Source organism: Coturnix japonica, chromosome 1, assembly GCF_001577835.2.
Source record: "Coturnix japonica isolate 7356 chromosome 1, Coturnix japonica 2.1, whole genome shotgun sequence".
In the NCBI taxonomy this organism is placed as follows: Eukaryota; Metazoa; Chordata; class Aves; order Galliformes; family Phasianidae; genus Coturnix; species Coturnix japonica.
In genome coordinates this window covers 96,312,655-96,384,743 of record NC_029516.1, presented here as the reverse complement: position 1 = coordinate 96,384,743, position 72,089 = coordinate 96,312,655, and the positions used below count along the sequence as shown (strand labels likewise).

The 72,089-nt window shown below is 38.2% G+C and overlaps 3 protein-coding genes and 1 long non-coding RNA gene across 15 annotated transcripts in view; 3 read left to right on the top strand and 1 right to left on the bottom strand.

The window, feature by feature from the left end:
- The window catches only part of VPS26C (VPS26 endosomal protein sorting factor C), a 17,313-nt gene extending 5,788 nt beyond the window's left edge, over positions 1-11,525 (top strand). Inside the window, exons 2-8 of the mRNA XM_015882441.2 lie at positions 2,525-2,668; positions 4,953-5,102; positions 6,103-6,183; positions 8,557-8,631; positions 8,859-9,009; positions 9,337-9,489; positions 9,863-11,525. Of these exons, the coding sequence (XP_015737927.1) occupies positions 2,525-2,668; positions 4,953-5,102; positions 6,103-6,183; positions 8,557-8,631; positions 8,859-9,009; positions 9,337-9,489; positions 9,863-9,945 (837 nt within the window). The 3' untranslated portion in view covers positions 9,946-11,525. The remainder of the gene's footprint in view (positions 1-2,524; positions 2,669-4,952; positions 5,103-6,102; positions 6,184-8,556; positions 8,632-8,858; positions 9,010-9,336; positions 9,490-9,862) is intronic.
- Positions 11,526-12,807: 1,282 nt separating this feature from the next.
- On the bottom strand, positions 12,808-67,411 carry TTC3 (tetratricopeptide repeat domain 3). 11 transcript variants are annotated; one of them, XM_032448903.1, is made up of 46 exons: positions 67,027-67,174; positions 66,835-66,920; positions 63,296-63,341; positions 61,879-62,032; positions 61,404-61,491; positions 60,230-60,283; positions 58,474-58,597; positions 57,459-57,544; positions 57,082-57,176; positions 55,884-55,946; positions 54,913-54,967; positions 54,118-54,280; positions 53,959-54,007; positions 52,935-53,094; positions 51,186-51,240; positions 46,140-46,200; positions 43,003-43,069; positions 41,757-41,894; positions 40,580-40,660; positions 39,874-39,986; positions 38,257-38,383; positions 36,941-37,063; positions 36,699-36,800; positions 35,957-36,049; positions 35,264-35,328; positions 33,634-33,770; positions 32,945-33,253; positions 31,959-32,222; positions 31,512-31,558; positions 29,867-29,923; positions 28,700-28,773; positions 27,948-28,094; positions 26,161-27,055; positions 24,814-24,879; positions 24,030-24,179; positions 22,564-22,703; positions 21,140-21,208; positions 20,217-20,313; positions 19,191-19,291; positions 18,373-18,466; positions 17,716-17,814; positions 15,923-16,323; positions 15,392-15,509; positions 15,013-15,246; positions 14,710-14,799; positions 12,808-14,053 (listed from the first exon to the last, which is right to left on the bottom strand). In XM_032448903.1, the coding sequence occupies exons 1-46, from the start codon at positions 67,043-67,045 to the stop codon at positions 13,943-13,945; spliced, it is 5,967 nt and encodes a 1,988-aa protein (XP_032304794.1). In that variant the 5' UTR covers positions 67,046-67,174; the 3' UTR covers positions 12,808-13,942. The 11 variants fall into 11 exon arrangements, with proteins under 11 accessions (XP_032304794.1, XP_032304786.1, XP_032304789.1 ...); XM_032448895.1 differs by having other exon boundaries at positions 18,373-18,463; positions 67,027-67,107; XM_032448898.1 differs by having other exon boundaries at positions 32,945-33,244; positions 67,027-67,107.
- Positions 44,646-51,040, top strand: LOC107323395. 2 transcript variants are annotated; one of them, XR_001559234.2, is made up of 4 exons: positions 44,646-44,952; positions 45,606-45,711; positions 49,187-49,245; positions 50,954-51,040. It is a non-coding gene; the product is annotated as an uncharacterized LOC107323395 (long non-coding RNA). The 2 variants fall into 2 exon arrangements; XR_001559233.2 differs by lacking the exon at positions 50,954-51,040 and having other exon boundaries at positions 49,187-49,275.
- A 36-nt stretch (positions 67,412-67,447) lies between the features above and the next one.
- Positions 67,448-71,339, top strand: PIGP (phosphatidylinositol glycan anchor biosynthesis class P). Its single transcript, XM_015882392.1, has 5 exons — positions 67,448-67,565; positions 67,773-67,873; positions 69,126-69,198; positions 69,740-69,858; positions 70,757-71,339. The coding sequence occupies exons 2-5, from the start codon at positions 67,792-67,794 to the stop codon at positions 70,873-70,875; spliced, it is 393 nt and encodes a 130-aa protein (XP_015737878.1). The 5' UTR covers positions 67,448-67,565; positions 67,773-67,791; the 3' UTR covers positions 70,876-71,339.
- Positions 71,340-72,089: the final 750 nt, after the last annotated feature.

The window sequence follows — 72,089 nt, the reverse complement described above, 5'->3', positions numbered from 1 at the left end:
TTGTCATCATGTGGTGAAGCTGTGAGGAGTTCCTGGTAAGTGTGAAGGTAGAAAGTGAACAAAAGCTACAGATAAGTCGTAATAAGCGGGGCTTCATTTCAGTGGTGACTTCTATGCCTTTATGGAATTGGTTGGAAAGGACAGCTAAGATCACCCAGTCCAGCCACCAGCCCACGCCCACCATGCCCACTGCCCACGTCCCTCAGTGCCACATCCACACAGCTCTTGAACACCTCCAGGGATGGTGACTGCACCTCCTCCCTGGGCAGCCTGTGCCGCTGCAGCACTGCTGCTGGTGAGAGGATATTTTTCCTAATACCCGACCTTAACATCCCCTTGTGCAACTTGAGCCTGTTCTCTCTCATCATAACGTGGTTACCTGGGAGAAGAGGCTGACTGCATCTTGCTACAACCTCCGCTCAGATGGTTGTAGAGAAATATAAGTTAGATTTGATAATGTAGAGAAAGATAAACTAGTCCCTTTCTATATGAATTGAAGACAGTAATAATTAGTCTAGTGATGCCAGATAACTTTTTCAAATGTTATGTTTGATTTTGCAAAACTGAGAAGCTTTCTCATAAATGGTGTGCTGACTGTAAGTATTTACCATCTTGATACATTTATGTTCTGTGATTTGTACTTCTTGGAAGGGCAAGTACTGAAAGCTTTGTATTTAGGGAGGACGTGAAAAAGTACAAAGTAGCTCTTCTTAAGAAAAGACATAGCAGATTTTCCCACCCATTGCAAAATGGAGATGGAACCTGGTTGCATATAAACAGTTCAGATAAAAATTAAAGCATCTCTTTTGTGATGCTTTCATACCCTTTCCCCAACAAGTGACTTCTTTAAGTTGCTTGTTAAAAAGTGATTTCAAAGCTTTTGTTTTAATTTCTTTTTTTTAAGAGATAGTTATTGTTTAAAGAAAAAAATCACATTTAATTTTAAGCCATTCTTCTCCCTTCTGCCCCAAATGCATACAGCCTTCTTGTGTGAAGCAGTGCAGGTGATAGCTTTCTAATAGGTTGATGCTATTTGATAGGAGTCTGTTCTTATTTACTTAAGCTCTATATATGTTCAGGGCTGTCCTTGCTTCTTATAGTTCAGCAGTATTCATTTTTCAAAGCAATAACCTAATTACAAGTACTAATTAAAGCCTGTTTGCAAAGCAGTACAGTATTTAGGTCAGCTTTACTTCACTGTCCTTTTGTGCTTGTGCCTTCTGTTCCTGGAGTTTCCCAGTTGCTGCAGGTCCTCTTCTCAGATTTGCAGCATGTCAGCCTTCATTGTGATGCTTGATGTTCTGCTGCTACCATGTACTGCTTTAAACTGCCTGACCCATTTTCTATATTGCCATGCTGTACTGCTAGTAAAGACAAAAGGCTGGCAGCATTCAAGTAGTGTCTGTCAAGTGTACAGAGCTAGACTGGTTCTAACTGGTTGAGCGTGGAGTGGGCAGTCTGAGTTACTGTTTGAATACTGTTTGGTGTGTAGCCTGCAAGCCTGGTGAAGGTACAGAGCTTTACTATCAACTGGGAGAGAAAGTTGGTCCTAAGAAACCTCCAAGTTCTCAAATCACTTGTGGAGTGTTTGGCGTGGAATACTAGATTGAAGTGAATTCTCTATTGTAGAAGAGAGGAAGGAGAAGTGATGGGGTATGTAAATTGAAATGTGTCTTGCTGTCCTGCAGTTAATTCTTTTTCAGTGTTCGACCTTCTAAATTGGTGCGTAAAAGATGCCATGCTCTTGTGCACATACATGTTCTTAGTGGGATAAGTGACCTGTCTCTTGGGTTCACACACCTTACCCTTAGATTCAGATACACTTTGAAACTGTTTCCCACATAGTAGGGCATAAGTCTGTGTAGTAGAATGTCTATGACGTGTTTTTGTTTGTTCTTTTTTGTTGCTGGTTTTTGTTTTTATTTATTAATTTACTCTTTACAGCTCTTGAGATTAACCTGATCTTCAGCTCAGTCATTTCTTTCACTGCTGTGCTCTCTTTCCCATTCCCTGTGACAGACCATCTTGCTTTTGGTATTTAAATTTCTCTTGGGATTTGGAAATGCAACTTAGCTGTTACCAACTGAACTGACAGCTGTTTGTGAGGATATTTTTCATTTGCAAGGAGAGGGAAATCTCAAAGCATTGGAATGCCATTGAAACTTGGAGTAGTACTTCTGTGAGAAGGAGAATGATTTTAAACAAAACAAACTGGAAGTATGACAGTCTGTTCCTCACATTATTTTGCTATCAGTCTCTTCTATATTGTCTGTCTTATATTGCCTTTCCAGCAGGGAACAGCTTTGTTGAGTTGCTGGAAAATCAGGTAGAATCATAGAATTGCCTGGGTTGAAAAGGACCACAATGATCATCCAGTTTCAACCCTCCTGCTATGTTCAGGGTCACCAACTACCAGACCAGGCTGCCCAGAGCCACATCCAGCCTGGCCTTGAATTGTTTGAGTAACAGCAATACCAGGAATTGCTTCAAACAATTGTTTACTTGTTGTCTTTTCTTCTATTAGGAAATTCTTTCTGGAGTCGTGGTCATAACAAGTAAGGACACAGTCCAGCACCAAGGCATCTCATTGACAATGGAAGGATCTGTAAATCTGCAGCTTAGTGCCAAAAGCGTGGGTGTGTTTGAAGCTTTCTATAATTCTGTCAAGGTAAGAATCCATGCAGGTTGATATTTTCAGCATGAAACTTCTCTGTTTTCTTAGTTTTTTCCTTATTGGCTCTCAGGAAGTTACAGTACTTCATGGTATGTGAATGATAGAAAGCAGAGAAATGCTTAATGTTCTCTCTCTGTTTGGGGGAAATTGGAGTGTTTTCTTTAGGACAGAAATGCAGTAACATAAATACTAAGGTTACTGGAGGATGTATTGGAGGCACATTGCACGGTGACATATTTTAGACTTCTGTGCCAGGTCAGTCGTTACACCAGTAGTTTCTGCAGAGGTCATTGAGGTTGTGTGCTACTGGGCATGATGCAGGTTCCTCTGCGCAGTATGACTGCAATCCATCAGGTTGAACACAGAATCCTGGAAGGCCTCTCTGCTGCTGTCCAGGTTTGGAAGCGTGACGTCTGAAATCTAGAAGGGCAAGTTATCTTGGGCTGCACACAGATGTGGCTGTATTGATTGCGGGCAAGTTTGCCTACATCTAGAGCCAGTGTAGTTGTATTTGTTCAAGTTTGCCAAAGTTAGTATAGCTTGAATGTAAGGTCTTTTAAAGTCTTAATTTGTATCATAGTTACTTTGTTTAGAGCATGAGTAATCTGTCCATGAATGACTGAAAAAGAGAAAAACAGAAGAAGCAATAGGATTTTTTTTGTTTCAGCCTATTTGTACAGTGGAAATAATACAAGTATCACATACAGTTGGAATAGTACAAATACAGTTAGAAATAAATAGCCATAGGGTAATGAAAGAAAAGGACTCATCAGTTCTGAGGCCTTCAAAATTGGTGCTCATCCCAAAAAGTCCAGAAGGAGACACTACCTTAGTGGTGGACAGCCCTTAAATGGGATCTGGGAGAGGTGGAGTCAAGCTCTGCCCCTTCCAGTAGCACAGCTGAATTACCTTCACCTGTGCTCCCACAGCTGACTCATTGCTTGCTTCAGATGGTTAATCAGAGGTTCAGGCTGTGATCAACTGTTTCCCTTACACTAATAGAGGAAAAATAGAAGTAAAACCGTAGAGAAGTGTTATCTTCAAGCAAAGTTGCAGTGAGCATAGCTCTTTGTAGGCATCTTGTACACTTTTCCTAGTAAACTCGGCATTTATTGATTAGTTTCCTCCTAAGTGAGTAATAAACGCTTTATTATGAGATGGAGGAAAAAAGGTTCCCTTTATGATGTTCCTTAAGATAGGCTGAGATCATTTAATCTTTTCATCCAGTCCTGCTTCTGCTGCTTTGTTTCTGCTCATTTGGGTTGATTTAATTTATTAGATTAGTAGATCAGGAGAGGGCAAGTTTATTTCTGATATGTCGGTTTAATTGATTTGAATTGAATTATCTTCCTGATAGGTCAGATGAATGTCTAGTTTGGCACAAAAGAGAGTAATGCCACTTGGAGGAACAAGTTAAGCTGCTTCTTTTAGCATAAGTGAACAGTTAGATTAGCTCAGTCATTCTTATTTCTCATGTTAAAAACAGAGGTTGGAATAAAGTTAAATAGAGAAGGTTTAGCTTTATCTCATTAAATGTCAGAACAATAATTACTCTTTCAGCTCTTGCAGATTTTATACTCAATAAATACGTGCAAGTAATGGAGCAATAAGATAATGAGGGATTGCATCTCTTATCAGTGAAGCAACTTGAGCTGCTTGCTTGAAACTGAAATCTTGAATGAAAATAAGATGCTAATAGTAACACTGTGATGGATTTTTCAGTCTCCTTCCCTATCTTGCAGTACTCCTGCTTTTGCTCTGTTCCATTTGTGTTTATGCATGCATATTTCATGATGATTATCAGGCTTCTCAGTCCAGTGCCAAATTTTAGTTAATCATCATTCCAGAGATAAATTAGCCCTTAAGAGAAACCTTCAGGGTGAGAAGCGGTGGGCGAGTGGGCAGCAGGGTGGTGGGGAATGGCTGCCTGCTGATGTGGCACATGTACTTGTTGATTTCTGCAGCTCACACTACAGGTCATGACTTGGAAAATGGAACTTTGCTTTCCAAGGGGCTTGAGACTTAGCTGTTCAGTTCTCTAAATGCACCCAGTCATTACTTTGATACAACCATTAAATATATCATACATCGCTTTTCTTAACAAAGCATTGTTAATTTTTCCATTCCTTGTAATACTGGAGAACTGTGTCCTAGGAAAAAATATCTGAATTTTTTGAAAATTCTTGAAGCCTGTTAGACTTGAGTGATATTGTTGGTCTTTTGAAATGATGGAGCTGTCACTGCGGTTCAAACTAAATCTTCATATTTATTTTTGCAGCCTATTCAAATTATAAACAACACCATTGAAATGGTAAAATCAGGGAAGCTTCCCAGTGGCAAGACAGAAATTCCTTTTGAATTTCCATTGCACGTGAAGGGCAACAAAGTTCTGTACGAGACGTATCATGGTGTCTTTGTTAATATTCAGGTAAGGGAGTCCTACCTGTAAAGAAAGTCTGAGCTTTTGTTACCTGCCATATCTTGTCTTCCATGGAAACAGAGGATAAAGTTTTCTGTCATAGTGTTTTTAAGTATGTTTGTTTTAGTCAGTTTGAAGGATAAGCAGAAAGTCAGAGGTCCTTCCCTTTAAACCAAAGCGCGGTGAGAAGCAAGACTGAAATCAGTCTTAATTGAATTTTGGGTACTCAAGCCATACAAGAGTGTTACTGTATCAGTGAATTAGTCCCTTGATCTCATTGGCTGTTATCATAGAATCACAGAGTCACCAAATCATCAAGACTGGAAAAGACCCACAGGATCACCCAGTCCAACCATCCGCCCATCACCAATAGCTCTCACTAAACTGTGTCCTTCATCAAAATGTCCAAACGTTCCTTAAACGCCTCCAGGGCTGGTGACTCCACCACCTCCCTGGGCAGCCCATTCCAGTGCCTGACCACTCTTTCAGAGAAGCAGTATTTCCTAATGTCCAGCCTGAACCTCCCCTGGCACAGCTTGAAGCCATTCCCTCCAGTCCTATCACTGTTACATGAGAGAAGAGGTCAACTCCCACCTCACAACAACCTCCCTTCAGGCAGTTATAGAGAGCAGTAAGGTCTCCCCTGAGCCTCCTCTTCTCCAGACTGAACAATCCCAGCTTCCTCAGCCATTCCTCATAAGGCCTGTGCTCCAGTTATATAACATAGGAGACCATTTGAAAATGTGATGGGCCTGTAAGCACAAAAACTAGCTTTCCTTTGGGGTGTCTGTAATCATGTACCTTGTATCTCCTTCCTTCTCTCTTTATCACTGGTATATATGCATTACCTAATAATCTGCTGTAAGCAATACCTTAAATATTAAAATCTGCATTCTGCGCACACACACACACATATATATATGTCCATGCAAAGGACTGAAAGTTAATAGATGGAGAAAATCTTAAGTTCTTTAAGAAATCTTTCTTATTCTCATCCCATTCTTACTAGTATACCCTGCGGTGTGATATGCGACGCTCTCTGCTGGCAAAAGACCTAACTAAGACTTGCGAATTCATTGTCCACTCACTGGTAAGTGCACTTTGTATTAACTATACAAAGTGGGTGGAGGTTGGTTGTGTGTGTGCTTTGTTGGGTTTGATTTAATTTATTTTATTTTTATTTTTCATTTTAAGTGAAGTTTGGAGGTAAGTTTAATGAAGAATTATAAATAGGATTTGCATTGCATTTATTCTGTTATTTTATTTTTAAAACTGAAACAGCAGTGTGGTTAGATAAATACTATGTGTTCTTCTAAATACTGTTTCAGATTATTTGAATGTTTCCTATCCAAAGGTTCCAGGCACCCACAAGCCCTGCCCTAGAAAAGGGAGTTTGTTAGTGGAGAGATAGCACACAATTTCTGTTACTCTGAAGCCTAGTTGTGCCTTAGAGCCCCAACCCAGAATATCCAAGTTAGGACTGCATCAAGTTGGAAAGAAGAAACTTGTCAGCTTAATCACCTTTATAGCCCGTGGTTGGCAACATGCTAGATATCCAGGTTAACATATAACCACACTCTCCAGTCAGTGACAGTCTTTCTTCTATATCACTGTGGGATTAGATCTGACTGTCTCACAATAAATGGTTTACTGCATGTTATTTGGAAGTTCCTATATCAGATTTTTTTCCTCGTTTTAGTTTGTATTACCTTGTACACACATTCAGAGCATGTGTTATCAGTACAGATTGTGCAGGCCTAACTACCTACCTCTTTTTCCACACAGAACTTACTAGAACATACTGTTTCGTATCATTCCTTTGGAGTTTTTAACAGAGCAATTAAAGTGTTAGACTGTCTTTCTTATGGTGTAATATAGTGGAAATATGCTGTTTTCATTCTGTCCTACCACAGATTTAGCTAGGTGCTAAAAGGAGGTCTGTTGGCAGAATTGTATTATTTTCCAAAATGTATTATGCTTCTTTTTATTAGTCCATCATTATATTATAAGTAAGCCACAGTTGTCAAAATAGGGAACAAATTATATTGTGCAGTTTCCTGATTTTATTTCGTGTTCCTACTGTGGCACGTCTTAGAACACAAGTCAATAAATCATGATGAATCTTCCAGTTGGGGTGAATTAATGAGGTTTTACTGAACATATAATTCTCACTGTCAGTGCTCAGTGTACCATTTCCCTTAACCTTATTCTTTGCTGGAATTTGTCATTTGTGGGAGAATACAGTCAATCTTTTTGCTATTATCTTCCATCTTGCAGCTGGGCAGCAGAAGCTGTTTTGAATTCTTGGGTAGTAAGTAAGTCCTAACTTAAGAGTTCAAGTTAAGGCCATTGGTATAGCAGTGTACTACCAACTCCCGGTCACATACAATTGGGTCTCTCCAGATTGATGCTGTGCTGATCACTTGTCCTACATATGTAGGATATGTAGGGAAAAGACAATATACCTCTCTCTGAAATAAGGATGGGGAGAGAGTGGTGAATGGTCAGTTACACTTGCCTTCCTGATTCAAAGCACAGACTGCTTTTCCTATATGCATTTCCTAATAATCTGCTGTAAGCAAGCCGAGGTCAGGGCCCAGCCAGCCATTTATGTGAAGACTAACTTCTTGATTTTGTGATAAGTGATCTAAATAAGTGAAACAGCTACAGGAATGTGCCCCTAAAATTGTTTCTTCCAATGTGGAAAGTTAACCTGGACCACGTTTTCCTTATTTTACAGTTAAAGAAGCTGAGACTCCCTGACAGTTAGATTAGGTCCTTCAACTGAGGATCTCCTTTTGATGTTAGTATGGCTTAAGAGGCCTGAGCTGTTCCTGAAAGGGCAGCAGGAAGAGTTCAAGGTTCTCAGAGGTAGCAGGAGTGAGGGAAGTTTCTTTAAATATATAAATAATCTTGCTTTATTACTCCAGTTTACCCTTTTCTTCCCTGCCCAGATTGACAAAGCAATGATAATTTAAGGAAACCTAAGGCATAATATACAAAATGTAATTATTTGTAAATACAGATATGTGAAATAGACCATTTTTTCTATGGCATTCAGTATGTTTCAGAAGATTGGTAGTACTCTTCCAGAGTGTTTCGATTACTCAGACACTTGCTTGGTTTGTTTGTTTTTTGGTGTGGGTGGAGCTTATGCCAAAAAGTTAAAAATGGAGATTGTGTTGTAGTTTATTGCAATCGCAAGTGCAAAGTAACCAAGATATGGACAGTTTTGTTTCTGTAATTCAGATTTGCAATACGCTGTGATTTGTTTAGACATTATTATAATATTACTTAATAACAAATGCGGGAAATCTCATGTCTTTTTTTACACAGATTGGTACTTCAAATATACAGACAATCCTGAAAATTAACACAGTTGTTGTTAATTGATGTTAGTATTCAGAGTGTGTGTTTGTGTGCTGTAAATCAGTTACCACTTAACTGTTTCATTATCCTTTAGTCACAGAAAGGGAAACTGACTCCGAGCCCAGTAGACTTCACAATTACTCCTGAAACTTTGCAGAATGTTAAAGAGGTAAGTTGTTTGGGTCTTATTTATTTATTTTTAATTTACTACCTGCATGATTCTGACTGAAAACAAGTCAGAATAAAAGCTTTGCAACACATAACTAGCTCTCCTCTCCTCTCCTCTCCTCTCCTCTCCTCTCCTCTCCTCCTGTTTTTATTTTGTAAGGTGATGCTGTCCATTCTCTTCTGGTAGTGATGATTACAGTTATGTTTGTTTTCCCTCCATCTTCTTAGAGAGCATCGCTTCCAAAATTTCTCATCAGAGGCCACCTCAGTTCTACAAACTGTGTCATTACGCAGCCACTTACAGGGGAGCTGGTAGTGGAGAGTGCAGAAGCTGCAGTCAAAAGTATTGAGCTGCAGTTAGTGCGTGTGGAAACCTGTGGTAAGTTTCTCTATAGGTGGAATGTGTATATGCTGCAGTAATTACCACTTAGATGTTCAGTAGGCAAGACCGTCAGAAACCATACAACTGAAAAGACTGGCAAAAATAATTTTGTGTTTCATGTGGAACAGTTCTGGCATTAATTTAAATCCAGTCTCCGTGACTTAATTTTGAAACACCATGTGAAAACTCACAAATCAAAGGGCAAAAGGCCATGCCCCATTCCCTTCCCTTCCCTGCTCCCATTCACAGTAAATCTTCATATTTGAATTTTGGCTGCTGCTTTGCCTTCCCTTCCTCTCCCTCTGAATTTCTTGCTTTCACCAGGGTGTGCAGAAGGTTATGCCAGAGATGCCACAGAGATACAGAATATTCAGATTGCTGATGGAGATGTCTGCAGAGGCCTACCAATTCCTATATACATGGTGTTTCCCAGGTTGTTCACTTGCCCTACCCTGGAAACAACAAACTTCAAAGTGGGTAAGCAGATAGGATCTTATGTTCTGTTTTTGCATCTCCCATTAGAAACAAGCTGCTGTTTTCACTTCAGCTTCTGGCATGTAATGGGATGAAACACTGTGCAAGGAAGATCACCTATTTCCTTGTAGAGGTTCCATGAACAGTACTGTAGTATGCTGTATTTCATATAGGCTGAGAAAGCAGAGACCAAGTGCTTCCAATGAGAAAATAGTTAGGATACCTTGTTCATCCCTGTATGACTTGGACATAGAAACAGCTTCGGAGAGTCCTGTGATGTGATGCATCTGAGAGCAGGAACTATCTGTTCTGTTTTTACAGTTACAGTTCAGATGAATGATTAATTAATGAAACTTTTTTTCCCCCCTTCTTCTAGAGTTTGAAGTGAACATTGTTGTCCTTCTGCACGATGATCATCTAATCACAGAGAACTTCCCACTGAAGCTCTGCAGGATGTAAACAGCCAGAGGAAGAATCGCTTAAGGAGTCACTGGAGAAGGATGAAATCATTCATTCAGAGACAAAATGAGATTTTATCTTGTGTTATTTGAAGTGAAAACTTATCACTTCCTTCTTCCTGATGGTGGTTCTTGGGCTCTCAGTCTATAATTCTTCCCAAAGCCTGTGCCTGTCTTACAATAGCCTACGTGGATTAACCATCTCGAGAGCACTCTCAAGTGTTTGATTTCAGCAGCCAGATTTTCTGCAACTTTTTCCTCAGCCAAATTGTGAATGATTCTTTGCATATTTTCACAAGTTCTAGAAATATGTAAAGTAAGTTTTTCTGCTCAATTCATAACGTAATAACACCTGTTTCAAATTCTTTCAAAGACCTCTTAAACGGAACCAGTCCTGTTATATATGGTGTATATATATTTGAGGAGGGGACGGGACTGGGATATATAATACTGAATAGTATTTGTGGAAGTATAATAAATGGTGCTACCACAACGCACAGTGTCATGGGATGAATATTGCAAGATGGTTGAATTCAGAGATGTGAAATGAGTAATGATGTGAATTAACATCAAGTGTATTTTGGTCAAATTAGGAATGAGTCTGCCTTGAAGGAGTGCTTAGAACTGAAGTTACTGCTTCACATGCAGCTTCTCACTGGATATTCCCTGGGATGCCCTTGCTTTACCCTTTGCTATTTGTGTAAAGTACTGCCAAGAAAGATCAGTCAGAAGTTTTTAGCTTCAAACTGTACTTATTCTGGGCATTTTAACATCTTTCTTCTTTACTAGACTTGTACAGCTCAGCTCAGATGTGAAAAAGGAATGACTGACATGACAAACAGCAGCACTGCATTGTTCGTCTGCTCCAAGAGTAGACTACACCAAGTACTGGAGAAAGTGCCTAAAATACTTTCATGCAGTGGCACTTTGTGCCCATGGAAGAATATTATTCATGATGTGAGCAACCATTCCAAGGGAGATAGACCATTTGCTGCTTAAACAGGTGGGTTAATACATACAGATACGAGCACCAGAAAGGAATTTGTGGAAGCAAATATACAACTTTACGCTAAGAAATACACTAAGTCTTTGGAATCATAAATCTTAAAGGTTCATATGAAGTAGGAACTAGATGGGAATTACAGCAAGAAAGAACCTCCCCAGACAAACACGTAATGATTCTGATGTTATTGGAAGTTAATAGAACAGCTGCAGTTTTCTTCTAATTGTTCATTTTCCACAAATTCTGTGTGGGATGGAGGCAGGCTAAGTATATAGGGCGAAGCACATCAAGAATGAGTAAAAAGATGACAGCCTTAAAAGAATTAAAAAGAAAACTGCCAAAATCAACTTCCCATAGCTTTTTCCAGCAGCATTGCTAAGCAGGAATTTGTACTTCTGAGTTTGGCCATTGTTTGCTAACAGCTCTGCTTCAGGAGTAAGCATTTGGCATTGTTTTAATGTCCTACATTTATTTATTCAAACAAACAAACAAACAAAAACCAAATGCCACACCTTTGCTGTTCTCTATCCCTTCTCGTGCCTCCCCATTAAATAGAAATAAACACTTTTTTTTAAAGATCGGAAAGCAATAAGTCCAGCATGATTTCTGGAAACAAGAGCCCCTGGTCCGAGTCTAGATGGCTTTAGTCTGTTTCTAGTCTACAGGAGTGCCACCTGCTGCTCAAACCTGAAGTGGCAGCATCACTTCACATGTTCCGGTTACATGAAAAGATCCTGCCCCTGGCCATTGTATCCACAGGTAGAACTCCTTTAACTGCAGCCTACTAGGTTGCCCCTCTGCCTGTACCATGTTGTTCCTGGGGTACTGATGGTTAAAGAATGGTTCAAGAATCCAGGACAGACAGCTGAAAAAATTCTGCTACAAAGTGCTCCCGTTGCTCTGTACAATCTTCTTGCTCTCTAAAAGATATGGCTCTGACTGGAAGCCAAGGATTAATGTGAGACTCTGCAATAAACTGCTGACAACTGAGAGCTGGGTTCAAAACTGGACTCTTCTTGCAGATGGACACTTCTGCTGTTATTGTGGAGCATGTCCCCAGCTTTTCCACGTACAAAAAAAGTCAACGGCATCCTAACACAACAAGAATTATTATTCAGCATTTAGTGCAGCTCTGAGTCAGGGCTCCTGAACACAGAGCGGGGCTGCTTTACCTTGCCCCGGTCTGGAGATAAACTACCTTGTGTGCACTTACTTACCATTGGAGTCTGAGACACCTCATCTCTTTCAAAACAATCTCACATAAAACCAGACCTCATTTTTTTTCTTCTCCAAGGCCTCCTTTTATGGGAGATGTGAATGACCTACCTCTGGCTGACAGTAAAACTTGTGGTTTTGGGGTGTTAAGAGAAAAGGAGCAGAAATTAAAAAAAAAAAAGGAAAAGAAAAGAAATAAAGAAAAAAATACAACACATCCACCTGACTAAGGAACCCAAGATCCTATCTATCTGTGCTGTGAACACATGGATAAGATTAGCTGGTAACAAGTGCAAACATAATTGTAATTATCAGTTCAATGCTAAGACCTCACATTAACAGCCAGCGTTGCTTTACCCATTTTCACACCCAACTTACCCATATCAGCTCATGTCTGGCTGTGTTCTGAACAGAGAACACCATCACCTGTGGCATGTGTGGGGCTGCTCTGCCTGCACTCTGTCCCCTCACACACTGAGAAAACAATGTAAGCTGACAAGGATGGATGCAGTGTACCACAGAGCAGAACAGCACCTGGGTTAGGTGTTAGCCAAGGCAGCACAGTGCCTTGGCTCTCTAGCAAACAGTACCTTACTCATCAAGATTCACAATTAGCAAACGTTATACAAAAAGAACCACCACAGCGGCTGCAGTAGTAATTTTATTTTTGACCCAAGATCCAATAAACATACTGACTTACCAGAAGATGCTCTGAAACTTCAACTGTATACTCATTAACTTGGGGAAACAACTGATCTGTTAGACCATAGCCTGAAATAGTTGAACACGGCTCATGCCCAAACCATGGTCAGACTCACTGCATTTTGAGGGTGTTTACACCATGTGGAGTACCTTATCTAGCCCTGGATGTTTGGCTGAGAGAAACCAGTCTTACAAGGCAGGTGCTCATGGCACGCTTGGACTTTCCAAGCAGCAGGACGGCCATTCCTTTAGCTGGTTGTACCGGGTACCTCACACTGCTGATAAATTGGCATTTGTGCACAGAACACAGCTGCATTATATTGCTTCGCCAAGAATAAAGATCCTTTAATGCCAATTTCAAGAAATCAGCTCAATGAGGAGGGAAATCTAAGACATATTTTCACATTACAAAATTGAATCGTTCTAAAATTGATGTATGAACAGGCAGAATCACAAGAATACTCAGTGCTTCAAAATGTAGCTAAGAGTTGTCATTTAATCAATTTGAATTATCAGCTCCAGATTTACATGGAGAAAAGAGTTGCAATTACATGGACTACATTTGTAAAGATATAAAGAAGCCCGATTCAAACCCTGCAATTGCTTATACTAGGGAAAATGATGGCTTGGTTATTCCAAATTCTGCTGGTCTGCTGCTTGGCCCACCTCTTTATTTTGAGTGTAGTATCAGCTCTAAGGAAAACCCCCCTTTTTAGAGGAATTGTGCACAGACAGAACCAGCCTTTGAGAAAAACAGATAGGGGAGTTCAGAACCCTTAAGCAAGAACCCCACCAGTTGTGTGGTCCTGGCCTCTGAACTATGTGAGGTACACATGCTTAAGGCGCAGCAACCAAGAGAAACGCTGGGTTATGGAGCACACCGTCTTCATTCAGTAAGTGCCACAGCAGTACCCGCATCTTACAGCCTAGTGCACAATACTGCATTAGAACAAATTCTGCTATCGTTCCCACTACAACCAGCGTTCCACCTCTTAGGCAGCACATTTCCATGCCATGTTGGGATGGTGATTTTTCTGCAGGCACTCCACACCTTACTGAATGTCAAGTAAAACAAGGCTTAGGCATATTTGTTGCGTGCAGGGAGCTCAGGAAAGTCTTCAGGTAACAGAACGTGGATGCGACAGATAGGGCAGGTACTTGAATGTTCCTTAAGCCATTTTCTAATGCACTGCAAAGACAGGAAAATTATATTGGGGAAACAGTCTCGGTCTGGTATAAAGAGTTCAGCATGACTTTCTTAATAACTGCTCCTGACAGATAAGAGATTTTCTACCCCCTTCTACAGCTTGCTATAAAATCTGCAGTTAGAAAACTATTCTCCAGTTCTGATGTTCTGCTCACCAACCTATTCTGCAAGTGACAAAAAAAAGCAGTAAACAAATACAGAAGTGAGAAGAAGTCATGGACAGAAGTATTGTATTATGCCAGCATAATTTTTAGCCTCCTTACTACATGAAGTTACATGGACAGCTCCTGTCAGGAGGAAAATGCAGCTTTATAGCAATGGCCCCTTCTCTAAGGATGCTGCAAAGAGAAATCTGCGATTTGGTTACCAAGACCTGATTATTCTGAATTCAAAGCAAGCTTGAATTTGTTCTGATGAGTTACCATCTAAGTTAAGATCTAAAACTGGAAACTTTCCAACACAGTAAGATTGCGTATAGCAAATCTTGGTGCAAAAGGTATGGAAAGGAAAACCATGTCCTGCTGTTCCTAACTTCAGATACTGAAGGATAAGGGGCAGGGAGAAGCTAAAACAACTGCATAACCAAACAGAGAGTTAGTCCACACTTGCATCTAAAGGAGTAAGAAAAAAATCCTTACTTCTCTGTGAAAATGATGCCCACATTCCAGTTCACAGGAGTCTCTGCTCAGCTCATCATGGCAGATGATGCATGGATCATCACTGGAAGGCTGTAAGTTTGTTTTAAAACAAAAAATATTTGAACAAAAAGCCATTAGTAAAGAAACAGCAACAATTCATTGTCAAATTCCTTATGTAAGTTTTTGTCCACAAAATGAAGAAGTCCTGATTTTTTTTTGTCCAGTGATACTTTGACTGTTTCACATCTCAAAAAAAAAGCAGATGGTAATAACTTAAAATTCATAGTGCATTGTAGAACTTACTATATAGTCTATTTTTTTCCATTTAGATTTCGGTGTTGCTCCAGCATTCCCCCAGGGCTGCAGATTTGGCTGAGATGGCAACGTGTTTTTACTTGAGGTGCTTTTGTGTGCAGGCCTTGCCTTGGGTGCGCTGGAAACGTTTCCTTCTGCAGCTGCTTCCTGACTCTGAGTTCCCGTCTGTCCCGCTGAAGCGGATGATGCTGACTTCGTAGGTCTCCCTACAGAAGTTGATGCCTAGACAGGTATGGGATAAGAGTTTTGAGCAAGTTCATAGTTCGGAGCTTGACAGCAAGAAAAAAATTGTATTCACTTTTAGGCTGTGCTGCATTAATTCCACTGTCAGAGATGCACAGTAGAAATAGCAGCAACTACAACAGACCTCATTTTGCTGGTCCAGAATGAGATCTGTCACTCTGCTTAGAATTTCAGTGGAGCTCAAACTTAATGTATTCCCACTTCTTCTTTGTACATCTTTTATGAACCTAGTAAACTCTGAACTGAAAGAAAAAATGACATGATTACTGATGGGTAATACTACAGCTACTATTGGCATATTAGATAACACTGTAGTTTCCATGTTTGACTCATAGCAGGAGAGCCTGTAAAAGATCCTAACCTCTCAATAGAACTGCAGCAAGGACCTACTTCTAACACCTCTCAATAACTAGGATCTAGCTATCGTATCTGTAAAAATAAAACACTACTACTTCTATTCACTGAAACATTAGGTCTACACAGTAGGTCAGTTCCAATAAGGAATACCTCAGTGAAGAAGGTTAAACACATAATGTTATTCTTTTGGAGGGAAAGAAGTATCTAGTAAGAAATCGATTCTTTTTCTACTTTATCCATGGAAGCTTAGAATTTCTATCTATTACCAAATAGAGCATTACACGCATTAAAAAAATACCTGCTGTAGCCTGGAAATATAGTTTGTAGATGAGCAATAATATTTTCAAATGTGTTGTTTGAAGAGGGCTTCATCTGTGTATCTGAATTATCTTGGTGGGTTTGGTTTGGTCGTATATTCTGAGTATTGCTTCCTGAAACCTTCGACATCGAAGTTAGCAAAACTTTATCGGCATATGATCCTGCCCGAGCTTTGGAGTTTGTTTTCACTGATCCATCACTTGCAGAGCAAACCTTAGAATTTGCATTTGCAGGTTTAACTCCAGCCTGGGTATTAAATGAAGCAGTTACTGGACCTTGATCTGCAGAACTTGAAACTGCAGGAAGTGAATTAGGTTGTGCAGATGCAAAGGAGTACAGGACAAGGGCTGGATCACTGACAGCAGGTCTGCTTTGCTTTCTCTACAAAATAAACAGATTCCACAAGAAAAATATTAATCGAAATCAACTGAGCAGAACTCTGGAGCATTTGCAGCATGAACTGCACCATGTTTTGGTCACAATGAGGAACTGGAAGGTCATATCCAAACTTTTCTGCATAGGTGAAAATACCGTACAAAAGTGCCTTCTATTTTGTACTGCACAGAGACAGCTGGCTTGAAGTAGGATTTAAAAGAGCAGCATGTATGCATTCAACGTGTTACTTTTACGTATTCTGGGCTTACTAAGGAGTGAATGAATGCTGCTGGACAGCTGTGCTATTTGAAGTATAGTTTGATGTCGCTGTGAGAAATCACTGTTTAAACACAAGTGCCATCAATTTAAAAATACAACATTTACTGCTTTTAATTGGCAATATAAACAATATATAACCCCGTGCAATATTTGTTCACTTATTTACTTTAAAAACAAAAACATCAGCTAGAGGCATCATGATGAGACTCCTGGAGTTCACATGATCCAGGAAGACTTCTCTTTGCAAATGGAAAGCAGTGAGAACTTACAGCAGGCTAAACTGGACTTTCACAAATTTTCACATTCTTTAGTGCAAGGCTTCAGGTTTGGTTTTGTTGATCCTTACAGATTTGTTTATCAAATTGAGTTTCTTATACCACTTCATTAAAAAATGCTAAGAATTACAGATGGAATTAAACAGTCAAGGACAGCAACTGTTTTCATCAAGTCTTTTTTCATTTGGATTCAGGATTTGCCTCTTAAGGTCTCCTTGACACTAAAAGAACTACAGATGGATTTTCTAAGAAGTTACTCTTCCATCACGACAGTAAAAGCAGGTGCCAAATGTGTAACAAGTGGAACAAAAACCACTCTACTTCCAAACTTCTAAAATATCCTAAAGAGGGTAACTAAGAATATTTAAATATTCTTAAGAGTTCCATGCCAATAAGGAGAAAAGAAGGGACCTAAACCTTAGTGGGGAATAAAAGGTACACCAGAGAACATAAGGGAGTATGAGTCCAGAAACACTGCAATGACAATCATAACATACTACAGTTTTGGAACAAAGCCTTGGGTCCAAATTACACCCAAAAACAAAGGAAAGAAAAAAACGTGACTTTATGCAGAGAATACATATTTTAAAGGAAGTTGTGGCATCTGTGATGCTTTTGAGGATTTCATTTTTGCACATATGAGGAATGCAGTTTACTTAGCATTTATCTGGGATGTAGTCATTGCAAATTAAGTTCCATAAATGGCTGTACTGCTCTGAATTCAAGGCTATGTACTCAAGTTCCCTGTGTACATGTTCTGTAATGGACAGCCATGCTGATGCAATCTTACAGAATTTCTTTTCACAATGTCTGAACATACCGCTATCGCACATATGATACATACTAAGACACTGGGAAGAGATGAAAGATCCACAGCTTCTATTTTGGTGAGGCAGTTTCGAGCACCATTTTTCACCTTCTCAATTTTTTCTTCATACCCAACCTGTGGAAAGAAAACAAATTCCTCTCCAGATCACCATTAAATAAAGCTCTTCTGGTAGTTCAAACAGTAAAAGGCAGCAGGCCTTTCACACGGCTACAGTATGGCTGCCATCTCCAATGGTAACATTAATCTCTATGGAAGTACTTGCATTAATGCCTGGAAACATTTGTGAAACACGTAGCTTTTTAAACTTGACCAACTTGTTCCATACAGCTTCCCTTTTAAAAGACAATTTAGTCTTTTAAGTTGCACGAACTTCAAGGTTCAAAAAATACAACAGAAGTGACAGACTTGTCAACCTGGGATTCTATAATATTGAACTACGTGTATAAAGGAAAGAATTTTCCCTCTCTAAAACAGAAGGTGTTCATCGCAACTTAAGAAGATTTTATCATCAGGCCTTATAATCAAAACTTTCTTTTGCCATTAGAAGAAATGCAGACTGGCATGTGGAGAAGACACCGGTGTTTTAACAAAGGAATGCAAAATTATTTGTTAGTTATTCTGTTTATCTTCCAACATTCAACTTATCCCTAGTTAAGAGAAATTAAGACTTACCTTTACTTTCTCCATTTGTTTCTTTATGTTTGAAATAAATACTTCCCAATAATTAATCTGTGACTTTAAGTCAGGAAGTGCTGAAGCTGAGCTGCTGAAATAATGAAGATTTTCAGTTAAACTCCAACATTCCCAATTCGTCTACTTTGAAGAAAGGAAAGCTGAGAGGCAAACATATTGCTCTCTGCAGCCTTCTGAGGACAGGATGCAGAGAGGGAAGTGCTAGGTTCTTCTTTTTGGTCACTGGTGATAGGGCACACAGAAGGGCACAAAGCTGCACCGCGGGAGGTTCAGGGTGGGCTGTAGGAAAGATTTCTTTACATGAGGGTGGTCAAACACTGGGACAGGCTTCCTAGAGAGGTGGCTGATGGCCTATGCCTGTCAGTAATCAAGAGGCATTTGGACAATGCCTTCAGTAACGAGATTTAACTCTTGGTTAGTTCTGATAGCTCTTTCATTGGTCAGGCAGTTGGACTCAATGACCTTTGCAGGTCCTCTCCAACTGAATTTTTAAGACCATACCCTAACAGCCTGAGTCACAGTTAAAGACTTACAGCTATTCTAAGCTAAAATCACTTAAATTACTTGTACCTATATCCTATCCACTCTTAGAAGCAGATTCCTCAAATGTAAAATAGTATTTTGGGGCAACCTACACAGGGAGATAGAACACAGCATATGTTTTTAAAATATTAATTCCTTCACTCTCATCAAATGCCCAGCTGCTTTGCTTCACCCCTTTTTTATTTACGTTGCAGCACTCTTCCTACTGGATAGCAGTAACTGGAACCTTCCCAGCTAGTGTAAAGACTCCATACCTGTTTAGTGACTTCAACATCTTGAGATTTGCTTCTGCTTTGGCAACTACGCCGTTTAGTTTGCACAGTTCACTTTCTTTCCAGTTTTGGAGTACCGATATCTGTAAGAAAACAACAGCTTTTTAAGAAGTGCAACGAAAACATTGCTGACACAATGAATAAAGCCTCAATCCCCTTAGACAACAATTTGATGATGCAGGGCACACCATTCACTCACAACTGAACTTCAAGTAGAATTAAGGGCACAGGCAGGCCTCTGAGGGGTTAAACAGGTTATATTCACTTCAACTGACTGTAGAATGCATGCACAGATGTTCCTTCCATTTGCAACTTAAAAATGCATGTGTGTGTGTGTATATACACATTTTAAGTGTTTAAGGCAGTCTTTTAAATGCCGTATGTTTAAAGACCAACATGGACCAACAGTCTAATCTTCGTATAAAATTCCACTGCAGGTACAGCAGCCTTCAAACCTTTTCTATGAAGAAAGAATTGTACATCATATGGCATATGTAAAGTCTTTCCTGTATTAAATGCTATTTGGGCAAAAATACTGATGTTTATCAGTAAACTCCTCCTCTCAGTGAAATAACCAAGTTGTATTCTGACTGCCAGACTATGAAGCAGCTGTATGTTCCCTGAGTAGGACTTATTTTTGCAAAGGGAATCCTATTTTCCTATGGTTAATACTCACTAATGAAATGTATTCATAACAGGGCTGAGTGTGAAACTGAGTTATTAGCTAAACGTTATTTAAGGCAATACCAGAAGCCCCAAATTCTGTACAGTTATAACACTGGCCAACAACAGACCAACATACTGATGATCTGCAAAGTTCTGCAGGACAACATAAAGAACAGCCGTTATCGATATTTGATAAAAATTTTTTATGTATTCTTATAAAATGTCTTAGGTGCTATTTAAAGGGAAACTGTTAAATAAGACTTCACCAATCATCTTCCCCATCCAGCAATGCAAGCGATCCAGACTGTAACAGAGGTGTTTCAGGGCTTTTTTTGTTTGTACCTCAGCTTTAACAGCTCTTTTCTCATGCTCCTTGAAGTCATCTTGACTCTTTTTAATAAGTTCTTCCAATTTTACTTTCTCATTAGCAAATTTATTACTGCAAAACAAAAAAAGGTCAAATGTTTGAGTAACACAACAGAGCAGTACTTAGAACTGATGTCATTTTAGAGGTTTTCTATGGCTATTCTCCCTTCCTCAGAACCATTAATCTGCATTTATGTTGTACACATTCTATCTGGCCATATTATCATGTTCTTGTAGCTATACTGCTGGCTCCATGGACATAACTTTGGAATTTCTGAACTAAATTTCACTGTGCAACGTAATAAGTTGACAGGAGCTTGACTACTACAGTCATTCAAGTTTTACTGTTCTGAATCTGTTCACATTTATAAAAAGTGCATCTATAAATTAAACCTTGAATTCCAGCTACATGCAACATTTATGAAGTGTTTAAGTAGCTGTGTATATTTAGAACTACAAATTTAGATACGTGGTATGTATGTAGTGCACCCAAATTCTGAGGGGTTCTAAAATACAGGATCATGTTATCAAGAGAAATATCTGACAGCATTTTGGAACGACAGCTTTTAATTACTGTAAAGCCACCGTCCCTGGAGGTGTTCAAGAAACATGGAGATATGACAATGAGAGACACGGTCAGTGGGCATGGTAGGGATGGGCTGATGGTTGGACAAGGCGACCTTAGGGGTCTTTTCCAACCTTAAAAATTCTATGAATGTAAATACCTACAAGAGAATAATATTCACTCATGGTAAATAGAAGTAAACTAGTTCAGAATAACAGATATAAGATACAGTGTTTATTTTTTCTGCTCTTTCACCCAGAGTGAAACAGGCAACCCCAATAATGGAAAGTCAATAGAAAAATATAAATATTGTTGAGAGGTACAAGAGCTTTACCTGGTCTCAAGATATGTATTCAAACATGTGTTATACTCCTTCTCCTTCTCGTCAATGGTCTTTGAATACCTGGAGTAATCAAACATTCATAAAGCTTGTTTTGAAAAATGTTCCCTATCAAATACACATCCCTCTATAATCACAGTGTCAAATACACAGCATTGATAATTTGTACAGCCTATATATTATTGCTCTATGTGCACTTAAATGTACTACTAATTAAGAAGCAACTAACCAATGTAAGTGCTAGCTGATAATTATTCATAAAAGATTTGGCCCAAGCTATTCACGTTAAAGATAATACAACAGCATTCTTTAACAAAAGTATTCTCAAGTCTGTAAAACTGTCGGAGAATATTAAAAATACAGCAGGGATTGACAAACTTGCTAATTAAGTCAGCTCCAGCAGTTACCTGGCAGCTGTTGTAAATGGTTACCTGAATTTGCAAAAAGAAAATCAAACCAAAACAAAACAAAACCCCCCAGAGAAACAAAACTAAAGCAGATGCTCATACTTCACACACACCATTACTATGAGAAAGCTTCTAGCTGGCTATACAGCCAATGATAAAGTTACGTAAGACTTCTCTGGTGACTGAAGTGCTATGGGAAAAGCTACATTAAATCACACAATATATTTTTCAGTGACGTTATCTCTGAGCTGCCTGGACTGTGGTAGAAGGCTGAATGAATCTGCTTGGCATTCCTTCAGAGCCAGGAAACTACTTGCCAGGGGAATACCTGGGTCTGCTGTACACAGGACTGTGGTAGGATACTACTGATCTAAGTTCCATGGGAGGCTCTGCAGACTTCTGTTATAGGTTGAAGAATGGGTAAAAAACAACAGGTACATACAGCTATGTGGCTCCTGCAGTTTTACTTCAAACTGAGCATTAAATGATAAGTCTTGGAAGGAAGGAATAATAACAGATAAAAAGAGTGAGAGAAAGATGCAGATCAAAGTTTACTTGGATTGACTGAGGAGGATCAAGACATGAAAACTGAAATGAATTAAGAATTTTAAGACCAACCATACAGCAGAAGCGGAGCACAGTGAGGAAACAGTGTTAAGTCGTGAAGGAGAAAAGCAACAAAGCAGTGCAGATCTAAAGGATTTTGGAAAGCCAGAAGATTCTAAGTAGTGAAAAAATAGTATTTATTAGGTTATTTACGTTAAGCAACTATACGCGTACCCTACTGACAGCAGCTCTCTAATCCAAAAGTTGCATTTAATTTACTTTCATAGCTATATTATCAGAGCAAGAAGTTTGGAGTTTTCATTCTGACACACCTCAAAGAATATCAGTGGATATGAAATTTATCACAGTCTATTAGAAACAGCCGTACGTACTGCTGCTTTTGGAAGAAAAAAAAAGACAACAAGCGAAAGGACAATAATGTAAGCCTGTGTTCAAAAATGGTACCTATCATTGGTATCCATATGCTTTTTGGCTGTGTTCCTCATTGCTTTTAAGTTCTCTTGATTTTCCTTTTTCTCCTGTTGCCACTTTTTGACTTTAATTTCTAAAGCTTGATGAAGCCACTCCACTTCTTTCTTAAATATCTAAAAGCAGAAAATAAGAAAACATTTCTGCAAACGGTATTCTGTTAAAATGCAAGTTAGAGCAGATTGCTGACACATGATCAAAAGAAACGCTACTGAAATTTACACTGACAGCTTCACTTAATTTACTTTTAGGTCAGGTATTTAGCACAAGTTTGTCTCTCTCTACTCTGCCCTTATAAGGTCCCATGTGGAGTACTGCATCCAGGCCTGAGGTCCCCAGCTCAAGAAAGAGTGGAGCTGTTGGAATGGGTTCAGAGGAGGATACAAAGACAATAGAGGGCTGGAACACCTCTCCAATGGAGAAAGGTTGAGGCAGCTGGCCTTGTGCAGCCTGGAGAAGAGAAGGCTCTGGGGAAATCTTACAACCTTTCAACAGACTTATGAGAAAGATGGAGAGAGACTTTTTACCACAGCCATAGTGTTAGGACAAGGAAAATGACTTTAAACTAAGAGGAAATTTAGGTTCAATATCAGGAAATTCTTTCCCCATAGGGCAGTGAAGCGCTGGCACAGCTGCCCATAGAAGCTGTGGTGCCCCATCCCTGCAGGTGCTCAAGGCCAGGTTGGATGGGGCCCTGGGCAGCCTGAGCTGGTGGGGGGCAGCCCTGCCCACAGCTGGGGGGTGGAATTAGATGATCTTTAAGGACCTTTGCAACGCAAAACAGTCTGTGATTCTATAAAGCCAGAACTAAGGAGATCCCAAGATGCAGTAAAAGAATTTACTCCAAAAAATGCTCAAAGGAAAGGAAAACTCATGAAACGAATATTGTAGATAGACCCTCCTCTTTACTAAAGAATAATGCAGGGAGATGGATAGAATGGCTTTGGTCTAACCTGATTTATTTAACTGAAAAGCTCCCTTTAAAATGCAGACAAATGAACAGTTAGTAGCACAATCTGCTTAACTATGAAATCAATCCAGTCAAAGTGCTAAACAAGCTGACGGTGATGTCTGGAAACTACTCTTGCTGCCATTTTCACAGAAACAAGTCTGTTAGACTCCCCAGCAAATCAATCACTGACCACTGGAAGCCCTTCTCCTCCAGAAGAGGGTAAGTGTCAATAGCACGGTGCTTTTTTTGTCCTTTAGTTGAATAAGAACCAGCACCCATCCTCTAGATGGATGCAACCAATTTTCTGGGTTCATTTAAGTGCATTCTTAAGACAACACACAAAGATTTTCAGATTTGCTGAGTAAAACTTCATAGCTATGAGGACCATCGTTCAAGTTTCAAAAAATAGCGTTGACCCATCACAACCAATACTGTCAGCCACCGCAGCTGATCTTTGCTAACCCCACTGCTGCACAGGTTAAAATGTTACCCCTCTTTCTTCAACAATTTTCTTTATCAGCTCTTCTAAAACGTTGATTTCCTCTGAGCTCCGGTTTTCTAATTGTTCATATTTTTCCTGCGCTTCTTTAAGTTGCTCTTTTAATACTTGATGCTCTTTTTCCATACGTAGAATATCTCCCTGGAAATAAATCAGTCACAGAAAGTAATTCAGAATCTACCAAGCACAGAGCAGCAAACATTCGTAACAGTCAGCAGATATTCAAAAATTGTGGATATTTTTTGGTGCCTTTTTGTTGTTGTTTTGTTTGGGAGTTTAGTGGTAGTTTTGCTTTTGTTTCTTTGGGACAGAGAAATCTGTGTAACAGTAATGAACATCCATGTCCGGAAAGAATGGAATATGAAGAGTCTGAAGATCATATTTTCTCATTCTGACAGGCACGTAAGGTCACCATTAGTATCAGCCTGAGACGTCTCAGTCTGTATCTTCCAATTTAAATCAAGCTTACAGATTTTTTTGAGAGGAAGCACTCAGTTTCCCTAAAACACTGTCCAACATCTGAATGGCTACAGTACAAAGCTCCAAGGCCTCCTTTTAGTGGGCAGTGTTGAAGTTCATAAAGACATTACAGATCGCAGCCCGCCATGAGGGGTGGGGAAAAAGAAACAAACAAAAGAAAATAACCGCAATTCAAAAATATATTTTAGAACATCTCACTTTCAGAGAACCTTAACCTTCATGCTATTACAGATTTGGGCCCTGCTTTAAGCTTCTTCATGAGAAATATGTAGAAATAAGTATACAGGTAACTTACCTGTTGCTTCTCAAATGGATGAAAAGGCAAAGTATTAGTTTCCCTATCAGTTACTTCATTATTCACCTAGAATACAAACAATCATGAACTGATGAGAAAAATCTCCTGCTTACACGTGCAACTACTACGCCAGCTCTTCTCAGGAGCTTTTACATCTAACCTACAATTCTATGAATCTAACTAAATTCTGGAATAGGTTTACCCACAACGTAACAGGAAACTATGCATATATTCCCAAAATGGACTTGAAGCTATAATGAAAGCTGTTTTTTTCCCCCTAATACTTCCCAGCTTTAATTGACTATGTAGCATCATATTGGCGACAATTCTTACAGCCTTCAAACACAGCTGTGTTCCATTTAGGCACATGCGCTCTATTTATATTCTTAAGACTGGCAAATCCAGAGTCTGACTGCTCATGGAGCAGCTGCGTTTTGTTGCTCATGAACTATGACACAAATGCATCTCCTTAGAAGCAACTAAACTCAATGACCTTTGGAATTCTTGCTTGTTTTCTTCTAGGATCTCTCATTAAGGATGTACTGAAAGAACTGATGTTTAAAATTTAATCATGCAATATACTGAAGATCCAGTTTATGTTACCACGCCAATACGCTATATAGCCGAATAATGGTAATTGCTTTGCCATACCACACTTCCACAAACAAATCTGTTGCATTCTGACCTTTCAAACTCTGCTAACTAGAATTCACTACATTGAAAAGCGTTGTTGTCTTCTGTTGACAATTTGTTAAATGTGCTCAGCAATTAAAAAGAAATTCCACCTTAAAAGCCCTGTTAGCCCAGCAAGTGAATTCATTCGCCAAGTCAGTAACTGCTTGGGAAAGGTTTCAAGTAAGTGCAAATAAAACAAGTCTGGGAAAAAAAATAAGGGTAACGATGAAACGTGTTAACACTTTCATAATTTACAAAGCAATAACAACAAGATGACTATCTCACAGCCATAAAATTTATTCCTTCGTTAGTAAATTGAAACAAATTAAAATGAGGAACTTTTCTACAATCATTCTTCTAACATGCTGGATAATCTACCATAGGAATAGATGTGAGAAACCGCCATGCCTTTAACACTGAAAATCTGGCATCTTTACACAAAGTGCTTTCTGTAGCACTAAATACTACTATACAATACCCCTTGTATTTGGGCAGCTTGAAGTATTATTGCTCTTGAAACTCAATTCAGTGTTTGACCCTTCAGGAAGTCATAAAGAAATCATCCCAAAAGGAGCTGTGCCTTCCACTGCTGCAGAAACGTAATGCAGGATGTCAACACCATCTTTTGTCACTTACATGCTTTTAAATGAGTGTTCCATTTTAACCTCTTACCTGAACAGCTACCATCCTTGTATGAGGATTGTTTTTCTTTACAGGTATACTTCTGCTTTCTTTTTCCTTCTTAATCATCTGTATATCACAATCAGCTTTATCTGTACCATTTGGAACAGAAAAACTGTCCTCATAAAATGCATTATCTGAGTTCTCCACCAGGCACTGAGGGTCTCTGTATGTTTCTATATCAGCTGGTATAAAGTTGCTGCTGACATATTTTCTGTCTGAACTTGCTAATTCATCATTATCCTGATGAGTGACATGATCAGCATAAGTATACCCAGGTTGCTTGGCACCATTTGACAGGAGAGGCAATGGAGAAGTCACTGGCGATGTTCTTTCACACTGATAATCCCAGGGAGTCTGAGGCAAAAATCTGCTTTCATCTCGAAAATCCTGATAAAGTAAAACTTCTGAAAAATAAGGCATATTTTCAACAGGATCGATATCCTGACTAAGCACTGATTGCCATGGAGTAGGCAAAGAATAGGTCAAATATTGTGGAGTCTCACAGCTTCCTAATGATATGTCAGCAGATGTTGACGTATGAGGTTGTTTAGGATAAGACATTGGTTCAAATTCCTTAGCAGCTGGATTTAACTGTATCTTGTTCTGGAAAGAATTTTCTCTCACATCACAGACAATATAATTTCCTCCTTCGTTATTTTCAGTCTCATCTCTGTTTTTACTTTCTTTAGTAAGAACATCATGCCGTAAGCTAATAAAATTATCCACCATAACGAAACGATGGGATTTCAGAAGAAAAGATTTCAAACCACCCTCATCTTCTACAATCTTTTGAGCTTCTTCAGGGAAATGTTCATATTCCCCAACTAGCAACTCATTATTTAATTCCATCGGACCGTGCTCTTCCAATATCTGAGAGAAATAGCTGGGAAAAAAAAAAAAAGTGTAATTGTTCATTAACAATTTCTCATACAATTCTCAAGTTTTATTTCACATGTATTTACACAGTAATAAAAAGCAGTAAGTCTTCAGCACTACTGAAGAACGAACATTCGGAGTTCTATCTAAGCATAAATACTGCCTGTGACACTGGTACTCAGAAGCCTGCAGCCACCTGAAAGCGTAGTACACATCTTTATGTACATACCCAAATATAATGGACCATTAGGACTTAACTCCGGCCTTTATCAAATTATGTGATTTAATAAGATGCTGCATCTAATACTGCTGCCCCCCAAAGGGGGACTTATGTGAGACGTTACTGCATGCAATCTACATATCATTCAATGAGAATTGAAAGGAACAAAGAAAGAAAGCAATGGTCTAAGGAAAATGTGTTGCTGTCAGATGACAGGTACATACAAAATATACTGTTAGTAAACTGCATCGAGATATACTTTCTATATTGTTATATGCCATAATTTTCTCATTTAGAAATGACTACAGTGACTATCAATGAAATAAACAGTTAAATTCCACCTCCACGTGTCAGAAATGTTGCCCTGCTCACTGGTTCAAAGCTAAATTGAGGTCTGCCATTTGACAGGCAGACTTCCTTTATTCCTTACAAGCAGATCCGCAAGTCTGAGTTCAAGGCCTCAGTTTTTCTGCACTCATCCAAAATTGCAGAGCTTTTGTGTTTGTAATTATCAACTGCTTCTACAGTAAGCAAAGATGCTTCAATTCTAATTACTTCTGTCAGTTATTTCTTGGAATACTGTAGCATTAGTTATCTAACACAAAGGTACAGAATTTACAAGCATTTAAGCAAAAAGAGTAAAGTCTTTAGACTGCTAACCACAGAACTGTATACGTACTCATATAAGCTTTCACATGTTTGATTTAGATTATCATCCAGTCTTTGATAGCTGTCAATGTTTGAGATGCCATATGCAGATTCAAACTCCTCTAGTTGCCTCCGAAGATATTCTGGGATTATACATGGTTCATAATATGTAAAATCTCTACAACGTTAAACAAAAAATAAAGAAAGACTCAATGTCTCAGAAAGTAATTACATTCTTCACATACACTGAGAGGAGAATTAAAACATGGCAGCTACACAGATGCTAAGAAATATCCCAATAGCAAACATTTTATAACAAGGAGAACGTGCACTATTCCCTAAATAGTGAACTGCTAAACTTCTTAAATTGAGAATAATTAGTAACTAGTAGTAACTAATGATAATAAAGCTTAGCTGTCTCCTAGCAGCTCTTCTTCTGACAAATGTATCAACTAATTTCTTTCTACTGTAAAGTGGAACAGGAAGAAGGTAAGAAGTTACATGAAAGAATAGCTTTTGGCCTGGAAGCCTTACTGGGACGCAGCCTGCTTGTTATTTGATTACCTATTAGATCACTAACATCTTAAAACCTATAGTATCCATCATACCTGTCCCAGAAGAAGAAAAGTAATGGCTCCCCGGAAGCTCGAATGAAGGTTATTTCAAGAAATACCGATATATGAACCCAGACTTTCTAAGGTGTTTCTAGGCCTGCCTACTCTGGTACCTGCAGAGTACTTGGGAGCTTGGACAACAAATGTAAAGGTGCATGATGATACTTACAAGGTATTTTCTTCTATAAATGTATTTTCTTCTTGTGGTGCTGTACTAACTCCACTGGATAATACTAAAACAGACTAATTAAAAACAGATTATTACTTTTCATCTTGGAAAATGATCCAATGTAATGAGTATGAGTAACTTGCTTACACAGAACCTTGTTCTGTAATTTTATTGCTTTCAGATGCGAGACTCTGAATGGCAAAACCCTCAAGTACAATTATCGGCATGAAGCCATGCTGAGAAACTTCTTAATTTTAAGTTATTAGCTTCTTCAGAACTTAGTCCAGATCATACAACACTGTGATACTCCAACAGTCCAACCTTCTTTAATTTTTACTTATAAGTATCATCTAAATCCTGGATGCGCTTGATTTTTCACTGAGTTTTGGTCAGACACACAGAGTTTTATGGCAGAGTTTTGCCTACTGCAGCACACCAATTGAATTTATAGGGATCCTTCCTGGAAAAAAGCAAGTACCATAATTTTTGTCATGAAATTTGGGCAAAATCATAAAATGTTGGGGGCACGGAGGAAATCAAGATGACTATTCAATAAAGCAAGGTTCTAGAAAAGCAGGACAAAAGACGCTATGTTTCGGATTCAGTATTGTTTCAAGCAAAACCTATAAAATACTGAATGAAGTTTTATCTTAGCAATAAGCACCTGCAACTTCGGTGAGTGAGCTGCAAATAAAAACGATGAGAAAGGCAGTCAGACACAAAGCATCAGGTTTATCTCATGACTGGTAAATAGTCCTCCGTCACATTTGCTATTTATCCCTGGAATACAAAGTGGAGCTGAAATATCAATTACGTAGTGCTGTCTGTGCTTTGTATTAACTGATTATTTTTTTATTTTTTCCTGTGGGAAATTAAGATCAAAGTGTGAGGACAGTGGACAGACTAAAGTTATGAGCACACAGTTCGAACCCAAGATCTTCATAAATAACTTCTTTTCAAGTGCAGAATCATTTTTTATACTGATTAATTCAGACTGTAACTAAACAACTAAAACTGTATTGACTGTGTCTTAACATATTTCCACTAGAGGAAAAAAACACTTCAAGAAGGAGCTTCCACAAGATATTTACAGATATTTATCAATATCTAATCTCCAGTAACTCTGAAAGAAGACTGTTTATAGTAAGCAGCTAAAAAGTTACATACCCGTGGGTCTTTATAGTTCTTCTTTCTGCTTTTGTTTTTAACTTTGATACCATTAGTCTGAAACAGAAAGAGAACGAATTATTATGTAAAGCAATAATAATAAAATGATGACACATTTCCAGAATCAATTCATACATTTAAAAGCCCCATATTAAAATTCAGATTCTGCGTTGACCAGGAAGACTTCCAAGGTTAAGCATGCATGTCATCCTGTCCCTCTCTCCTATGCTCCCAGCTGAACAACACAAAAAGGAACAGAGCTTTGCAAAACCTCATCCTTTGGTTTCTTGAACACTGAACAGAATACAAACAACAGTGCATTGTCGTAGTAGTTTGGATGCTTATTCACTACTTACGTCTGACATTGCATATTTAGGCAGCTGTGAACCTGTGGCAACACAGATTTTTGTAAGGAACAAAAGCAAATAGAACTGGCAGAAGTTTTGGTCACTTCAAATTCCTGTTAGGATAAGGAAGAACTAAAATACCTCTTCACTTTTTAACAGGACACCATTATACATTAACATAACTCTACTAACAATAATTTAATTATACTAGAGATCATCCTTTTATTGTAGGACACAAAATAGGGATATGAAATAGAATTTATTGTTGGAGCTTTTAATGCTTGGATTTCTAATTCATCCAGTGAAAGAGCAAGGAATCTCACATCTCAATATGATTTATATTAATTAATAGCTCGCCATGTTTATTCTGTATCAAAAGCAAATCTTGGTTTTGTACAGATAAACTTATCTGCAGGCTAGAATAGTTCTAATTGATTGTGTTTCAAACATGTAATTAACTGAAATGACGCATTCCTGCCAGTTAGGATTGTAATTAATATACTAACCAAAAAGTGATTCAGAACGATATACAGTTTAAGAGTTCTGGGTTTAATCTGGAAAGCATCAGTGAAAGTTGTTCACTACAAGCACTAAGTGTATCTCACTTCAAATTTACTGCGCTTGTTAGTGGGGTGATGTTCTAATTCCATCCTTACAGCTTAATGGCATCTGAAAGTAAAGCTGGGTTACACCACCCTCTCATGAGTTGCTTTAGATGTTAAAATACACAGCACAGCTACCATCTGAAATTCTTCAGTTTCTAATTAAGCACTCTCAAGGAAGAAATGTACTTCATGTCAGTTATGGTAAATATGCAGACAGGCAAGTTAGTAAGAGTCTCTGCCTGTAAACTGGGCACACCTTTTTCCTCCCAATTACTCTACAGTTTTGCTAGAGAGATCTTGTCAACATAACACCAAAATGCTGTGAACACCACTCCCCTACACTGCATTTGCCCTATCCAATGTAACACATTACTGTAGTCTCACTCGCTTTCGCTGTAACCCCCTCATCTTCATCCTTGAATGTACATACTCTAAAGCTGTCCTGTTGGTTGAGTTGAAGAGAAAATCCTATAGAAATACTCACTGAAGAAAGAGTATGCAATGCATTACTAAAGGACAGAGGCTATTTTTTAAAGCCTCACAGTGTAAGTCTCCAATCAGGTCTAAAGGATGATGTTAGCAAGCAAACAAAAGAAATGCATGTGTCTCATTCATTTTTGCACATTTTTTCTCAACACCAAACACATATTTGTTTCTGAGCTTATATCAGAATGGATACTTAGGTTAACATACCCATATATCTTCATTTCCATGCTTCTTTAATATGATGGTGGGGTTGTCTATAAAAGGATAATCACACTCATGAACTCGTAAATTACACTGAGTAGTAATATTCAACTGTGAGCTACGCAATCACAGTTATAAGTATTATACTCCATCTAACACCACTGAAGCACCACATCTCAAAGACTCGTTACAGAATCTTTATGCTTAAAATTAAATACTAATTCTGTATGGACTGCATAGACACATAAACATACGTGCCAGCCCATGATACAAACAGCAGAATGGCTTGGCTTTTTTAAGATTATATTGTATTTTAAGCACTGAACACACAAGCTCATACGCATGAGGTTAGCAATTTAAAGACATTTCAGTCTTTTACAGTGTATATCAAAGGAGGCATAGAAAGCAGACAAGATTCAACGCTTGTAATAATGAAGACCTTTGCAGACTTACCCGTTTTATCAAAGAATTCATCCAAAGCTTGATGGAGAGATGGAAAATTTTCTCTGTTGTCTTCTAACAGCCATATAAAACAACGGACCTTTTCTAGAGGTGGTTTTAAAAAATAGTCTAGAATTTCTCTGCCTTCAGAACTACTTGACACATAGTCAAATTTACTACCATACTTCTCATTCCACAATGAAGATAATATAGAAAAGTCAAGTTGTGTTAAAGACTGTCCGTACTGAAGGATGAAGTTCACTGTCGCTGTCAACCCTAAAAGAGCAGAAAAAAGCCACTGTTTCATTTCAGCCTGAGTTTCTTTCATTTTAAGCATGATCTTGAAAGTGAAAGCTACCACGACAAATTAACTGTGTATAAATTTTACTCTCAGTCACCAATGACTACATTGTATCTGAATGCAACTGAACAAATTCTTTGAGGGACACGGACACACCCGAATATAGAATCCTTGTTGAAGTTTTTGGCATCTTAAATCCTTTATGCAAGCAAACAAGCTTTTATCTTCACCCAGGTACAAATTCAACAGCAAACCACACAGCAAGGCAACAATACCAAAGAATATGAAAATAAATTTCTTCCAAGTTAAAGAAATCACCATGATACACTTCCCAGAAAGAGATCGTATCTGCAAATATTCTCATTTAAGCCTATTTGGGAACTTTAAGATGTGAGACAAATAAATAAATACACAAATATTGTTTCTTTCTCTCAAAGCCTGCAGCCATTACAGCGCTTTACTTTTTCTGGGAAGGTCTCTCTCTGTAGAGACAAGAGAGGTTGCTGCTGTTACCAATGGTCACTCCTACTTCTGAAATCCTGCCCAGGATCAAGTAAAGGAAAAAGGAAGAAAGTTTTACCTCACCCCTTAGAGTTATGAAAGCAAAACTGGGGAATAGGAAGGTTAATTTTTCATCTGTAGATTGAACAATAAGATCAGGCAAGTTCTTCTGCTGCTACATAAGCACACAGCTTACCCAAATCATTAAGGTGTTTCATCCACCTCTGTAACTTGGGATCCACTTCTTCCAGCTCACTCAGTACACGGATAAAACCCCTTGTTTTCACTCTGTTTTCTTCCCGAATCAAGTAACTGATCAGCTGCTCCACCACAGCATGTGACACGCTGCTAGTTTTGCAATATGATGTGTAATCCTCTTCACTGATTACAGACCAGGAAAGTAATTCCTTTAACAGCTTGGAGGCATCACGGACAGCAGTTTTTATCTGCTCAGCATTTTGAATGATACGCTGCAGGACTTGATCGCCAGCATAACCTGCATAACCTACGATGGGATTTAAAAACAAACAACAAAAAGATCTCATGGTGTCTTGTTGTTGATGTTTGTTTGTTTGTTTTGTACAATTGATAACATCAACTCCGATGTACAGATAACTTGGACTAAGTGGCTCTTTAATATTAGTTTTTTTACAGCATTAGTACATGGTTTTAAATTCAGGATATGGAACAAAGTAAACCAAAACTGAAATAAAAGTAATCTTAAGTGGAAATTCAAGTCCCTAAGGGAAGATTATGTAGGTCTTCAAGGGTGCTGGTGTGAGAAGTATGTCCAATACTAAGAATCTGTTCTTCTTTTACCATTTGATTTAGGACACCCAGAACATTATCTGCTATCTTTACACAATAATCTGTACTTCTACATACCACTGCGATTATGGTATTGACACGGTTCATTTTGCAGTTGATTTTCTTCTATTTTCTGTTTAGAAGAATGCAGTGCATCTTCCCGTGCACGTTTTCTTCGTAATTTTTTTTCTTCTTTCCTTTTTAACTTCCGAAAACTGATAAAAACAATTAAATAGTGAATCCAGTGTTACTTGAGATAAACGTGCCTAACTCCCTGGGTGAATAAACTTGTTCTATGTCTTACAACAGGTATACACTTCCCTTCTACCATAAAATACAATTTGGAAGAGTACAAATATAATCATGCTACTTTCCATTTAAGTTAGTAAGAGATCACAAGCATTCACGAGTCAGGTATGCAATGGGGAGAACTTCCTCAAAATTCCTGAAGAAATTTTTACTCTCATTAATAACATCTGAATTAGGATTAAGTACCTGAAATAGACTTCTTTTTTCTTAATTTTTACTCAATATTTTGCACCAAACAATCAACTTTTAGATTTCCTTGACATTTTAAAATGAATCCAGCTTTATCCTTTTGGCATATTGTTATTTATAATTTTACTTGAACAAAAAGCATACAAACAGTTATATTAAAGGCACATGCATCAACCTTATCAAATAGCTTTATGTATGGGAAACTGTTGATCACAGCCTGAACCTCTGATTAACCACCTGAGGCAAGCAATGAGTCAGCTGTGGGAGCACAGGTGAAGGTAATTCAGCTGTGCTACTGGAAGGGGTGGAGCCAAGGGGTGGATCTCATTTAAGGGCTGACCACCACTAAGGCAAGGATCTCTTCCTCTGGAGACTGCTCTTTTGTGGAGTTTGTGTTGAACCTTCAACATTGGTGAGCATTTTCCATTTATCATAGATTATCTTTCTATCGTAATAATGTTTTATACAAAACATCTGTGTAACCCCTGTTTACCTATTGACTGTATAGTTGCATAACTGTGCAATTATATAACTGTACAAGTGTTATGCACTTGTACGTGTAACTGTACAAGTTATAAGCAACTATACAAGTTTATATTTAGACTTTCTAAGCAACCAGAGAAAGTTTGCTAAACAGATTTATTTCCTGCATAGTTAAAATCCAGCTGAGTTCTTCCCTTCAGCAATGAAAGAACACTTGCAACCTCAGCCTGAAAATGAAGGTGGTATTCTAATCCAGATGCACTCAACTTGAAACACTGTATTTTTAATCAGGACACTCGGTCCACTACTAACAGTAACAAACACCTGCTCTTTCAGTATCCAATTGTTGAGCATCTTAGTACAAATGAATGATGTACAAAGAGAGCCCACAAGAGCGCACAAGTCACACTCTTCCCAAACAATGTGTTGTTTCACCATCCACAAATTTCACAATGAGATTAGGTTTGAGCGAGATGGACTTGTAGATGACTAAATAATTCTATGATTGGGTTGTTAAGTACTTTTACTCAACCTTTTAGTTGACTTAATTTTCTATTACCAGAAAAAAATCAGTTCATTCAAATACATGTTTTCAGTAGCCAAGGACAAGAACAGTTTCCCAAAGTATTTGTGGTGTTCAATCAATTCCTTAAGAGGCAAAAAGTTCAACCCTAGAGAAAGCTTCCTCAAATTGATTCAACTTACTCTTAAATGTCAGACAGTTTACCTTGAACATTTCTGTTTAATAACAGCTCTTGGTGGTTCCTTGGGTTTTGTGATTTTTTGTTCAAACTACAAAAAAAAAAAAAAAAGTGACATCACATTAATAAAATTTGGGTTACAGTACAGCACTGTTTTTTTCCCTGAAACCCAACAATATTTGAAGCTTTGGAAAGCAATAAAAAACAACATTACCACAGTGATTTGCACCTTTGCAAGCTACTTATGCCTCATTAAGGTCTACATGAAAATAACTTCATCAAACATTACAACTCAGCACACAGCAACAGGTTTTTATGTGCAAAAAAAGACAGGTGGGAAGGTAGCGCAAAGTCAGGAAGTACTGGATACTGTTTATCTGTGCTGGTGGACAGGAAGGAAACTTTACAATATCTTTTATTGCTTTTCACACATCAATGCTGGTCAAGGAAGAAGAATCCATCTCCCCAAACTAAATACAAAACACAGCTCCAGTGCTCCTCAATGATGGTTGTACCCAAAACAATAAGGTAACAACCACTCCAGCAAGTTAAGAAGAGAGCTGACAATTTAAATGCCTAGTAATGCTCAGATTCTTTAGTGAAGATAATACTTATGCATTTGTATATTCCTGGTGAGTTACAATATTACCTTCAATTTATCTCCTTTACCAGAATAAATATTATAGAGGTTTTCATATTTTATATAAACTTTTACTTACTTCACATTTTACCAAACCAGAAGAACTGAAAATAACTATTTTTGAAATAAGGCCTTTACAGTCAGGAGTGAAACATAATTCTTGAAGAAAATCCTGTAGGAGAAAAAGAAAAACACAAAAACCTGCAAATCCATGCAAATTCTATATTCTCATACAAATTAGAGCTTCTTTATTTGAGGTGACTGAGGTAATGAAAGCTAGAATAGGCTTAGACTCGTACTGGATGAGGAGAGTAAATCACTCACAGCTGTCTAGGCAAGGAATCCCCACCAGAAGGGCCCTAGACCTGTGGCAAACACCTGCTGTTCACAAAGCAAGGGCCCTTCTTCAGCTTCAGGAATACATAAAGTAATGGTCTTAAAGTTGACTCATACCCTCTCAGAATTTCCTTTTATTTCATATTGATTGCCAATATAATCTTCTGTAAGATTACTTTAGATATGATAAATGTCAAATTGCTTCTTTGACACCAAGACTTTAGAAGGAATAAATTTTCTTGTGGAAGGACATGACACAAGAAAAATAGGCTAAGCACATCCAGGCCTTTCTTCTGTAAATGAAAGCAAGCTTTGCCAACACTTGCACATCAGACCATTCAGCAAGAGAATCCTCTTCCCTCTCTTCGTGTCAAATGAGTAGAATACGTAGCTGTAGCACCTCACGTACCATAAACAAAAAGAATGTTGTAATACTGACTAGACAAAGAAGAAATAAAATGCTTCTAGTCTAACATAGCTCTTACCTTGTCATTCTTATCACTGTAATTTGCAGTTTTCAACTTCTTCCAGCAGCTGGTATGAAACTCCACTCTACATTGCTGACAGCAAGTAATACGTATGAAACCCTAACAGTAGAAAATAATACAAATTTAATGCTTTTAGAAATACAGAAAACAGTGCACAGCTTCACAGAAGATATGATGTAGGGCTGAAAACAGGAAAATAGAAAGTTCAATTTCCCAAATGCTCTTGAACTAAAACATACCTTAAAGTCTGGATCTGTAAAAAATATTTGGATCTTGGAGTGGCCATGGCACTGCTGATAGCGACACACTGCATCCGGCTCTGGAGGGAACCTGCATTCCTCAATGCAATTCTTCAAGAACAACTGAGAAACACAAAGTGACAGATAATAAATTGCACAGAAAGCAGGAGAAGATCAACTGTTTTCTTCTAGGGAAATTTGCAGTGAAACAGACATCTCTTTTTGAACAGCAGGAGGCAACTAATACCAAAAGAACAACTCAGTCATAGTGAAAGCTGCGCAAGATTGCCCTTTTACACCAAAACATTCTAAAGTTCATTTGAACTGCTGTCAACTATATACTTCCCTGCATGCAGGTTTATACAAGCTTAACAATTCCAACAGCTTGTGAATATACAAGTCTTCAATTACCAAACACAATAAGCCAGACTACCCCAATATAATATGATGAAAATGGACTGCTTGTTCCTGCCATTTCATACCACCTCTGGGATCTGGGTTATAACATTAAGTACATTCCCAGGAACAGCTCAGACCTGGCTCTGCAATGCAGCTAATGAGCACTGTGTGAGCAGCAGCGTGTGAGGTGCATTACAGCGGCTTTGTGAAGAGTATGTAAGAGTTCCATGGGGTTGGAACTGGCCTGAAATTAATAAAACATTGTTAGCAATACATAAATGCCCAATCACAGCCTTCAGATATTTGTATGATATTCTCCAAGAGTCTCTACAGCAATAATAATTACAAACTTTTAACAGCTTTTCAACATACAAAAGTACTTTTTAATTCTAAAACCACACGTTGGGTTTTTCTACTCAAACATGGAATGTTACCATGCCACACCCAACATAATCACTTACCAGGAACTACACAAAGTCTCATTTTTGTTTTAAATACAGATCACTTGAACAGTATTCAACTTCACTTTTTTGCTAATTCTAATTTCTGATTTGTTCTCTCTAGCTTTACTTTGCGTTTAGCCTTTACATCTACCCAAGCAAAGTTTAATAATACGCAACTCACAAATTACTTGGGGAATATCAGAACTATGTTATTACATAAAAATCCCCAAGTGCAGACTCTTAAACAGAGACTTTGTGATTTAAACAGCATGCTTTCCAGCAGCACCATTTTGCCATCGTAAACAGAGCTCTACAAAGACCAGGCTTTGAGTTGGCAGTGCCCAAGAAAACAAGCGCTGCACTGGCTTCTCCGTGTTGAGTCTCTCCCTGCTTCTGTTCACCACTTTCTTTGGCCTTGACAATGTGAGACCATTTGAGAGTACAGCACACTGTTGTTTTTGTTTTTAAACATACCTGTAAATTCTCTGTCCGTGTTTCTTCAATGACCTGAGATGTCGTGGGCCAAGTTAATACTCCAGGTACAATCTTATGATTAATCATTGTTTGTGACTTCATAAACTGATTGAGTGCATCTGAAAACCTGAAATTTAAACAGGTAAAACGCTGAGATGATATATCAGTGTCTTTTACATGGCTCATAATTCTCTCACGATTCATTCTACGCTTCAAGAAAAAAACAACAGTAACAGTAAGAGTATGTAGAATGTATTAAGTTATCTGGGAAAAAGTAGCATTTTGCATAAAAGAATCATGGCCTGAGGCAGTAGCTGAAGATAGGGTCCCAGAGGCCAGGTATGGATATTATGCAGACTGAGAGCCTGCACTGATGTCCGAGGGATCCATGAGGATAGGTGTGCTCATCAGTCTGGAGAGTGAAGTCATACTTATTTTCACTAGTGACCTTTGATCTCTACCTCCCAGAAAGGAAACAGAGGATGTTGTTCTCTGTACTGAAGTATTACCTGCCTTCAGACAGTGTTACATGGTTGCTACTCTGACTGTGGTAGCCTCTGTGGGCAATTGTGTTAATGTGTGCATGTGTGTACCTCTTCAAAACACATGCAGTCTCTCTACCAACCAAAACTGCAAAGAGAAGCAGCAGTCACATCCACAGGGCTGGGCACAGTCACCTCCTGTGCCTTACAGACAGCCTGGCTGCATCGCAGCAGCAGGAAGGAGGAATCCTCTCACAGAGTCCAGCACTTCTTGACCAGGTTCATGCAAATATTCCACAAGAAGAGGGCTGAACGTTTGATGTTAAACCTACTTATTTGATAAATATGGCACTGTACTGGGTTTGCATAGCATGGACTGGGATTTTGTCTGGTGGAGGAGAACAGGAAGTGTGTGCAGAGGCATTCAGTGTCAATCTACCACAGACAAATCATGAGATCTCGATTTAGTAGAGCAATATACTTGTGTCATGATTTCAGTATAATACAGTAACTGCAATATACAGTTGAATCATAGTACAGTCACGGTTCCCATTACTGGTCTTTCTGTGCTAACTGTCACAATGCTGGGTGTTCCCAGTTTACAGGAGATAATATTTAGTCTGATGCCAGCTCAAGCTCTTTTCAAAGCTGGTTAGTTGTCCGGTTTTTCACACTGGATCAGGATGAGCCATATATACACTCTTCCCTGTACCACTCTGGCTAGCTCAGGACTCTCTTTGCTATTTACCTCAGGGAACTTAATGACTGACTGGTACAGCTGTCTTGGCTAAAACCAAGGTTACTCTTCATCCTCCCTGATCATGCAATAAGTTCAGCTTTCGCTATAATGCATGCATAACAAGCTCATCATTTTCCTTGCCTAAGAGCTCATCTCCACTGTGGAGGCATGCTGGTCAGTCACATCCCCACAGCCTGGAGAATGCCAGATTCAACTGCGTCTATTACATTTTTAACATTAACAAAACTGAGGTAGTAACAGATCACTCTGATATTTGAATTTGTTGATTAAGACTAATTACAAAAAAATTGAAAACAAAAATACACAACCCACACATGTATTTCTCAAAGGAAAAGAGATTCCGTATCAAATAATGAAATTTTAGATCACACTAACCTGTTTTGTCTGAGGTACACTTTTCCAATTCCATAGTATGCCAGACAATCAAATCTTTCTTCCTGGTACTGTACAATTATTCTCTTAAACTGGTCTTCAGCCTTTGCCAAAGCCTTGAAAATACATTTAAGACAAAAATGAGATGCTTAGACTTTCCATTTTGTCCTCTTGTTTTTCCTGCAAGGTGCCCGACTGTTTGATTTGTCTTAAGGGCAAAAAAGGAAATTAAGCAACTTTATGCTCATGCACAAAGGGCTTTAAAAACAAGCAACCTAAAAAGTAATGAGCTTATTGAGCTACAAATGACCAGATAGTTTTCAACTCACTGAAAGACACTGAATATTTGTAAGCAGTACTGGGATCTACTTTCTGTTTTCAGGAACCAAAAGCACTGTCTCCTTCTTTCTTTTTTTTTAAAGAATAGTACATGACCATATTACAACAAAGATAGAGAAAAACAACTGACCACTTAAATACTACTTAAGAATCTTACTTGAAAGTTTAGAAAGTAATTTTCTTATTTGGTCGTTTAATTTGTCCACAAGTATTAAAGACCCAGTCCTACAAAACGTGACTTTATAACCTGCGATAAAAGCTTTCCTTCCCAACTCATCTTATGTCTGCTAAGAGTTAAGACAAAAAGGGACAACCAACTATCAGAACTAGAACTTCAAATAAAAAGCAAGACAGTGGTTTAACATCATACCTCAGGCTGTCCTATTCCAAGAAGAGAAGTAGCATGTCCATAGATGAATACAACATAATTAATAACACGAAGATTCAGTTGCTGCAAATAGAGTCAAATGATAGAAATAGCATGAAAACACCTGGCTAGTAACAGGCACATTACTGACTAGTGTGAATTGAAGATCTACAGCAGGCATAGAAAACTATCATAGCTTCCAACCACATTAATGTTGCATCTGGCATAAAGAGTGAAGGCCAACTACACCTTTATCTTGGCCATTCGGCAGCCTTAAATGTTTCCAAATGATACATCCTGAAATATCTGCTTTTAGAAATACAACAAGGTAATATGTTGACTACATGTAGTACAATGTATCTTTGCTGGATTTCATGTTTAGAGTTGTATCTTTTTATTTGAAAAACAAAAACAGAAACAGAGAAAAAAAAAAACCTTATCTCAGACCTTTTTTTTCTACCTAATAAACCAGGTCACAGTTCTGATGGCTCAATGCACTATTTGCCTGGTGATGCAATTAGTACAATCTTGCTCTTGGCACTACGATACAAACAGCTTGAAGTACACGTGCACAGAGGTGGTCACATAAAACCTAACACTACAGATCAGCTTTTTTTTCTTTTTTTAATTGCCTATTTGATGGTGTCTTTTAAGAAATCCAGGATCGCAAACAGCTCAGGGGCAGAATGGCTATAGACGCATGCACTCAGAATCTGTAATACCTGCATCAGGGAATTAGATGACAAGAACAATATCAATGCTTTTCACTCTGTAACATGATGAATAAAGGTTAAGCCAGCAAGGCAGTCATTTCATATCAAGTTCTTTGGTAGATACCTTTAAGACATCACCTAGAAATGCACATGTACACTGAGCATTACAAAGATGCATCATACAATCCCATAATTACCCTGTTTTCAATTTTTGTCATTTTTAAGCTCCTTGGCATACATAGTGCAACACATAACACATATTCAACATGATGGTCAACAATTCAGTAATAATCACAAAATCACAGAACTGTAGGGGTTGGAAGGGACCTCTGGAGATCATCGAGTCCAACTGCCCTGCCAAAGCATGATAAATAATGATTTATTTTGGGCGGAAGGAAAGAATGACATGGTATTGAAAGCATAAAGCCCAATTACCTTAATAAATAAATTAATTCCTCTCTATTTACCTTTAATTCTGAAGGATCAACAATGTTCAACAATTGTGAGAACATCTGTTCAGCACTGTGACACCTCTGGTCCATCAAGGCTGTGTAACCATCATGAACGAGGGATTTAATCACTTCAAGCAACATAGTTGAATCCACCTAGAATATTTTAGAAAGCAGCTACTCAAAATGAAAACAGCATTATTTTCCCCCTCTTTTTCTTCAGAAACTTCCAAATTCAGTTCAAGAATTATCACCTTTTGTACAGCAAAAAGCAAAACGTGTTTTCCCCCCACTTGTACATTATTTGTGCACAAATGTATTTCCAAATAGCTGAGAATTACTTCTTTCTGCCTACAGTTTTTTCTCCATCTAAGTTCCAAGTTAATGCCTGAAGGCCTAAAATTGCATTAGGTTATCAAAATTTCTCTACAGCTCCTTCCTGAAGTCTGGGGGAGTTTCCAGCAGTACGGCTTAAATTAATACAAACAATTGAAGAATTAGGAACTTCTGTTCCCTTGATCTACCTAAACACAAAACATAATGCTAGCTTTGGGAAGCACATCATTGTGCTAATGCAGAAATACTTTTGACTGTTTAAGAAGCTCCTCAATCACAAGCAAAACAAAACAAGAAAAAGTTATCTGGTTTTTAACCATTACAATAACATTGTAATTAATTGTATTCCTATGAACTGAATTAACGTTTTGACATGCTAAAACTAATGGGTGTCCAGTATGTAGTTTAAGCAGTTTAAGCATTTGGTGGTTATCAGATAGATGGATGCACAAACCCCCTATGATCTCAGCATTAAAAACATGTATTTGATACATAACTAGTAAGGTTTTAAGTACTTAAGCATTAAGAAGTAATTCTGAGAGAAGTTATGAAATCACATAGACTCCTTCTGATGCCAAATCAAAACAATGCTGCTGCATTTTCTTCAGGGTCGCATAAACACAAAAAGAAGATTTCTTTTTCCTAACTAGACAATATTTTCCAGAGTTTTTCAGCATTGACCACCACTGAGACACAGCTGCCTTTTTGTCAAATTAAGGCTGGACAGTGGTGGAAGGGGGAAAGGAGGAGTAAAAAGGGCTACGAGCAATGAGACAGCATAAATCAGTGCAATCCTATGATCCTTCTTCCTGATAAAAATCAGGCTCAGTGTGAAATGCTAGGTTTTTGAGTGATCTTGGACAGCATTACTAAAAGACAGCAAATCATTTACAGCTAAGGTCATATGCTATGTAATTCCCCAAGTTACCTGGTGCATAGTACAGACGAGTTTATCTTGGATGGTTTTAGACTCTATCTTCGAATCAAGGTGATCCCTACAAACAACAGGACAATGGCATTGTGAGTTTGTAGATGTACTTTGCATGCACTAAATTTTTGAGAAACAGGAATGCCTGTACTTTTAACAACAACATCACAACAGCCTATATGACAGAAGTTATCATAGCACACCCTTTCTCAACATTAACAAGTATTGGAACATTTCAACGGATTATGATACTATTCAACCTTATGGTCTGGGATTCAATAGGGCTTCAGGGAAGTAAAAGCCCACTTCATCATTTTAGTAATTTTATTTCACACAGAATCACAGAAGAGAACCTGGGTGGAAGGGACTCCAAGGATCATGTAGTTCCAACCCCCCTGCCTGGCAGGGCCACCAAACATACACATTACTAGATCAGGTTGCCCAGGGCCCCGTCCAACCTGGTCTTGAACACCTCCAAGGACGGGGCATCCACAACCTCCCCTGGGCAGCCTGTTCCAGGGCCTCACCCACCTCTCCTAGTGAAGAACTTCCCCCTAACATCCAACCTAAATCTTCCCTCTTTTAACTTAAAACCATTTCCCTGTGTCCTGCTATTGTCAGACCTTTCGAAGAGTTTACCCCCCTCCTGGAGTAAGTTCCCTTCAGGTATTGAAAGGCTGCAATGAGGTCACCCCGCAACCTTCTTCTCTAAGGCTGAACAAACCCAACTCCCTCAGCCTGTCCTCATACGGGAGGTGCTCCAGCCCCGATGATCATCTTTGTGGCCCTCCTCTGGACCCTTTCCAAAATCTCCATGTCTTTCTTGTACTGAGGGTCCCACACTGGACACAGTACTCCAGATGGGGCCTCACAAGAGCAGAGTAGAGAGGGACAATCAACTCCCTATCCCTGCTGACCACCCCTCTCCTGATGGAGCCCAGGATCCCATTTGCGATATTTGATCTTCTTTACCTCATCGTCAGCTGACCTGCTTTCACACTAGACCAGGTGACTTTCCAGCATCAAAGGTTAAAGTACACTTTAGGCCTCTTTCCCTTTTTCTGAGTACAAGATCCTTCATTCAAGCACATCTACTTAAAAACAATTACATATGGCAGTTTGGCAGGGCACAGGCAAGGAAAACACAGAAGAGAAGAAAGGAGTTCTTTCCAGTTATTCCTTTCTCTTGCTGGAGCACAAAGGATCCTTGATTATTTTTGAAGCCATTCTACGTGCCAATTACAGAAGTGGAGATTTGACTGTAACTGACCACATACCTCCCTTGTTAGGAAATACTGTATTTTCCCAAGTCTGAAACTCCACTGTGAGAGAAGTAATTTTGTAGATGGTTCTATTACTTTAAAGAGGATTTGTTCTCACAGTGACTTCTAAATTTCAGAGCTTTTTTCCCCCACTAAACTGAAAGAAGAAACAACTCAGAGGCAGCCAAGTTAAACGAAATACAGGACCTTTCCCATGTCAAAGTTTCAACTGCTCTAGCTGCGGTGGTATTCACAAAGAGTCACAGAAGGGAGGAAAAAAAAGAATCATATGAACAAAAGAATATAAGAACACAGATCAAAAGATGACAGGTTTCATGGTGACACTTCAATTTGGACTACTAGTAATCAGGTTCAGCTCCTTGGTTTCCTAAAGGTTTGGCCTCTTCAAGGTAGGAAAAATACACTTCAAAAAACAACACTCAATGGAAGCTCACATCAACTTCTCTATGTCAACGTACACAACTTACTTTGCTGTATGACCAAGAAAGTACAGTTAGAGCACAGTTAGTCTCATTTCACATTCCAAGTTACAACACCTACAGTTTCAAACTCTGTGTTGTCTTAAGCATTATGTCATCATTCGCCTCAGCTCTGTTACAAAACAAGTCAGCAGCTACAGTTCTTCACCTTTAACAACCTACTCAGAGAGGAAATGCACTCATAAATGGTATCACCTATAAATGCAGTGACTTTCCCAACTTGTTTGGATTATGTTAGTTCCGGAGTTAATGGAAATAATTAATTCTTTTCTTAAACTCTTCTAAATTTTAGAACTAATGGAAGCATGTGTTTTGTACATAAAATCTACATGCTGCTCATTTCAACTGGCTTCAAACCATTAAACATATTGATTTACATTCAAGAAAGGTATTCACATTCTAAAGATCAATCAATGTACATTATGCCAAGATTCAAGTTCTACGGAACTTTCTAAGTAGTAAAGAACTTTCTAAGTAACACTTCTAGTATAAAACAAACTGACTTCCAATGCTCTCTTCATGGTCAAATCTCTTATTTTGACTAAGTGCACAAAGAATTAAAAAGGTTTAAAAAATGATTTGGTACGCAGAACAAATAGTACAAAAAGACCTTGAAAATAAGATACAGCTTGAGTTCTGCTGTGACTTAAGTTTGAATGTAACAAGAAGAACAAGATTGCTATTATCGTCTGTTGCAAAGGAAGCACATCTATTGGTAGCCTATATCATGTATCTTGCTTATGGGACTTTATTATTTTGTTTTAAGTAGCAGGGATTAAGTTAATGCCTTCCTTTACTAAAGTTCAACTGAGATTTGTAAAATATTTCATTTCCAAATAAGAATTCAAGATTTCCTGAAACCCAGACAAACCATCAGCTCTGACCACTACACTGCAACAATGACTAAGTTGAAGACTCCAACTTACAGAGACGGGACAGACAAGAAAGTAAGCTTTCTCTTGCGATACAATAATGCCAGGCCCCATATCTGTTTGAAGACAATGGTTCATGGAATGCAGTCTCTCACTCATTGCTGATGAGAAAGCATAGCTAATGGTAGTGACTATGTTGAAAATGAGTGTTGTGTAGCTGAGAATTTTCTCTGTCAAACAGTGTTACCATGTTCTTTGTATCCACTGCAATTTCCATGGAAAAAAACAGGAGGTGTTACTTTTGGAGCAACCTACATATTCACTATAATTTATTTCTATACTAGATTTAAGAGGTAAAATTTGTCCTTATCCAGGAAAAAGAAAATCAAAAAGCAAAGAACAAGCAGCAAATCAAAGCTCCTTTAGCCCTTTAAGTGCTTTGCAACTCAATGATAAAAAAAAAATAATTTTGGTTCTACTAAATAATTTAAAAATATTCTTACTGTTTCTTTTCAGGTTCACCAGGTTTGTTCTTTGACCTTCCTTTGTGTTGGTGACTCTGGCCTGTAATGAGAAAAAAAGAAGCATTTCAAACAGAATAATCATTATATAAAAAACTGAAAAGATACACTTAAAACTCATATTTTGCTTTATAAGTAATGAATCTAAAAATACTACAATATTCAGAGCCAGAACAACTGAGACGTTATTAAAAAAGCCATTGGAGTGTTACAATATACATTTCATATTACTTTTATTACATAGTAAGTACAGAATTTTACTAACTCTACTGTGTATTTCAAATACACGGAATAATCTTGAGATTCTCTAACATATGATCTGGTTCCAATACTGTAACAGCTATTGAAGCAGACTGTAAGCCAAATAAATCATGTATGTTACACAAAGCCAACACTGAAATTTTTAATTACTAGACGATAACTACAACTTCTGAAAGGTAATAATGGATCACTTTGGCTGCAAAGTGTCTTTATCTTGAGTATATAGATTTTACAGAAAGTCTCCTACTTCAGAAAAACGTTTCTAGAGAAGCCCAGTACAAGCCACATTAACATTAGAATTCCTAACATATGAGTCACATTGAGACAAATGTCCCTGATTCTAACTTACAAATGTTCTACTATGAGAAACCACTGGGCCACAAAACCACTGGGCTACAACAAGAATGAATCTATCATGGTACTGATTAGTTTCTAGCCCTGAAACAGCATCAAGGACTATGCAAATCTCTCCCTTACTCCAGAATTTCCAGTGTCTGTAGTTAATTAGTTACAATGCTCTACAAAGTAAACAAGCCGTTAAGAACAAGGAACAAGAGAAGATGTTTCAATACTTTAATGCAATTGGTCAAAACCAGGAAACAACTCAACTGTTTTCACTGGAATTACAGCATAACATAAAGGCACTTGAATGTGCACAGGCATGCTCGTAATGACGCCATGAAGTGCTTAATTTTCAAGACTTTTCAGTTAGAACTTTACAAGGCTTTAACAACTCAACGAAAACAGTGGAAAAAAAAATCCAGTTATGTGGAAAGCTCCCTTCTGATAATCAAGCAATTCACAAGCAAGGCAAAAAGTAGGATTTCTGGATAGGCAACCAACAAGCAACTGACAAATTCAGTTACAGAACTGCTGAGCATCACACACATTGCATGAGCTCCAAATTATTTACAGGAAGAGGATGGGGACAGGGTTCTTTTTGCTAGTTAAACCTAATTCATTTTACAAAACATACAGGAAACTGTCAGCTATACGTTGGAAGAGAAGACGACTACAGCTTCCTAGCACTGGACAGCATCACACAGACAACACACATTCCAGCACCTGGATTTAAGCTATTAGAGCACTTGAACCTAAGCATAAAGTATGGCTACCAACACAGTTCAATATGAAAGTGTTAATGACTTCATATGTAAAGTTCCAATAGTTACCTATTCTGTCAAACGTTTGTGTTACTCAGAAAAGTCTATGTACTTCAATTTCAAATTTATTTTGCATATTTGTATTTTAAAATACCAAAATACATTGGTCACAGAAAAACGCTCATCTATCCATTTGACTTATCTCATTCAGGACAGCAAAATGTCTAATAGATTCACAGGGAACCTCCCATTGATTTTTTCACTGAAAATTACTTCATTACAAGAAATCTGAATTAATCCAAACAAAATTCAGATGTCATGAAGACTGAATGTGTTCAGAATTGTTTTACAAACTATTTATTGAAAATGAGACAGGAGACTGAACAGGTGTCGGCTGAAACAGTTCATACACATGTATGAACTCCAAAGTAACACTAATAGCCATTATAAATTTTAAAGACATTAAATGTAAAGACATCTAAGTGATGGAAAACAATATTTTCAGAGTCAGACATTTCAAGCATATAATCAGTTTACCATTTGGAGATGAGTATTCTATTCCCTTCTCTTCATTAAACAAGTTTCTGTCTGTTAAGGAACTAGTATATCATCCAAAATGGAATCTTAATGAAAATAAAGCAATAAAAACCTTTCCTTGCACAGGATAATTAATCAGCCTAATTATTTCACACTGAATGAACTTAACATTGAAAGCCATTAAATAAAAATGATTTTAGGGAAAAATTTCCTGCATGAATGATTACTCTCGCATAGCAACCAACTTAAGATAATCCATGAACAATTTTGATTATAATTCAGCATGACTTACTTGCTACTTTCATTTCATAAGACGCTACTCTTAGATTTTAAAAAGTACATTCAATTCAATAGCAAACATAATTCACTTACCCCACCACCATTTTAAAGTATTAGCACAAATGACACTGCTTTTCATAGTGATTCTCATTAGGAACAAACAAACGTATTTAACAGAAATATACACATGCTCGAAAAAATAACACATGCAAACAAAAACTGTAATGAAAAGGGACAGTGCTGTTAAAATAAGATACAGCGGCATAAAGTTCCCCTACACGAAACCTCCTGCGAGTCACAAGCCTTTATGTGAACAAAGGGTACGAAAGAGAAAGCTGTCCCTCCCCACCCACACCAAACATGTATCAGCCAGTCATTCGATGCATAACCCCTCCTTTCACATCAAAGCCAAATCAAATATTTCCTTCTACATCAGTACTGACATAATGAGTATCGGGGGGGAGAAGGAAGCAAGAACAGAAAGAAAAAGTACGGAATCATCCACATCAGTTCCCCNCCCCCCCCCCCCCCCCCCAACAACTTCAGTGCATTTCATAATCCTACAATCTCCTCAGTCTGGAAGAATTTGCACTTCTCTCCCTGCATTCAATCTTTCATTATCCCTCTTTCTTCCTTGACCTCTCTAAAATGAGTTATCCTTCTCACTCAGGAAGAAATGAATACAGTTATTTTACTTGCCAGTTGCTTCAGACTTGTTCAAAAATCCTTGTGGCCACAGTACATCTCATAATTTTCTCATTAACACTGATACTTGGAAATAAATTCAGGGCCTTCAGCAATTAATTCAAGCTCCTCAGAAAACTGACATTCTGTTTTTTTCCTCCCTAGACAAACAGGACATCTGGAGCCTAAAAGCAGATTCTCAACATTCCACAAGCCTTGAGGAGGTATGCTGCATTATCAACTCAGAGTCGATAATACAGGCGCACTAATGAAGTCAAAGTGCTAATTAGAAACTTAGTTAACAGACATGTTTTTTGTAAATAAGTTCCTGACCATATATGGGACCTGGCCTACGTATCACACAGCCTTTTGCTTGGATATCGCCTCCCCGTGCAACCTCAGGACCGCCAAAGACTCCTCCTACCAAAAACCCGTATTAACACAGCACAAGTGTAGCATTAGATTTTAATATGTACAGCAGCTCTAGGAACAGGCGGGCACCTCATGGTAACTGTATGAATGTTCATATGTTATAATGTAAAGAATCTCTGTGCTGTAGATCCTGGGTACGTATGCTATTCTTTAATAATCCCGCCCACACTAGGTTAGATATTTAGAAACTTTCAAATGGGGAAACACGGGTAATGGACATAATAATCTTCTCTAGGAAAAAAGGGGGTATTGTCTGTGCTTAACCAACGTGAACATAGGATCTTTTGATTCTACTAAAGCAGAATGTCTTAGCCAGCAATGTTATCTATTAATCAAGGACAATTAGCTCCCTTTGGAGAACTGGTAAGAGTAGAACTTTTCAGCTTGTTCTTAGGTGACCAGATCAGGATAAAAAGAGGAACATTCCCCAAATGACCACCAGGGCTGCTGAAGATACACAAACAACCCCACAAAAGCACAAACAGCCAGGACAGCAGACAGCAGAGGACAGACAAACTGCCCAATCCCTCATAGAAAGCAGCATCTACCCTGAGTGTGTGTGAATAGGCTCATTGCACACCAGCTAATAGATCCACCTTTCTGACAACATTACCACGTAACATCCTTTCAACAAACTAGTCTTGACTTCTACTTTGGAATCTTTCTACATTTTCCACTTTGTAACAAATAATACTTCAAGATATTTGCATATGTACAAAGCCTACAAATCAAGATTATTTTTTCCTACTGCTCATTTGTAAACAATATTTTGCAGTGCTTCTGCATTGGCTTTCTAAGATCAAATTTTGAGATGCTTCCTACTTTGGCACCCATTTAGCTAAATATTTAAGTATGTGAGGTCTACAGAAGAGCACAGCTGAGCACTTCAACCTTCAGACTTTTCTCTGGTCAGGACTATACAAGGACCTGCTGCAATGGAGGTCAATGGAGGGAATACACCACAGACATGCACATGGTCCAGATACCACAGGAAAAATATTCCACACAAACCTTACAACTAACAACAATTTCTGAATGTCAGAGAAATCTCTTAGGAATTTTCAGTTCAAGTAGGTTTATCAGATGATAAAAGCAGACAAGGCCTGAGCTTCAGGAGAATTCACTTTGAAGATGAGAGCTGCTCCTGCGTAAAACAAACACACTCAATATGGGAAGGTGACTCCAGGACTGTGGTATATTTGGAATTAGCAGCTTCTTCTACAAATGTGTTCTTCTAATTTAAAGAAACACATGAACAATAAAACATACCAACTTCCTCCTCTTGAAGTTCGTAGGAAAACATTATCTCTGTTAAATAGTTTGTAATATCCTTTCTCTCTAACTGCAAGATTATTTTCTTAAAGACAATATGGAGCTTATAGTAATCAAACGAATTATCAATACTAAAACAACAACATTTGTAATTTTAGTCCTTAAGATCCAAAAACTTAAAACAAGGAAAGTTACTTCCAGCTTCTAACTCAGCATTTTATTTTTCAGTTCCACTTTAAATTCCAAGTTCATCCATATAAATCAGACTGAAACTACAAAAGTAGAAAGGAAATAAGACACAGAAATAGGAGGATCTAAGTAACTGCACCAAACAGGAAGAAAAACCAACAACATAATAACGTATTGTTCTGAAAATGACACTACATAAACTTGATTATTGATAACAGCAACAGTGAAGGAAGAACTGACCCAGACTTGATAAACGGTAAAACAAACTCACTTGGTGGAAAGTCCGAAGACCACACTTTGTTTTCTGTCCTGGGCATGCTGGTCACCTAATGCCAAATACAATAGTTTGGTTTAACACAGAAAATAAAAAGCAAACAGGTATTATTCAAGCTTCATAGTCACTTTGCTGCATATGAACAGAAACAATCTTTAAATCTAAAAACTGATTTGCCCATTTCAGTCCTGTCTGGAAATTACAATTAAACTAAAAATCAGAGTTTCAACAACAAAATCACTCATTCCATCATATATTGTGTCCCCTAAGAAAATTTCAGTTACTCAAACTGTACTCATACACACACTTTTCCCTAATTTCAAATCAATTTACACTATCTAAAAATGGCAGCTTTTTTGAAGTAACATTCTTTAAGATAAATTTATACAGACCTACAATATGAAGATCCGCATGCACAAAGGCAGATTCAAGTTCTCCTAAGACAGTGAAAAACTTGAAGCACTTCTTGTACGTTCTGGACCTGTCTTTTCCTGCAAGTTATTCCAACTTACACTTCCCTCCCTTTGCCTTTGTACCTTAGTTTCATTTTCTTAACTATTGCGTCATCTTTACTCGTTGTCCCACCCTCCTATAAAAACTGAGAAGGTTGTTTGCTGAGTTTAAACCACAACAGCACAGAAAGCATTTGCATTTTAACAGTGAAGTAATACTCTAAAAGGCAGAGTTAGAGGCTTTTGTTGGTAGATTTCTTGGACCGTCCTTTTCTACTGCATATCCTTATTTTATTTTTTCTGAACAAAACTCAGCCCTGATTAGAGAAGAAAGTTTAAGTCTTATTTTATCTTTAGAGTCTTCCTCACAAAAAAGTGAATAAAAATAATTTAGTAGAACACTTATGCTTGCAAACAGTTATTTAAATTTTAAGAATTATCTTGGACTCAACGATCCTTATGAGCCCCTTCCAACTTCGGACATCTGTGATTCTGATTTCTAACAGTATATTACACTTTTTTCAAGCACACAAGCCACATACATGACCAAGAACCACAAAATCCTAGTTTTAAATATAAGCCAGTTAACATCATAGAATGGCCTGAGTTGAAAAGGACCTCAGCGCTCATCTAGTTTCAACCCCCCTGCTATGCTCAGGGTTGCCAGCCACCAGACCAGAACCACATCCAGCCTGGCCTTGAATGCCTCCAAGGATGGGGCATCCACAATGTCCTTGGGCAGCCTGTTCTCGTGTGTCACCGCCCTCTGAGTGAAAAACTTCCTCCTAACATCTAACCAAAACCTCCCGTCTCAGTTTAAAAACATTCCCCCTTGTCCTATCACTGTCCACCCTCATAAACAGGAGGGGGAATGGCTGTTTATACGCTCCCTTCAACTCCCTTCCCTACGTACTGGAAGGCCATAATGAGATCTCCCCAGAGCATTCTAGGAATACTACTCAAAGTTTTTTCTGTAGAGAAAAAAACTGCTTCACAGAAAAACAAAATAATAGTCTGTAACCATGCAAATAACTTAGCATTGCAATATCAGTACAAAACGTTCCTATTTAGGAAAAACCTTGTATATGATTTAACTTTTGCAAAAGCAACTTCCACTGAACTTGATTATACCAGGACACAATAGTAGAATCCACTTGAACTGAGAGCACTCTTAATCTTAAGGGCACTCCTCTCGCACTTAGCTGAGAAAGTAAACAATTACTATAATACTACCGGAGCAAAATTTCAGCCAAGCATTAATTGGCATACTCCAGAATGGAGAAAATTAACATACTGGTAGTCTTGGAATCCCATCTGTAGCATATCTTACAGTGGTATCATGTTTTTGATGATAATGGTCATCTTTATGATCAAACTGCATTTGTCTTCTGTCCTTCTCTATTTCTTTCTGTTCTTGAGAAATGATCAAATGAGATTTTGAAGAACCACAGCCCCTGAAAAGTAAAAATAGAGAATCCTAGTTTTTCTAATGTTAACATTTAAGGTATATCACATATATATGTTGTGAGTAAAATAAATAAAAGCCTTCCCTAACAGAAGCTGTCATGCCACAAACATATTTAAAGCATTTGATCAAACATATGTATATTTTTTTCAGCCTCCAAGGTACTCAGTCTTAGCTTAAGCAAAGATCTCTAATGAAAAAAAAAAAACATCATACAAGGAAAAAGAAACAAACCCCATACAATTTCCTACAGATAGATGGCACATCACCAAAAGCAGACCAGCAGAAACCAGAACAGTCTTTGAATGTATGAATACGAAACCCCTCTCAATTCTTTTGCTTTCCCCAGAGATTAAAACAGACATGACAAAACCAAGTTCCTATTAATTTGGATTCACAATACTTTTTAGCATTGCCACAGTTCATTTGCTACCATTCTGTTCCTCCCATAATGAGGATTTGAATCAGCTTAATCTCCTCGTGAACATTATGCAGCAAAGTCAACACAAAACAGAGGACATGATTACAGAAACATTTTCAACAGTGTATGTGAAACAGAGAGGACAAGAAATACAGAACTGTAACTGTTTCCTGTTATTTCCAACATGGCTAGAACTTAATACACTGAAGGAGACCACTTGGAACTAGAAAGTATCAGAAGACAGCTTATTAAAACCTAGAAGTCCTCTTTACTACTAGGCCACATTGTGGCTGCAGTTCTGGTAGTCCCATTTCTTTCATTTTTATTTCTTAAATTGTAATATATCAGTAAACATCTATGACATATATTACTTAAATCTTATGCTAAGCATTGTTAATTAAGAAAAAAATAGCAAATTTAGCAGTTGCTTACTTTTTCTCTAGATGCAAATTCTTTGGTTTCTGCTTATATTCTTTAGTACCTATAGAAAATTTTATAGGAAGGAAAAAAAATTAGCTGCTTCTGAAGGAAAGTTACCAATAAACGAGATTTCCATTTTTCAAGGCAAATCTTGAAATCAGAAAAGGTTACCCTTCGTTTCTTCCAGTGTCTTCTTTAACTTGTCATTTTGTTGAATAAGATCCTTAAGTCCATCAAGAATATTCTTGCACAGTTCCTGAGCTCTCTCATTAGCTTCTAAAGCCAGTTCATGTTCCCCCAGCAATGACAGCGCCTTACAGAAGTGGTAATGACCCTATGTGGATATCAGTTTAAGTGTTCATTCACTCAAATAAGGAGATACTTTATACTTAAAACAGTTGAAGTGTACTGGACAGTATGAAGTAAAAACACTGCACACTAATATTATCTATTGCACCTGCGAATAACCAAAGTTTTCAACTACTCAGCACACTGAAACAGAAAATAATTCATCAGAAGCAGTATCCAGCCTCTGGATTCAGAGAAAAACAGGTTTTTTTTTTCCTCCCAATGTAAAACATCGATTTGCAATTCTGTAACTATCCCTTCTTTAATCTCCATTAGTCCAAGAACACAAGGAAATATATTTTGCTCATTAAATAAGGTTTTCATTACTCTATGGACTATATGTACATTTTTTAAAGCACTACGATAACACAGCTATGCATTATGAAGTAATAAGTGTTTTCTTCACACATGCAGAACATCATGTATGCAAAGCACCAAAATAACATTTTTAACATAAACATGCAAGAAAGCTACATGCTTGTCTGACTGAAGCAACATTCCCAGACACTCTAATCATGCAGATATGGACACTTCCTATCTGTGTGATTCAGACTCTGGGATCTTACGTCAATTTACGACACTAGCAAAAGACAATTTTGAAACACGTATGAAACCAACCTTTGGCCAATTAGGTTTCAAAATAGTGGCCCTTTTTCCATCAGCAAGGGCTCTCCTTAGAAAGAAGGAAGAAATTGGAAGAGATGTTTATTACTCAGACTTCAAGTTAATCTACAGAGAAGGGTTTCAACATACACAGCACCACACAAATTTAAGTCAAATAAAAGAACAGTTCCTTCACTTGCAAAAAGGCCAGAAAGAATTAACAGAACTGGGAATTCTCAAGGAAGGAGTCAACTGAAATTATCTGAGAAGACTACTTCAGCTGATGCAGAAACAAATAATGTCAGTGGCTTGGAACTGGAAACCTCATTGCCATTAGCTACTCACCAATGGCCAGTTAAAGACACACCAGATGTGGACAAATAGGACTTTGAGAATAATGAATAAGTACCTAATATCCATTAGAAGTACCATGTATAGTAAAAATCAAATGTAATGTGCAGAGGGCTGAGCACAGAACCAGGAAAATGGGCAGAAACTATGAACTGTACGGACGTCAATTTTTAATTCTATTATTATTTCTTTTTCTTGCAACAATAAGGTGTGGATTAATGATAATCAGACCCTTAAAACTTCAGTTTTACTAACAACAAAATCTTTATATAAAAAAACATGCATCCACCTTGGTCACAAACAAGATTTTTGGCTTAACATCTGGCTTAATGAACAATAATCCCAGAAACACACTCTTCTCTAAAAGGTTTCATAAATCACAGTGTTCACAGGTACCAAGGGCTTTTATTTTCCCAGTCATGTAACCTCCCCACCATTCCAAACTTTAAATAGCAATACATACTACCAGTGAATAGAGCTAACATTACTCTTTTCTCTTATTATCAGTTTTCTGAGGTAGTGACACCACAATTACTATATATACACTTCAGTTTTTTAAACACTGTCTTTGTTCAGTGTTAATTTGCTCGTATAGGGTACCACAATATTTTGGATCATAAACAAGGGTTACTTACTTGTACTGCTTCGTGAGAATTAAACAAAGAGCTCGGTTTCCATACAGAAGATGGTTTGCAGGACTTAAGAAAAAAAATCAAAAAGTTTGTAATAAATATATATTTTTATTTGTTTCTATTTTTTTATTTTATTATAATTATTTTTTATAAATATATTTCAGAAAACTTAAGGAGAAGTTCTCCCAATAACTGTCTGCAAACACCATAGCACAAACACTGCAAACAATTATATACAAGTTTCCTTCAACAGTCCCAGCAATTTACAATCATTAACATTATAGTTTTAATTATGTAGCAATTTGTAAGGTTAATACAGGGAAAAGAATAAAAGAAGACAGATTTAGATTCTACCCCCAATATTTTGTTGTGACAGATGCAACAAAACACAACTCAAGCCAACCAAAGATGCAGCTAGTATATTCCCTCTCATCTCTGTTTTGCCTGGGGAAAATCATGGAAAAGCTAGCTTGACTGTCACATACATCCCATTTTCTTTTGTTCTGCAATTCTTAGCTTCCAATTAAACCAAATGTTTCACAAACACTTTTGGATCACCGGTTCTAGAACTGTTTCATCATCATCTGCCTGACTGGGACGATCAAGCAGCAGTTCTAAAGAATTAAAGCACTGCTGCCAAAGTACCTACAGAAGAGTGAGTGAACTGTGTATGTAATCCAGTGACCACCTGAAACAAAAGGAAAAGGATGCAGCTAGCTGAGAAAGAAGTGTGATGATGAAGCAGATGGAAGTCAGCTCAGCCAGGGAAGAAGGAGAAAGAAAACAATGTCTGGGGAGGTTGAAATCAGCTTGAATTTGGGATTGAGATGTGACGCTATGTACTATGGGACAAAACCTGAAGAAAGACAACAGCAAAATGCTAATCCCATCAACTGCACAGTAATAAAACTATAGACCAAATTAAAGATAAATAAATAATTAAATCATTTTTATGGAATTCAGATTTACTCTACTTATTATTTAGTCACCTTAGATCAGCTCCAAACCTAACGGAATCTCTCAGAAAGAAAAACCATTAGTATGTAGAAATAGAAAAGGTCGTTTAACACTTTTTTTTTTTTTCAGTTAGACATCATTTGGCTTCTAGTGGCTCATGCAAAACTAAACAAACTCATGACAGATCCCAGTAAGTTCAGTTCATATGACACAACACAATCTAATTAACCAGTTGAGTTCTTACCAAAACTCTATGGCTTTAGTATATGATACTATAGCATGATCAATTTTTCCCTGGGAGAACTCCTCATTTCCTTTCTGTTTCATAGATTCACTCTTCTGTGAAATTAAAAAACAATTCAGAAACCACTGTAATTAAACTCAGTTGCAACATGCAGTAAAGAAAACATCTGGTAGTAGACAGCTCCAACATACAATGGCAACATAAACAACCAATGTTCTGTTTACTAGGTCAGGATCTCTCAAGGAAATCATTTATGTCTGGATAATTACACACTTAAGCTTCTGAAACTTGACTCTTTGATCACTTGGCCATTTTTTTATGGCCAAAAATACCCCACAAGACATGAAAATGACAAACACCCTGATACAGTCTCTTACCTTCCTACAGTTTTCACAGGTGACAGCTTTAAATTCTTCAACTAGGTTACAATCTTCCAAAGCAACTTTAGTAATATAATATTTGCCTGTAGACAAAAATCAGAAAAAAGCAATGGATGAAAAATTAATCAAGACAAAAAGTAGAGTTTATTTTCTGCTAAGAATTGTGCTACCTTGTATGGGCGGAAGCAAAATTTGACATAGCAAACAAATAACAGAAACAAATGACGTGACAGAAACACTTGAAACAAAAATACCATTTAAAATGCCTTGCAAGCAGTAAAACCTTTAAGGATTTACCCTCTTTCAAGCAATCAATTGAAATTTTGTTTCATTTTGATAAAGTTGGGACTTGAAAGATCTGTAAAGATTTCTGTTGTAAAGAATTTGTGCTTAGGTACTTAACTACAAAAAGATTTTCTGGTTACATGCAAGTCCAGTTCCCACCACTCACTTATTTGCTGTAGTAGATGAATTAGAATGTATATGTGCAAAAATTAAGAACAGAATAAAAGCTGCCCAACAGGCAAGAAAAACTGTAGGACTGGCATCTTCTGCCATTTCAATTGAAGTTCTACTGCTAGTGTTAATAGCCTACGGTAATGTTCATGAGCTGTGTAAGCTGAATTTTGAAAGATGAACGTCCAACATCAGAATATAGACAAAATCCTGTCAAACTTTTAACAATAAAACCCTATTAATATTACAATCACATTCCATCCCTACATTAAAGATTGAGAGCCAACAGGCACACTGTTATCTCACAGAGGACTACAAACTCAGGAATCATTCTGAATACCTGTTCAGAAAAAGTGTGCGCACTGTGAACAGGACAATGTACAGAAACTCAAGGAAGAACTGACTACTTTAAATAAACAAAAAAACCCAACGCAATAACAACACTTTTTCCAGTCACTCTTACAGACACTTTCAAGCTAATATAACATTACTATTCCATAACTTGAGCACAGGTAACTTTCCACGTGACTGTTTCTTCACAAGAGTTCATACTTACATCCACCAAAGAAAGTTTCAAGGTAGAGCCAACCAAAATCACCAAGTTTCTCCAGCTTCTGCAGAATATTGATATTACCCGTACATCTGATCCAATCAAGTGCATCCCTAACATCGAAGAAACCCTAGTTCAATTGAACAAAAAGGAGTAAGAAAAAATATCAACAAAACAGTAACTTGATAAAAAGTCCTAAATAAAATAAAACAACACACCAGGTAAACCTGGTTCACTGGCAATAGCGAAAGTATTCCATATGCACATAAAAAACAGTTCTTGTATAGCACCCACTTGAGGCACTTGATCCCAATTTGTTAGCTTTTCAAACAGGCGATAGTTCACAAATATAAATATCCAGGTAATTCAAACACAGCATAATAAAGCATATTCACTAAATGCAGACAGACATATTTTCAACAGGAGGCAGGAAAGCCATTCAAGTATAGCTCTACCAAATACTGAATTTGATCATGAAGATGGATCAGTGCTCTCCCATAACACAACCTTAGTCAATCATTCACAGTCTTTCAGACTCAATCAGTACCACTGTATGAGAATTTCTTAGAATATTTCCCATCTGCCTCCAAAAAAAGAGAGGTTCTGAAGTTTTTATCATTTCAGTAATCAAGCATAGTCAGTCCTACTATAGCTCTGAACCCTCATCATACATAATTGCCATTGCTTACAATAGGCCACAGGATTGCAACTTGCCAAGTTTACTACCTGCATGTTTTAATTTGTTTCATCTTCAACAGAAATCTCTTTTGACCAGGTTGCTACGATTCACTTGGCTCACTTTTGCACAGTCCAACAATAGTTTATATACAGACAGTAGTTAAGTGACTTGCTACTGCTATAGTTAACATCATGATGCAATATTAAGAAATGTAAAAATAAAAGACAAATATAGTAGAACGAAGGACTCAATAACTGGAGACATGAAATAATTGAGAAGAATACACGCATGGGAAAGATATCACAAGCTGATTTCAAAGACCCAGTAGCAATAAGCAACTGGTAAACACTCATTATAGAAACAGAAAACAAACAAAAAAGAAACAAATACCCAAACATAGAAATGGACAAAATTGGGGCAAAATGTATGTAACATACATAAAACACACGAAGTATAATAAAATCAGAAGCAACTTGAACATGCATACCAATAACAATAGCAAGCAAGGTACAAAAGTGCATTATCAAGCATAAAAAACAAAAGCAAGTCAATTCTAGAATTAGGAAGACCTCTAAGAAGTAATGCTTATTCTCCCCACAGTAAACTGAAGCCATTGACTGCAAGTCCCCAAGGAGCTGTAAATGCTAAGCATAACAGCTCAGATAGGGTTAGGCAATAGGGAACGTATTTATCACTAATTTTAATTGTATTATTACTATCATAAGAGTTCCTCCATTTATTTATCCCATTCTGGAAGGTTTCAGTTACACTAACAATTCCTTGTCATTATATGCAAAGTGTTTTTCTTTCCCACTGGCCTATTCCAAGATTTTTAGTGTAACATACAAACACCCCCAGAATTCCCACCCATTATGATCTTCTTACACAGACAGTATTTATTTCACAGCTCCTGTCACACAGACACTTTATTTTGTGGCTCAGAGTTGCAACAAGTGGGATGTATCAACATATATGTCCATATATTTAAGTAATTATTTTAATATTTTGGATATTTGTACAAATATTTTGTTTGTATTCACAAATAAAAGAGCATTTCAAGTAAAAAGAATTCAAGAAACTTACATTTTCTAACCTGCTGCCAATTCTCAGTATGCCCCCAATAAAATGTGGCACGTTCTAGCAGAGAGATTTGAAAAAAACAAAAGAAAGAAAAAAGTTAACATCTGTTAATTTTAGTTGCTGTCTGCTCAGGTTCAACTCAATAACATTTTCTATTCGGCATCAATGCAGCGCCACCTGGATAACTGCTCTAGTCCATTTCAAAGTTTCAAGAAATATTTTTGTATTCGGTAGCTAATCCCCAACTACAGTTGCTGAAATATAAATGAATAGTGAAGATGCTATGATGTCTGGTTAGGAGAGCCAACTGCTTTAGCTGCTCCTGTAGTTACCTACACAAGGTACCAGCTGGAACATCAAATGAAAAATATCCAAAGCAACAGCACTTCCTCTCCCTAGATCTGGATACTGGATATACAGTCTTTTACAAAATAAAGGCTGAACAATTAAGAACAGCAAAGTATGAGTCAGTGGGAATGGGAATACACACAGAGCCCCTCATATAAAGACTGAGAGGCTCCCATGGAGGGAAACAGCACAAAAAACTCAACACATCAGGCAGAGTGGAATAACTGCAGGGACATCCTGAAGTATGAGAAGGTGAAAATAGAGCACTCAGAGAGCCTGAAGGGGGGAATGGCACCAAGAGCGTAAGTATGAATCCACCAGATGAGTACCTAATAATGTAACAGTAAGGTGGACAGAAAAGCACACTCAGAGTTCAACACATACCTTCAGTAAATGAATATGTATATATATTTTTAATGTCATACTTAAATTCTAAAAGCCAACTATCTTTCCTTCAGCTGCTGAAAACGATTGTGTCATTCTCTCCTCCACACTGTCAGTGCATGAAGGCAACAACAGTATCTATTTTAGAATAATCGGTTGAGCAAGGAAATAATTTGACCAAAAAAACCCCAAAACCCGTTCAACTTACTCATCAGGATAAGGTGCTATTTCCTTTTCATGCATGTGACTCTCTTAGCAATTTACAAGGGCCCCAGTCAAACATACTTTAAGACTCTGCAAGTACTTAATAAGGACTCTTCCAACTGTAAGAAAAGCTATGACCTGAAACTAAATTTATAGAAATCTGTACCTTGACAATCGGTTTGTTCACTCCACTAAAAGGAAATGTCTAAAGTAAAACACAGTCTTGAGTTATAATACTTACAACCACTTTTTTAGTCAAATCAACAAGGTCTTCCACAAGCACTAAATCACAGAGTTTCTTCCAATTCCAGTCTAAAATATGTATACTGCTGCAAAAAAAGTTACCAATTAGAAAAATAACACTGTTCAACACAGTCTTACCTACTAATAGTTACACTGATTAGATCTAAGCAAGAACGTGGCTACTAACTCAAATCAAGCATTTCAGAAGTGGAAAAACAAAAAGACTCAAAGACTTTGGTACTTTTCAAATAGAAGATATCCATTTAAGCACTTAAATACCGCAAAGATTCCAAGCTTCAGAAACTCATTCTTAACACTGTCATCATATTTTTGAGAGCTAAGTAACATAGCTCACCGTAAAAACACTCCTACACATTGTTTTACCATTACTGAGAGCACAACTGTCACATCTGTTATCCTTCGCAGATGATGAAAAGAAATGCAAAGGCTGATGAATCATTGTGAGAACTTACCCCCAGTCAGCTACCAAATAATTACTTTCACTTTGGAAGAGAAGAGGCCAAAAGATGCGTATTTTAATAATGTTGCAATATTCCCTCAGTTTGTCAACCGGCTGACGGCACCACACTTCACAGGGGTCAACATCTTTAAGAAAACAGTTAAGAACTAGACTATACAATTAAAGCATTGGAAGTAATCAAAGTCCAACTACACATTCAAAATGACCAGTTATTTCCAAAATGCATTCCTAGGTACTATTTAATCAGAAGAAGACAACTTGAAACTTCCAACATACCTGATAAGCTGAGGTTTTTGTTTATTTTTCTAAACTGAAGGAGGGAATTTATATGGAAGTAAGCATACAGACCTGCTGTCAGACCTTACATTCTTTGCCTATGTTCTGAATAGTATTAATATAAATGTATAAATGAATAAATGCTGCCTGCTTTTAACACGGACCTAACAAGGGTTGTGAGCTGCTTAACGGCTAAAAGAGATACTATTTCCAAGGTACAATATGAGCTTCTTGTAGCTGTACCCGTTTAATTATTTTCCATGACAAATATAATGTATTGTGGCATGTAGCAACATAGCACAAAAAGAAAAAAAAAGAAAAATCAGAAACAACCTTTTTTCTCTAGAGTCCATTACATATGTGATATATGGCTCTTCCAAAAAAAATATAACACTGTCTTTAAAAGGTAAGAATCATAGAATTATCCAGATTGGAAAAGACCCTGAAGATCATCAAGTCCAACCACAGCCTAACCATAGTACCCTAACTCTAACAACCCTCTGCTAAATCATATCCCTGAGCACCACATCCAAATGGCTCGGTAAGGATCCCAATTAGACCACCGAGGTGGCATCAAGTAATCCCAGAGCAGAAGCAGTATTATCTGAGTTGGAATAAATGCAAAAATTCACCTCACACAATGGGACTGGTGGTTAAACCTGAAATCCTACATATTAAATGCTATCACTTCTGTAGTGAATCCAGATTTAATAATTTAGATTTAATAATCTGCTTCTCTGCAACTGTCCAAAAAATGATTATTAAGGATTATAGGTAAAGAATTTCACAGTTATTAAGAACCATTTGAATGTGTCTTGAATGTGTCTAAGATACAGTTACAATTAAAGCACAGGTAATAAACATCAATCTTACCAGCCCAAACTGGTAGTATTAACCATCTGAATATACGTCGGTTTTACTGTGTACTCACACTGATCTCACAAATACTGCATCAGCAGAGTAAGATGAGAATCCCTTCAGCATTAATTAAACACTAGAATGCTTCTGATCACAGATGGAATGATTTTAGCTTACTCAGACAAAAGGAGGGGTAAAAAGTGAAACAGCAAATGAAAGATGCAAGCACAGCAGAGATATTACTTAAGAAAGTTATATTAATTTAGTTTACTTACCAGTTTTAGGTTTATGTGGAGAACGTTGTACAAATACTCCATGACCCTAAAGATAAATATGTCATTTCTTAACACTGCATATCTTGCAAATACATTACTTAAGAAGTTTTGAAGTACTAAACCATAATATAATCTTTACATTAGAGGAAGTGGAGGAATAGAGGCAATTTTTAAGCTCTCTCACCAATTCCTCTTCTCAATACACTCTTGCTTTCAAAGCACTGATACAGAGGATCAGTAGAGAGGATGATCTGTGGCAACCTAACCTAGCTGGCATATCTCTGCTTACTCCAAGGAGCTGGACTAGATGGCCCTCAAAGGCCCCTTCCAGCTCTAAAGATTCTATGATTTTATATTGTCATAAGTAGCATGATCAAAAAGGAAACAATTCTATGAAGCAAATCATTTGGTACTGAGGAGCCTACTTTTACATTACACACTTCTCAAGGGGCTGTTTTAGTTTGCACTGTTTTAAGTCAAGTCCCACAGACAGCACACTCATTCATGACTGATGCATATTACCTATGCTTTTAAAAGCATCTTACAGATTAGCCTCACTCTCAGCAAATCCCACTAGCACACTCCTATACATCTTCACTATGGAAGCTGAAGTGTAGAAGACAGGGACAGTTGGGATATTTGCTTCAAAACCATCCTGAGTTGAACTAAAATACTAATGCAGACACATCAACTAAATCAATCAGTAACTAACTAAAATTTAGTAAGGCATTATTAATTCTGATTTCTTAGTAGTATTTGAGATTTCTTATTAGTATTTTAGTCTACTAAAATTAAAATACTAATGTAGATAACAGCCAGGAAAACAATTTTTGTGTACCTACTTGTTCTGAACAGAAGCTTGTAATAAAATCTTAATGAAACTCATTTAATGTTCACCGTCATCTCAATGTCTTTTATGTCCAATCAGAGATGGGTGAACTCCCACAGCCTTCCCCGTCCCCCTCTCCCTGCCCACATTGCATTTCACAAAGAATAAAACAATACTAATGTTCCTAATCTGCTCCATTTCTGGAATTCTGCCATCTGTTTTCTGGGAGAAAAAGGAAACTTTGAATCTGCAGTATTTTGCACTAACAAATCCCTCTGACAGACCCCTATGTATCAGGTCTTTCCAATTCACCTTTTGCAAAGCCAGAAAGCAAACAAACAACAACGACAAAATGCATTTTTATTAGTTAGCTAACACAACAGTCTAGTCAACTGCAATCTTATGGAAAATAAAAAGTGCATCTACATAACCATGAACTGAAAAGCAAACCCACAGATTAATCATTAGGAATGGACAAAAGATTTTTAACAGTTTAAACAACATACTTTCATGGGTTTAAAGCACAGTGCTCCAGTGAAGCCTCTCAAGATGAGAAATAAGTTACTTTCTTTTACCAATCCCTAAGAAGTCTGTTATTTTAACAAACACTGTGTGTGCCATTTGATGCATACTGTATGTATTATGCCCCCACACAGCAACATTATCATTTCAAAGAAACAGAATCACAGAATGACCCGGGTTGGAAGGGACCTCAAGGATCATGTAGTTCCAACCCCCCTGCCTGGCAGGGCCACCAAACATACACATTTACTAGATCAGGTTGGAAACACATACCTATCCCTGAAAACAACTGGAGAAAAGTCTGTAAATATGAAACGTGTCATTCAGAAAGTTCCTCTCAAAGCCCTTTATTGTTTCAACAGCAGATCTCACAGAAACACTAATATGTAGCACAATAATGACTTACTAACTTGACCTGAGGTGATGACAAGGAATCACAGTTTTGCCCAAACTAATAGTCCTGAACTGCTACTGCGCTACACATAAATCAAGGCTTACACTCAAAAATAAGTTATTGTAGTGTCAACACATTTACCAGACCAGGGCACTAACACAGAGAGGAAGAAGATTAACTGGTATTTCAAAATCAATTAATCTTGAAAGATGACTGAGAAAGCCTTATTCACCCCACAAGATGGATTCTACTACTATACTGAAAACAAACTCATCTTTCTCACTTCTCCATCCCCAGTGCCTAGTACTGGGCACATCAAGCCCAAGGTGACATTCCCACTAAAGCAGACCTCAGAAACAAAATTTAGCATTCACACAGAATCAAGGGCATTCAACAGCATCACAGAATCACCAAATCACCATGGTTGGAAAAGACCTACAAGATCATCCAGTCCAACCATACACCAATCACCAGTAGTTCTCACTAAACAATGTCCTTCAACACAATGTCCAAATGTTCCTTGAATACCTCCATGGTCAGTGAATCCACCTCCCTGGGCAGCCCATTCCACTGCCTGACCACTCTTTCAGAGAAGGCCATTCCCTCTAGTCCTATCACCAGTTACATGAGAGAACAGGCCAACCCCCAGCTCACAACAACCTCCCTTCGGGCAGTTATAGAGAGCAATAAAGTCTCCCCTGAGCCTCCTCTTCCCTTTCTTTTTTGCATTGAGGAGTCCAAAACTGGACACAGTACTCGAGGTGCAGGCTCACCTGGGCTGAGTACAGGGTGACAATCACTTCCCTGTTCCTGCTGGCAGCACTGTTTCTGATGCAAGTCAGGATGCCATTGGCCTTCTTGGTCACCTGGGCACACTGCTGGCTCATGTTCAGCTGAGCATCAATCAATACTCCCAGATCCATTTCCTCTACACAGTCTTCCAGCCACTCTACCCAAGCCAGTAGTGCTGCCTGGCGTTCTCATGGTTGAAGTGCAGGACCCAGCATTTGGTTTTGTTGAACCTCATCATCCCATTGGCTTCAGCCCAGCTACCCAGCCTGTCCAGATCCCTCCAAAGGGCCTCGCTACCCCCAGGCAGATCAACACTTACAGCCAACTTGGTGTCATCTGCAAACTTACTGAGGGAGCACTCAGTGCCCTCATCCAGGTCATCAATGAAGATACTGAAGGTATAGCATAGAACATACATTCCTTTAAAGAGTGTTTAGAATATTAACACAACTGTTGAAGTATTGTATTCTGCGCATAGCATAGAAAATATCTTCAGTGATATAAACAAATTGAATGCGACACACTACTACTAATGGTCCCTAGTACAGGTCATAGAATCATAGAATATCATGAGTCAGATCCACAAAAAGATCACTGAATCCAAGCCCAGGCTCCACAGAGTACCACCCAAAACTCAAACCCTATGGCTGAGAGTTTGTCCAGATGCTCCACAAACTCCCTCAGACTTGGTGCCATGTCCTGGTGAGCTTGTTCCAGGGCCCTACCACCTTTTCCTAAGCCCCAAACCTGATACAGCTTTACAAATCAGAAAGTCACTTTATCTGTACTGAGGGCAGTGAGGCGCTGGCACAGCTGCCCATAGAAGCTGTGGTGCCCCATCCCTGGAGGTGCTCAAGGCCAGGTTGGATGGGGCCCTGGGCAGCCTGAGCTGGTGGGGGGCAGCCCTGCCCATGGCTGGGGTTGGGCTGGGTGGGCTGTGAGATCCAACCTAAGCCACTCTATGATTTTATGAAATCCCAATGGAATTCCAAACCCACTCACCAATTCACAGCAGGACTTATAACCAGCACTGACAGCCAAGGCCGCAAACTCAGAGTCAGACAAAGGTTCACCCATGATTCGAGATCCTGAAAGATAACGATGAAAAGAAATACAGTGAGGAGGGAGCCCAGAGGCAAACAACCCATATTTAAGAGGACTCATCCAGATCCCTACAAGAGTTTCACTGAAGACCTGTGTTATTTCTACCCATCACATCCTTCAGCCTCCGAGCCCCTCGTCCCGCCCTGCCCGGCAGCTCCTCTGACAGCCGCCACCCGGAAGCCCCGCGGCTCCTACTGACGTGTCGCAGAGCGGCCCCACAGCGCCGGTCCCACCCCAGGCATCATCCAGCCGGGGGCTGCGGGGAGATGGCGATCGCCCTTCCCTCCTGCTGCAAGGAAAGAGGCACAGGAGGGAGGCAGGGATGGAAGGGTCGCACCCGACGCTTTAAGCACTCACCAGCCCTCAGAAAAGACCGACCGAGCACCCACCCGCCCTGAGCTCAGCGCTGAAGCTCACTGAACCGCACAACCTCGGGCTGTTGCGAGTCTGCGAGCGAAAGCTGCCTATCTGTGACTGCGCATGAGCGGAGGAGACCCATAGACTCGCGATATCCAGGGTGAAGAGAGAGGCTGGTGTTGTTCCTCCTGTACCTTCCGGGTCGGGAGGGTAGAGGACTGTATGGCCGCGGTCAGTCAGGCTGTATAGGGCCGTCACCTGTAGCCAGCCTGGTGCGTGTGTGATGGCGGCGTTGTCCTCTTCACAGTGGCTGTCCTTATGGCAGCGGTGCTTGGGGTAGTGGCTGTCCTTATGGCAGCGGTGCTTGGGGTAGCCGCCTGGTAGCCGGGCTGCCAGATCTCCTGTCCCTTGCTCGTAACACAGCTCTGAGAGAGCCTTCTGACCTCTTCTTACCGTTGTTTGTTTCTTCCCTGAGTTAGAGGGAAGGAGCAGTGAATAATGGTGGAGAACTCTCCAGCCCCGCTGCCTGAAAGGGCAATATATGGATTTGCTCTGTTTTTGGGATCTTGGTTTGGCTTTAGTAAGTATGCTGGCTACTGAAATCTGTTACTTTGCTTATAGGGTAAATGTAATTCTAACTAAACCATCTCGGAAGGGTGATTTTAGTGTTGAACTGCCCGGTGTAAGGAGGTGCAGTGGAGGAGTCAGCATTACTTCCCAAACCTGTGGGCTGATTCATTACCTTCTGTGATTCTAATGTGTTTTGTCTTTCTTTTACAATATGCTGTCTTTTGTAGTAACATGGATAAAACCTAATTTAAAACTCTCTGCAGTCTAGTTTTAGTAAATCTTATATCTGAATTGTGTATATTGCCACTGCTTAGTAACCATTGTGGAGAGGAGTGGTGTATGGTAGAATGCTACAGAGATGGTGACAGATATTCAAAAGGCTATTTATGAGGAAAAACTCACCAATATACCTTCACTGGGAAATGCTGAGGCAACATCCAAGAGATGCTGCCTTAGTGGTGGTCAGCCCTTAAATGAGGTCTAGAGGAGGTGGAGTCAAGCTCCATCCCTTCCAGGAGCACAGATAAATTACTCTCACCTGTGTTCCTACAGCTGACCCAACACTTGCCTCAGCTGATTAATCAGTGGTTCAGGCTGTGAGTACCAAATTCCCATACAAGTGGGTATCATAGGCTTACTTGAGTTGGAAGGAGCCCTTAAAGGTTGTCGAATCCAACCCCTGCAGTGAGCATGGACACCCACGGCTTCATCAGGTGCTCAGAGCCCCCATACAGCCTGACCTTGAGTGTCTGCAGGGATGGGGTGTCCACCACCTCCCTGGGAAACCTGTGCCAGTGCTTCACCACCCTTTTTGTAACAAACTTCTTTCTTATATCCAATCTAAATCTCCCCTCTTTTAGTTTGAAACCATTTCCCGTTGTCCCATCACAACAGACCCTAAAGAATCTGTCCCCTTCTTTTTTACAGATCCCCTTCAGAGACTGAAAGGCCACTCTTAAGTCTCCCCAGAGCCTTCTCCAGGCTGAACAGCTCCAGTTCTCAGGCTGTCTTTGTAGGGGAGTCAGGAAGTATTTCCAGAGTACAGAAGTGTTATTGTATAAGTGGATGTTATCCTCATGCTAGACAAGATTTTTCTGAGGTGTATTCTACCATATTTTAGTAGAGCTATTTTTGTTTAAATTCTGCTAAAACCAAGTAGTTTCAGTATGTCCAAGTATGAGAGTATTGCTCTAAGAACTTAAGAAGGAAGTCTAAAATGGTATTGTTTGAACTGCTGTGATTCTTTTTATTCTTCTGTGCAGTGCTGTATCTTATCTGGGCGTACATCCCTGAGACTTGGCTCTTCTCATTGGGACTGACATACTGGCCTCAAAAGTAAGCTCAAACTTAATTTCTTAAGATCAGCCTCAAACTGTTAATCCTGGATATGTGTAATGATTTCCAGATAAGAAATTGGGAAACTGTTCCTAAAATATGTCTGTTTTTTTCTGATTCTAAAGGAATGTAATGTTTGTCAAACATTATTTTATGTGGATAAGCATTTAAGATAAACATTTCTCATTGTGTCTTGGGAGGGATGGTGGTATTTTGATGTTTTATGATAAATTTGAATTTTTCCTTTCAGAGAGTTTGTCAAATAACATAAAGTAGCCTTTAAACTATAAATATAAAAAATAGAAACTAACTGTAAATGAATCTACTTGATGGTTTATGCCAAAGTAGTTACACTGGTTTTTGCAGTCAGGTATCTTCCTGGGGGAAACCATGATCCATACGTAGTAGTGTTGTTTCTTTGCCCATAGGTAAAGCTAGTATTAGATAAAATATTAGATAAAATAGCCACTACATTAAAACTGTTACATCATTAGACATTTGTTACTAGAAAATATATGAACTTTAAAATCTTTTTCCTCAGGTACTGGGCAGTTGCTTTGCCAGCGTATTTATTAGTTGCTGTAGGAATTGGTTATGTATTACTTTTTGGTATTAACATGATGAGTACAGCTCCACTTAACTCCACGCATACTATTACAGGTAATTTTTTTTTTTTTTGTGGGGTATTTCTTGTTTTTTTTCTAAGATTTTTATATTTAACTGATAATTTCTGTAAATACACATATGTAGACATAATATAAATCAAATTTTAAGCTTTCAAATATTTTAACATAGAAAAGAAGTTCTTGGGAAATACTTGAGGACCAGAGTGAAAAGATCCTAAAAGCTGACTTCTGCTTCTTTGTTACCTTATGGCAGTTATTTCCAACTGCTAAAGTGTACCATATTAGCAGAGCAGACAACCTTAGAGAAACAAGTCTTAGGTATGTATCCAGGGATGTGTACATCCCTCTCATATCGTCCTCTCATTTAGTGCCAACCCAAGAGTTTGTATGGCAGGTGGGATGTTGGTCTTGCTCTGTTTGGAAAACAGCTTTTCTTGTCTTTGTTTTCTCCTGAGGGAAATGCTCGGTGACTTTTTTTGTTCATTATGCAACTGTGAACATGTTTATACTGTTATAGGAGCAGGAGCTGTATGGTAATGGGAACAAGAAGCTAAGATAAAGGAAGGGTAGCCAGCATCTTGATAGAAATCCTAAAATAAAATGCTCATGCTACAGACTGAGCTACTCACTGCAGGGTTTGTTTACTCTTTTTATCTGTGGCTAGTTATGATTTGATGTCATACAGCATCTTAAACAAAGTGCAGTCCCTAGTGGATGTTCCAGCAGAAGGGCAGGGTTGATTTCTTCAGGGCCTTTGTTAACATATGTTGATGTGAAGTGTTTCTGATTTACCATTTTATTATACCTCAGCAAGATGGGGTTTTCAGCATCACTTAGTAGCTGAATTTATACAGTATTGCATTATGTAACATCTATTGAAAACAGGAAAAAAATATCTTTAATATGTGGAATGTTTTCATTGTTTCCTGTAGATAACTATGCTAAAAAACAGCAACAGAAGAAATTTCAAGAAGAAGCAATTCCAGCATTGCGGGATATTCCCATCAGTGAAGTAAACAGAATGTTTTTCCTTCCTGAAAAAGGAATCTGAGGTAGCAGATAGTGGTTACTAAGACTTGGCTGAATAAAGGATTATGAGGAACATTACATAACCTCTCATTGCTGAAAGAAACCTTCTTCTCATGGTGTAATAAAGCTTTTTTTTGTGTGTGTTTTTAACAAAGATTATGTGCATGTATTTCACGGATATGGGTTGGTAGTCTGCATTAATATCAGAATTATGGCACATTAATTCATTTTACTGCTTTGTTGATTTTAAAGTTACATTATATTAGTTGTAGTCTACTACTTGAAATTTCCCACTCAGAGTAAAATGGATGTTTGTACCTGGCTTAACTCTGTCATTGAGTTCAAGGAAAGCAAATGTGTTTTGTTTGTCAAATGCTTGAGGCTTTTTTTTTTTTTTTAAAATTTAAGTTAAACTGAAGTGTTTACATTGCAAATGTACAGTTTTCATTTGTAAATATTAATAAACTGTAAGTATTTTTAAGGTTAGCGGTGTTCCTGTGGTTTAGTAGGATTTGTTCTGGGTAATGGTGTATGGAGTTGGGTTTTTCTTTATGTAGTTCTTTACTCATCACATTATAGAATCATTTAAGTTGGAAAAGACCTCTAAGGTTATCAAATTCAACAGTTAACCTAGTACTGCTGAGTGTACCACTACATCTGCACATCTTTTAATTCCACCAGGGGTGGTGATTCAGCTATTTCCTTGTGCAGCCTGTTCCAGTGCTTCAAAGCCCTTTTTGTAAGGAAATTTCTACTGATATTTTACTGTGTCTTTAGTAATTTGCTACTCTTTCCACCTGTGTTTGAAGAAAAACGAAAGTATTGTGGATATGAGAAAAAATAACTTCTTAATCAAGGAAGAAAATGCATCTTGACTTTTCACTCTGAAACAGGAAATTTTAGATACATAGTCGTTTGGGAGCATTTCATAATAATGACTATTTGTACCTCATCTTCATGACTGCTAATTAGTAAAATGTATATTTGCTTAACAGTTGTAGGCTTCTTGGTGTTCCTTTGTTTTGAAGGTTGCTCTTAGTTACTATTATTTCCCTAGCCCCATTTTTACCCTTTGATTACTTTTAATTTACATGCTGAAACAGCCATCTATAAGGTGAATTCAAGCCTTTATGATCAAGAGACATGAAGATTCATTTACTCTTCTGTCAATTCTCTATTCATGTTGTAGACACCAAATTACTGACTGTAATTTTTTTTTTCCTGTGGAACTTCTGT

Bases quoted from the DNA above. Each gene is read 5' to 3' on its own strand.
- PIGP (XM_015882392.1), top strand. From the start codon at position 67,792: ATGGTGGAGAACTCTCCAGCCCCGCTGCCTGAAAGGGCAATATATGGA. The intron at 67,874-69,125 runs GTAAGTATGCTG...TCTTCTGTGCAG, and splicing joins GGGATCTTGGTTTGGCTTTA to TGCTGTATCTTATCTGGGCG. The intron at 69,859-70,756 runs GTAATTTTTTTT...TGTTTCCTGTAG, and splicing joins CTCCACGCATACTATTACAG to ATAACTATGCTAAAAAACAG.
- TTC3 (XM_032448903.1), bottom strand. The intron at 36,050-36,698 runs GTAAGAGCTATG...TTTCTCCTACAG, and splicing joins ACAGTGATAAGAATGACAAG to GATTTTCTTCAAGAATTATG. The intron at 33,771-35,263 runs GTAAACTGTCTG...TGTTTTTATCAG, and splicing joins ATTAAACAGAAATGTTCAAG to TTTTCGGAAGTTAAAAAGGA.